Source organism: Rosa chinensis, chromosome 6, assembly GCF_002994745.2.
Source record: "Rosa chinensis cultivar Old Blush chromosome 6, RchiOBHm-V2, whole genome shotgun sequence".
Lineage (NCBI taxonomy): Eukaryota > Viridiplantae > Streptophyta > Magnoliopsida > Rosales > Rosaceae > Rosa > Rosa chinensis.
In genome coordinates, this window is record NC_037093.1 from 63,363,382 (window position 1) to 63,418,442 (window position 55,061).

Consider the following 55,061-nt stretch of genomic DNA (forward strand, 5'->3'; position numbering starts at 1 on the left):
ACACTATAGTTCCTTTCACATGGCCTTGAAACTAACATCACTGTGGTGGTCTTCATCACTGCAGTAAAGATCACATCGCTGCAGTAAAAGTACACATACAGACATAATTCCATGTTTTAAGCCTTGTTGCAAGGAGGCATGACACACAAACCTAGCCTTGTTCTTAGTGATATAGTTTTCACCTTAACACTATAATTCTACTCAAGTTCCTATAGCTTTTGACTTTCCTTTTGCCTGTAAAAGGCTTCTTTGTTCCTGTAATAAGGGGAGACCTCCAAGCCGCAAAGAACTCTCAACCTCCAAGCGACAAACCTCATAACCTCTAAACAATACATCCCACAAGCAAGCCTCAAGCAATAAGCCAAAAATTCCCAGCCTTTAATCCAAAAATCAATGTCATGCTCTAAACAACCATAACCCTATCAACCACCCCCAAAAATCCGTTCTTTCCTCACTGCAGTAGATTACACTGCAACAAACCTCTGACCGTAACAAGCATCTCATCGTCTGCAACTCATGCACTTCTAGCTCCCACGCCACATGCCTTCTTGCAAGCCTTTTCATGTAATTTTGTTCATCTATCAAAGCTATGTAGAGTTTCTACCTATATATCACTAAAAGCATGTCATCGCAGCTGGCCAACATTACTGCGAGGGAGCTTAAGGGAAGACTCTACAAAACTTTTTTAATTTTTGGACCCAGTTCCTGAACTTAGAAGGGGTAAATAGAGGAAATCAACTCAATCCTAGAGGCGGTAGTCCTAGCAGCCTCTTTACAAATCCACCCCAACAATTAATCAGCAATAGAGTGATACAATTACGCCTCGTTTGGTTCACGGAAGGGAAATCGATTCCCTTGTCTTTTCCGTGGGGAAGGGAAATTAAAGTTCATGTCAGATTTCATTTCTTGTGTTTGGTAAAGCAGGGAAAGCATCTAGGAAAGATCATTTGATTTCCCTTTCGATGTTTGATTGGTGCAGGAAAGGAAAGTAAAAATATATCAATGTTTCAATAATACATTTCTATTTTAAAATAAAAACTACCTGGAATGAATTTTCAACACTACCAAGGGTACTCAAGCAATTAATACTAGGAGATGAGATGGAAAACTCAATCTCATGAAGTTTGAGTGAAATGAGTTAATACTCAACTTTCCCTTATATGAGGAAAACATTTCCGGACTTTGTGGTTACCAAACAAAGGAAATGAATAACTTTCTTTTCCTAAGTTCTCAAATCCGTGAAACAAACGAGGCCTTAGAGCGAGTATATAACTATATACAATTATACGGCTTGATTTGAAACTCAACAAATTAAAATGCAGCGATCATTCGAACAATGCATTAATTTCACGCGTGAAAATACTAATGACACACCTTAATTTAATTCCAAAGGACCTTATGACAGATTGACAGTTAAAGTACATATACATGGGCAGGGTTAGAAGGACCCCACATATTTTCTCTCACCCGTTCATTTCCATTAACAGGATAAATCATCCATCAAATAATGTCTACCAGTTTCAGACACATGGGGTCTGCTATCTCATTCTGTATCATATGTACATGATTTTTCAAGCTATCATATATTTGGTGCACATAATCATAGGCTGGCTGGCTAGATAAGTATGTTAAATTTTGTCTCAAGAATAACACTAATTTTGTCACTATGATTACTGGGATAAATGTCTACCCGCCAGGGAAAAAGATTAACCTCTACATAATATTAAACTAAGACCCCCAAAAAAAAAATTACGCTTAATAAAAAAAAAAAAACAAACGGGATTGATTGATGATTTGCGTAGGTTGGTTGAGTGGGACATGAGATAACCCGGCGCGGTCGGATTGGCTGGGAGGACGAAGTGGGCCCGGGCGGTGATGGTAATCGACGAATAAAGCTGCTGGAGGTGGAATATTATTTTATGATTATGAGTCTCATCAGTCTGGACAATTATGATTATCGTTAAGCATTTGTTTAAGGGGGCTAATCGAATAACGATAAACAGAAACAAGGCGGTGTTTCGGTGAAAGGTGATATAAGCAAAGCAAAGCATTGTTATTTGTTAAGAATCCACGTCAACGTCGTCAACCCGAACTCCGTTTATTAGTTTAATCAACGTTGTTGTTCTTCTTCTTCTTTATCAAACTCGGGAACACAATTACGATTAGAGGGAGGGAATTAAGGTTTGGGAGGAGGGACAAGACACGAACCCGTGGGCTCGGTCTCACAGCCATTCCTCTTTGTTTTTTTCCGTACACGAAAGGACGCACTTGAATAATCCGCTGTGGTTTTGGTCCTGTAAACGTACTAAACGCAGCGAAAAGGGACCACGGGACCCCAGGTTTGAGCTGCGATCAAGAATCGGAACGCACCGTTTTGTATGGTGGTGGTGATATTATGGCGGAGGAAGACACGGAGAGTCGGTGTAGCATACCTGCGGGTTTTTCGCCGGCTTTGACCCGAAAGCAGAAACTGAAAGTGAATATCTACAATGAAATTCTGGTCCGGCTTAAGGACTCGGATGTCGCGGAGGCCCAACAACCCGGTTTCGAAGATGAACTCTGGGCTCATTTCAATCGCCTCCCAACTAGGTACACCCCAGCCATCTTTCTCTACTCTCTAGCTACGTACGTCAATACGTGTATGTATGCGATTAGTAGGAATACTCTGCAATCTCTTCTTTTCATTTTGAGGTTCTGTTTTGGTATCAGAGCGGTGCGTTTTTTTTTTGTTTGCATATTCTTTGGTGATTCTTGTGGATCAGAATCTTTGATTTTTAGTTTTATTTTTTTAATGTTTCTGAAAATGGATATAATATTATGTCACGCACTCACGCTCATATCATCTCTGGGTTGCCAAATTAAAAATGTTTGGAATTACTTTTGTGAGATTTTGATGGCAATAAACACCGATTTCTGAGATCTTGTTTCTTTGATGGTATATATGGGGAAGAATTATGTTGCCCGATAGTTTGATGACTTTGATCTCCTCGAACGCCAAAGGTTTATGCTTTGAGATGCGGCCAACCTTCTATTGTTGTGCATTGCACTGACTCACCAACCCGTGACCCACGAACTCAACTTTACGTATGCACATACGTATACGTCTATACATAAAAAAAGTACACGTGTATATATATAAATATATATATATATACACCTTTCTAGAATAAATTCAGGGAAATATATACGGAAAAATTATATGAATTGGGTTTTTTTTTTTTTTTTTGTAATGGTTTCTTTTGTAATGATAAATCTGTAAGCTTCAATCTGAAGTGTTACTTGCTTAGTTGCATTTAGTTGCATTTGTGGATGTGGATTTTGTTATTGAAGGTATGCTTTGGATGTGAATGTGGAGAGGGCACAAGATGTTCTCATGCATAAAAGACTATTGCATGTGGCACATGACCCCGCCACTAGACCTGCAGTCGAAGTCCGTCTTGTGCAGGTAATTTAATTTTTTTATTACACAATAAATTCATCATCCTTGAGTCGAATTCATAAATGGTTCAATAAATTTTGAAAAGAAAAATGTACTGAAAGTTTAGTCACATATATTCAAAGTGCAGTTTTTGTGTTATGCAGGTTCATTTTTCTTCTAATTTAAGCTCATTCAAAAAAGAAGATACTCAATGTTCTAGTTTTGCTGGCACACAGAGGCATGGTTCAACAAAAAGCTATTTGGACTTGTTTTTCTTTATGTAAAAGTCAGTAATACCATTGCTCTGTACATCTCTCATATGGTATCCTCTTTCCGTTTCTCATGTGTTCAGTCATCCACCACCAGCTTTTGGTTTGTCAGAAGACCTTGAACTTGCTCTTGAAGCCAAAAAGTTACAAGTTCAACATGAGAATACCACTGTGAATGCCTTTTCAAGGTAAAACAATTCTGCATTGAGTTCAAAATGCTTCCTTTATGATTCTCAAGGTTTTGTCTCATAGTTTTATTCCCACTTTCTCATTAAACTATTCATCCTAGCAGGCTTGCTTTATGGATTGAATGCTAAATATAAGTTTGCATTGTTCACACTTAACTAATTTTGGTATTTTCAAATTATGTAGGCCGATGCATGAAATTACAATTTCAACTAATGACAAGCCCAAACTCCTCAGTGAGGTAATTTTTATTTTTTTAATCTTTTTATTTTTTGAATCAAACCCAGAGCCGGGTGTCAATATATATTCATCTAAAGCCAGAATAGGTCATTACATACATTTCCGCTGCCATGTACAAACAGACAAGAAGATAGTGGTAGTACCCACAGTGATACATGGAAATAGACCCACTCATTAGACATGTCATGTACGTAGACATAGTGGAGATACTCCTTTGGTACTACTCTAGAGATGCTAGAGATACATAGAGTGCACGTAACGCGCATTAGCTTCCAAAAAGAAAATTATTGTAAAGACTACACTAAACATAATTTAATGGACTAAGGCAAAAACCCTATCCCAAAACTAGAAGCCCGAAAGGGCAGCTACCACAGAAAGCCACTCAAGGCCCATCAAGCTGGTTTGGGCCAGTCCACCATCTTCATTGCCATCACTCTTCATACGTACCATTCCGGCGAAGCTCCGTCAGACCCACAGCGCTGCAACCCGTGTCGCCACAATCCACACCACGGCCTCTCACCACAATCTTTATTTTATTACTTTTTATATTTTTTTACTTGTTCTGCCATGTCTAGCCAAAATAACATGCTTTTATATTTTTAAGTAATTTTGACAAATCAATGTTTATACGCCAGAACAGTTAAAAAAAACTTTGGTTGGAGATGCTATCTGTAATAATAGTATGTGTAATGCTTGCCAAATGGATTATGCTACATTTAATTGAATATCTTATTAACTGTTCAAAATCTTATGTTTTGCATCAGTTGACATCCTTATTATCTGACATCGGACTGAACATTCAAGAAGCACATGCTTTTTCTACAACAGATGGCTACTCCTTGGATGTCTTTGTCGTTGATGGTTGGGAATGTGAGGTATCGTCTTGCCTTGTTCTTGTTCTGGTATAAGTAATATAATGAATACAGGTATCATCTTGGATTACTTATCCCTGAGGAGAAATATCTACATGTATTATGAGATTTTTAGTTGTTACTGAAATGTATATTCCACAAAGAAGTTCCTAGATTAGTCTCTACCCTTTAATTTATGATCGCTTCATTCGCTTGACATACATGCTTTTCAAAATTTGTAGGAAACTGAACGGCTTAGACAGGCACTGGCAAAAGAATTACTTTGGAGTGAGGTAGTTTCCTTTATATGCTTATGTATTTTTCAGTAAGCATTCGGCAATCTGATGATATGTGCTGGGTTTTTTTTTTTTTTTTTTTTGAAAGAATCTGAATATGTAGCTATTTCTTGCATGCCTTCTTTTGTTGTAACTTTCTTGTATGCTGCTAATACTTTGCAACATGCATGCTATGTTTGCTCTTTCTTTCTATATATTTATAGTATCTGATAATTTGTTATGTTTCGGAAGAATCCTTGCTTGGATTATAATGTCATCTCCCCTGTTCTGGGGCAAGACACTGGAATGAAGGTCATTGGTGATCATGTAAGCACATCCAGTGAAGAAAAAGATATCTGGGAAATTGAAGCAAGCCTATTGACATATGAAAGGAAAATTGCTTCTGGATCAAATGGTGATTTGTAAGTTCTGCCGTCTTTTTAGGCCATGTTAATGGTACGAGACCATGTCTGTATTTACTTTGTTGATTGACACAGATATCAAGGTACTTTCTGTGGTCAAGATGTGGCCATTAAAGTTCTCAGCACTGAGCGCCTAAATGAAACCATGAGGGAGTTTACCCAAGAAGTCGCTATCATGAGGTTGGTTATGTCACTTCTTAACTCAATTAGCCCTGTGTTCGTTATTTTGTAGTTATTAGTTATCTACTTATCTTAGCTCCATCATTTAATTACTCTACATATGTAACATAACATCCTTCATAATATTTAGGGACAGAAAGGCTGCTAGTAGCAGCATGTTTCAGTGCTTTTGATGTTGCATTTCTCATACTTTTTCATCTGTGCAGAAAAGTTCGGCACAAGAATGTCGTTCAATTCATTGGGGCTTGCACTAAACCTCCTAACCTTTGCATAGTTACTGGTAGGGCGAAGTACTTTTAGAAATATTCCCTGCCAGGCTTCATACTTGTGCCCGTCATATATATGTGTATTTTCTACATTACCAAACAGGGTTTCCATTCAGTTCAACTGCTGCTTATATACCTTTTCACTTGTCAGAATTTTTGTCTGGTGGAAGCATGTACGACTTTCTCCATAAGCAAAAGGGTTCTTTTTCACTTCAGTCCTTGCTCAAAGTTGCAGTTGATATTTCCAGGGGAATGAAATACTTGCACCAAAATAAAATAATCCACAGGGACTTGAAAGCTGCTAATCTTTTGACGGATGGAAATGGAGTAAGAGATATTTTATTATTTTCTTCATGTTGCATTTGTCTATTCCTTTCAACTTTGTAAATTGTATATAGCTTAATTTTTTACTACAATTACAAATATTGGACTTTTGATCTCTTATTGCCTTCAAAAGTTTTCTATGTTGGAGGGGATGAAAGCCTGTGTTATTGTCATTTCTATTTGAATAGCTTGACTTTAAATATCTTCTAAATACAATGTAATATTCCTTATTATACTTTTCTCAAAACTAAAGGGAGGCAATGGGCAGGCGTGTGCATTCTTGTCCTTGTTTCAAATTGCTCCTTGTTGATAGGAGCTCATCAGGTTCTTCCAAGGCTGTACATAGATTTAAGAGGTGTTCTAAACTACATTATTGTTAAAGATTGGAATACTTGTTTGACAGGTTGTGAAAGTAGCTGATTTTGGGATTGCTAGAGTACAGGCACAATCTGGTGTCATGACTGCAGAAACTGGCACCTACCGTTGGATGGCTCCAGAGGTCTGTGTTCTTCAGCCATGTATTGATGAAAGTTAAGCATTTCATTTGCATCACTGAAAGTTAAGCATCAAGAATTGCACAGGAAAAAAAAAATTAGGCATTAAGAAATCAAATTCCTGGACTGGCATATCATTTCTAGTTCTTCAAAACTAATTGCATATTTTGTTCATTAAGAAAATTATTGTGCCTGGATTCTCTAACGTTTTCTGATTCTTGCATGAAAATGTGGAACTATGTATGTAATATGTAACTATTTAATACTTGTTCCCATCTAGTTTCTGACACATAATTTTGTGGTGTTTGACTGGAAGGTCATAGAACATAAACCTTATGATCACAAAGCCGATGTTTTTAGCTTTGGGGTTATTCTGTGGGAGCTTCTTACAGGAAAGGTAATCTCTTCACATGCTATAAAAGACTAGTGGCTTTTTCTTCCCCCAAAAGAAAACGCCATCTTACAATCTTTTTCCTTTAAATTAGTTCAGCATTAATTGAGCAGACTTCACGCGGTCATATAACTGTTTTGTGACTAAACTATCAGCTTCCTTATGAGAACTTAACTCCACTACAAGCAGCACTTGGCGTTGTCAAGAAGGTACTTCTTCTACTAATCGAGCAATATTAGTTTTTTTTTTCTTATCCTTTTATTTCTCTTTTCTCCTGATTGAAGTTCATATCCAGGATCCCCAAGTTGTATGAAAATGAAATGGATTCAGGCAGGTGATCCCTATTAGTGAGTTTCCTTGTCCTGAATCCTGATCAGAAGCTGTCCTATTAAGTAGCTATGAGTAAAATAGGGTAATATCTTAAGATTCACAATCCGAATACGTATTCATTGATGGCTAGGGGCATAGCTAACCTATGAGTTTTCAAGGACGACTAAAAACTTGCAAAGAACTTCATTGATTGAGTGTTCTGGGCTTGGTGTATGAATTTCAGGGTCTGAGGCCTACGATTCCAAAGCACACTAACCCCATGTTAGTGGAGTTAATGGAGAGTTGCTGGCAGCAAGATGCATCGTTGAGACCTGAGTTCTCAGATATTGTAAATATGTTGCGACAAATGGCTAGGAGGGTACGCGATAACATCCAACATTTCTGAGTGTTCTTGTCCAATATATAGTCCTGAAAGTGAAAATTTGTGATGACACAGGTTGCGGATGAAAGGGAGGATCGACGAAAGGGAAAATCAGCAAAAGTAGTACCCACTCTCAGGCATGGCAGTGCCGAATGAGGATATGTGCTCCATTTGGAGTTATGCTCCATGAATGTAACTAATGATGAGACACTTCATTAGGGATTAACCACCTTTGTTGTTAATGCTAACCACCTTCTAGATACTTGTTAATATTGTTCATCTCCTGAATGAAAATAGAAAAATGAACATCAATCGATAGACAAAAATTCTACACGACAGGTTTAAACGCACGCTAAATTTATATTATTCCCAACTATTGTTATTCCCTTCATAGTTCAAATGCCTGGAATCCGATGCGTTGCTCCTATTCTCATCGTGTATCACACTTTCACTGTATCAGTTTTACTCATTTCTTCTCCTTAATAATAATAATAATTGGTGGTCAAAAATAAACTTCACAAAAAGAAAAAAGAAAATAGAAAGTAGGGTTCTTCTATTTGGGAATACATGGCCCATTAACAGTAACGCGAACATGTTCTTCAAAAGATGACGGAGATTTTACGAGCATCATTCCAGAAAACACCACCGTTGATTCGGCAATGGTCGTCTTGTTCTTTCACTTTATTTTTCTTTTCAAATAAAAAAGGAGGGAAAAGAACGAACGGTCAAGAATTGTAGTTTCTTCTTTTTTATACGCAACTTTCCTTAGTCGGAAGCTTTGAGAAGCCCCACTCTGTTCTACTACACTGATACCCCTCAAAGAAGGAGAGCCTGTTCTGATCAAAATGGCAGAGAGACCAGAACAAGTAGAAGTCAAGGTCGACGGTACCGGAGAAAGAAGCCCGAGAAACACAGTTGGTGGGGAGTCTTTCCGGCGAAGAAGCAAAGATCAGGCTGCACCCAACTCGGGTGGACCTCAGGTTCTGAGGTGTAGCTCAAGCGCTTCGTTTTCTAGTAAAGGTTGGAAACCCCCAATGAGCAAGACCAGGTCGAGGCTTATTGACCCACTTGAGGAACGGTGTCCCAAATCAGATAGGTTGGCCCATTCCGGACGACTGGTCGGAAAAGATGAAGAGGACGATGGTTTTGACGTTGATGATATACCCGAAGAGTACAAGAGGATGAAGTTCAACACTTTGACGTTACTTCAATGGGTGAGTCTTGTTTGTGTTTTAGGTGCTTTGGTTTGTAATCTTTGGATTCCGATGATAAGGAGACTAAGGCCGTGGGATCTTCCGATTTGGAAATGGGAGTTGTTGGTTTTGGCATTGATTTGTGGGCGTTTGGTTTCGGGTTGGGGGATTCGGGTGGTTGTGTTCTTTGTGGAGAGAAATTTTCTGATGAGGAAAAGGGTGTTGTATTTTGTTTATGGGTTGAGAAAGGCTGTGCAGAATTGTCTCTGGTTGGGTTTGGTTTTGGTTGTGTGGCATTTGATTTTTGATAAAAAGGTTGAGAAGGAGACCAAGAGTAGGATCTTACCTTATGTGACTAGGACACTGGTGTGTTTTCTGGTTGCTACTTTGATTTGGCTTGTGAAAACATTACTTGTCAAGGTCCTTGCTTTGTCTTTCCATGTCAATGCCTTTTTCGAAAGAATTCGGGAGGCTTTGTTCAATCAGTATGTGATTGAGACGCTTTCTGGTCCTCCTTTGTTCCATAGGCAGCAGATACAAGAGGAAGAGGAAAAGGAAAAGGCTGCCGCAGAGATTAGGGAGTTTCAGAAGGCAGGGGCTTGTATGCCTCGCGAGCTCAGGGTAACTCTTCTTTCAAGGAATGGGCCGGTTGTGGGGAGTGGTGGACTGCAGAGTAGCCCCACAATCGGGAGGAGTCCTAGATTTTCTTCTACGCCTACAACGCCCAAGTCTGTGAAGCAAGATGAGGAGATCCCAGTTAACCACTTAAATAAGCTAAATCAGAAGAATGTATCAGCTTGGAATATGAGGCGAATGATGAATATCATCCGGCACGGCTCCTTAACCACTCTAGATGAACAGATACTGGATGTTGAGGACGACTCTTCTGTGGAGATCAAAACTGAATGCCAGGCAAAAGAGGCAGCGAGGAAGATATTCCTCAAAGTAGCCAAGCCAGGGGCCAAGTAAGTAGTACTCATCTATGTTAATCTGCCATGTCATGTGCATTTAATTTGAGATCTTAATCTGTATGTTACTGTCATCTGTGTTTGCAAATTGTTTCTTGGTAATGTGTTCTGGTGCGACTTGTCGTGTGTACAGATCCATTTTCCTTGACGATCTGATGCTTTTTATGAATAAAGATGAAGCCTTGAAGACAATCGTTATCTTTGGAGCAGCAAGTGAACATGATGGGATCAGCAAGTCTTCTCTTAAACATTGGATGGTATTGCTTAATGCTTTAACTATTAATGTTTTACTGCTCACCTTCTTTGTGACTATCATATCAGTTCTTGTTATGTTACAATCTATGCCTGTCTAAATTTTGGAGAGGCAAAAGAGGTAGAGCGCTCTTTCTGTAGTCCATGGACCATGAACTGAAGAAAGAATATGTGTCTTCTGTTTTTTTTTTTTCAGGTGAGAGCATTTAGAGAGAGAAGAGCTCTCTCATTGTCTCTCAATGATACGAAAACAGCAGTGGACGAACTCCACAATTTATTAAACATTCTTGTGGGTGTGATCATTGTGATAACCTGGCTGATTATACTTGGGATTCCAATCACCCATTTCCTTGTGTTCATAAGCTCACAGATTCTTTTGGTTGTATTCATCTTTGGGAACACATGCAAGACAGTTTTTGAAGCAATAATCTTTCTGTTTGTAATGCACCCATATGATGTGGGTGATCGTTGTGAGGTGGATGGAGTCCAGGTGAAAACTTGAATCAATTTTTGATGTTTACTGTGCATTTATTTATCAAGTATTAATCTCTTTACAAGTATATAACCCTAGCTAATTGTCGATGTTGTTTGTGTCGCAGTTGGTAGTTGAGGAGATGAATCTATTAACAACAGTCTTTCTGAAGTTTGATAACCAGAAGGTTATATACCCCAACAGTGTTCTTGCTACCAAGCCAATTGCTAATTATTATCGTAGTCCTGACATGGGAGATGCTGTTGATTTCTGTGTTCATATATCAACTCCATTGGAAAAGTTGAACATTGTGAAAGAAAGAATCATAGGGTACGCGAGGGAATGGATATGGTTTTTCTTTCTTTTCCAATTTTATTGACAGTAAGATCATATATTAAGTAAAATGTCACATATGCAGGTACATTGAAACCAGGACTGACCACTGGCACCCAGCACCAATGGTGGTCTTGAGGGATGTGGAGGAACTGAACAAACTGAAGATATCAGTGTGGCTTACACACAAGATGAACCACCAGGACATGGTGGAGAGGTGGAGTCGGAGAGCCCTTTTGATTGAAGCCATGGTCAAAGTGTTCAAAGAGCTTGACATTCAGTATCGCTTGCTGCCTATCGATGTCAATGTCCGAAACATGCCAAGTTTAACCTCCAAGCCCCCTTCAAATTGGACTGCTTGTGCTCCCTAATCATATGCCAATGCTTCTCTCTTTTTTTTGGGTCAATTTATGCTAATGCTAATACTTGTTGCTAGTGCCAGTCTCAAGTTTGGAGACCCGGCCCCTACCTAGAAACAGCAAATCCTTATAATCTTAGCTAAGCACAAATTATAGATGGACGGTTCAAGGCACGTATGTTGGTACTAGCTGGTTCCCCACTCAGGCTTTGGATTGTGTAGTAAACTTCAAACCCATGACAGGATTGACTGTGTATGTTTGTTTGAACATCAATAAAACAAGCTGAATACCTCTTGGACCATTCTATATGCTTAATCTAGCAATTGAGCCTATAATTATGCAAACACTGCTGTTTCGTTTTTACTTTTCTGCCAGAGTAATACCGAGTCTTGTATAACTTACGGAGTTGAGGATCAAAACTTTCTTGAACCGGATAAAATGATATCCAACTTTCAAAAGTAATTAAAATGATATTTAAAGTTTTAAAAACAAATCAACTTGATACTTCAGTTTATTTTTTGCAACTTCTTTGTTAAATCAAATGCAAAACCAAGCATTTATCCAGACTTTATCCAGACACACTGTGATAGTGACCGTTTAGGTCTACCAAAGTTTCGTTTTCGGTAATTCGCTTGTATAGTTTCTTTTAGCTTTCGGAGGTTGGCTTTGTCTCCCCTCCCTTGTATTCTTTTTTAGTTCAATAAAATCTGGAACTAAGAAGGCTATTTGTCTTTGCTTAGTTCTCCAGTTCCAACCAAAAAAAAAAAAGAAGCAAAACCAAGCCCAAAAATTGAAGTGATTTATGGTCAAAGGGTCATCAACCATCTATAGCCCAATCTTCTTCTTCTATAGAATTTAAAAAATCCTCCGTTCAATTCAATTCTACTATCGATCGTAGAAAAAATAAAGTTGGGATGTTTCCCAACTTCTAAAGAAATAAACAAAAATGGGGAGAGAGAGAGAGAGAGAGGTAGAGACAGAAGAAGAAGAGAATTAACAAAGTAAAATGAAAAATAATTGAAACACATTTTTTGTGTAAAATATTATTATAACCCCACAAAACACCACACCACACATGATCAATTTTAACAAAGAAGTTACAAAAAATAAACCGAGGTATCAAGTTGATTTGTTTTTAAAACTTTAGGTATCATTTTAATCACTTTTGAAAACTGAGTATCATTTTGTCCGGTGCAAGAAAGTTTTGACCCTAGTGGTAATAAAAACTCTAACTTATGTACTCTACTTTTCTTATATACATTACTATTTATGCTCCACGTATCTAAAAAAATGAAGTGCCAGCTGTAAAGTCCAGTGTTAAAATTACTTTCTTAAATATTTTTTTTATATTTTTTTTATAAAGAGTAGCAAAATTACTTATAGAATGATAATTATTAAAAATGGCAAAGATTTATAACAGTGATTCACAGAAGTTACTTAATAACTCTGTTTTTCTTGATGCTCATTATAAATTTTGTTGTTTTAAGTTTCATGTCCCCCGTTAATTTTTTGGTTCTGAGTCTTTTAACCCTCTTTTCAAAAAAAATAAATAAGTAAATAAATTTACTCTGACCGGTAGTTATTAATACTAGCAACATGCCCGCGTTTCTCGCGGGTGACATTGTGTTAAGGGAAAATAGTCAACTAAAAGGATATTTTTTTTTTAACATAGAATATTTGTGATTTGGCTATTTTTAATTTCAATTTACACTTTTATCTATTTATATTTTATTGACTTAATTTAATAATTATATTATAAAAGTGTATTATAGACACTTCAAAATTTAGTAAAGCCCTTTGACACTAAAAGAGGGCCTCCATTTATTATAGCAGTAGTAGTCTAGTAGACATATAGTAAAAGTTGGTCATAGGAAAAACGTTATAATAGAAACACAGCCTAATTTGCCAAAACCCTTTGTTCTTTCTCAAACTCGTCTCTCGATTTCTCTGTGAAAACTGAAAACAATGGAAGAGAATGAGGCGAATGCATCACCATCAAACCCTAAGACGACGCAAGAGCTAGCAGTAGAAGGCCAGAAGCATCTAGAAGAGACGATAGAGTCAGCTTTCCAGATCCTCTCCTCCATGAACGACGAGCTCTGCAACCCCCTACTCTGGTCCACCAATTCCTCTGCCGCCGCCGCTGCTGCTACCACCGCAAACGGACATTCTTCACTCTCAAACGGCGTCGTTCATAGCGATTCGTCTTCTTCTGACAACACTAATACCCAAAATCTCGGAGACTCGAGCGGCGGCGGCGGTCCTGGTAATGGCGGAGCTCTTGAGGAGGCTCGGTTACGGTATAAGAACTCCGTGACGGCGCTCCGGGCTGTTCTGGCAGAAATTCCTAATTCTCAGAAGGTGAATTCAGAAACCCTTTTCTTTAATTTGGTGAATTTGCTTTGATTGTTAGCTATTGGAATTTTGAATTAGATGAACCCTAATCATGTGTTTTGCAATTTGAGGTATAAAAATGCAGTTTCTGCTTTCGTTTAGTATGATTTGCTTGTGAAATACCAGTCAGCTGGTACAGTCTGAACTGTGCAAGTGATTAAAGCTACTCTCATTGCCCATTCGAGTGATTAAATAAGGTTATGGATTTAATCACTGTAGGGGGGGGGGGGGAGTGTAAGCATTTCTAATTGACTTCATGAAACAGATTTGAAGGCAGCAATGCTTCGAAACATGGTTTGAAATGTACTAACAGTCAGTGCCTTGGGTGAATTTTAATTAGTTCATTGTCCATGACTTTATCATATATTTGTTTTTATATAATTGCGAGTTTTATTTCTAGAAACCATATGGTGAGCTAATATTGGGATTAGCTTATATTGAAACAGGCAACATCTGAAACTGGTTCCCCTGCAGATGAAACTGAAATTGAGAAGTTAGAGGAGAAAGCCTCCAATTTGAGAAAGGTATTCATTTAATCTACAAAAATCTTGTATCATGGCTAGAAATAGATGTTTGCTTCCAAAGGATTGGGTTTTATTTGGAGGGTGTAGCTTGTTGTGGAACTGTATGATGAGTTTTTTTCTGAAATTGAGTCTTCCTTGAGCTCATCCCTTTAATGATACCGACTTTAAGTTGAGATCTTATTGATGTCTGAAGAGGAGCCATGCTTGTCCTGTTTCCAGTATTTGTATAAAACTAATTCATTGCCCTTAATTATTGTTTATGTAGGAGCTTGTGAAGAAAAATGCATATATCAAGGTTCTTATAGATCAGCTACGAGATCTTGTCACAGACATATCAACCTGGCAAAGTCCTTGTTCCGTCTGACTTCAAAAGCACGGTGTGTCTTAGAATGGATGCTAAAGAGAAGGTGGTGATGCTTTTTTAGGGAGTTTGAGAATCTGTGAAGCTTCAATGCTTTATATGAGGTGATTAAGCTTCACATAGGCAAAAATTTCATGAGAATATAAAATGAGAGCTACAGTAGTGGAGGTTTGTTACTCCTGATACATTTGATATTAAAGATATCAGATTAGCTTGATTCTCGTTTTATTGGCATGTATTGGATGTATCATGTATGAAATCAGCCATGCTGTTTAACCATTAATGAAAATTGGGCTAGATTTGCATCAATGCTAATTTGTCTGTGAACAAAAGTAACAGGTCTCGCAGTAAGTCGTGTGTTTTTAGGGGTGTTATATTGTGCTGCGGATTCCTGAAACTCATAAGCCGGTAGTTGTTGGATTAGCTCATTATGTGCCTCTGTGAACACATTCACAAGCACACATTGATTTAACGGCTCACGACTCCAGAGCAGTATCAGACTTTCCGTGTTTTTAAGGCAAAGCAGAGTCTCGTGGTTCAAGCTCTAAATTTTAATTGCGTCTTTGTTTCTCGTATATTTTTAGTTGCAATCAAATCCCTTGTTTGATCTTAAAACTCTATCTCTGGTAAGTGGACGCTGGTGGACCCAAACAAACCAACCCTTTCAAGCAAGGGATAAAGTGGCTGAGCAACACGTCGGTGGTTTTGTATGGTGTAAAAGAGTAGAGGAGGACGCAAATTAGAAACACACCAGACTAATAAGAAAGAGAAAACAGAGGAGCCAAAACTCAAAACCAATCTGAATCTGATGGCGACTTCGGTGAAAGTGTACGGACCACCGATATCCACGGCCGTGTCGAGAGTGTTGGCCTGTCTCCATGAGAAAGAAGTGCCCTATCAGCTCATTCCGGTCAACATGGCCAAAGGCGAGCACAAGAAGCCTGAATACCTCAAGATCCAGGTATCTTTTACCCCTACATTTACAGTGAACACGATTCTGTTGAATTCTCATCATCGTTTTATCTTTTCGACTGTAACAGCCATTTGGACAAGTGCCAGCTTTTGAAGACGAGGGCTTCGCCCTTTTCGGTATGTATGCTTCAATGCATGGAATTAGATTGTGGATTTTTGGTTGATTAGTTCTCTAAATGTGTTTGCTTGTTAATGTGATCTGTAATTTCAGAATCGAGGTCCATATGCCGGTACATATGTGAGAAGTATGCAAAGCAGGGAAACAAGGGATTGTATGGGGAAAACCCATTGGCAAAGGCCTCCATAGATCAGTGGCTAGAAGCTGAATCACATAGCTTCAGTCCTCCAAGCTCCGTTCTGGTGTTTCAGCTTGCATTCGCACCGAGAATGAAGCTGAAGCAGGATCAAGGGGCGATCCGGCAGAACGAAGAGAAGCTGAAGAAGGTGCTGGACGTGTACGAAGAGACGCTGCGTGAGAGCCGGTTCTTGGCGGGTGACGATTTCACTCTGGCTGACCTTTCTCACTTGCCCAACACACACTACTTGGTGAATTCCTCCGATATGGGAGAGCTGTTTACTGAGAGAGACAATGTGGGCAGGTGGTGGTCTGAGATATCTAGCCGAGAATCGTGGCAGAAGGTAGTTGAAATGCAGAAGCCTGCTTGAGAGTCCTCAACACTTAGCTCGGGTTTATCTGCTTTGCTCGTTTCTTTTTTCCAATATTTGTTCGTCGTGGTTAATCGCAATACTTAATCGGAACTTGACGGCTTGAATAATATGTATTCTTCAGCCGGAAACCTTTTCAGATTCTGCTGGATTTGGAGGGAGTTCTTGTTCTGCCTCTCTTGATTATGTACTGGATTATCTAAATCAATAAATCTTAAATTTATCCAACTGAAAGAGGATCGCCAAATTATGTGGAAACATTGTTCCCCTGTTTTCCCATGAACATGATTATCTTGTTATCTGTGAATTTGATCCATATTATAAAGATGCTGCCTAAGAATTAGTTTGGCATAATTACTGATTTGCTACTTTAGATTTTATTTCAAGTAATTTGCTATCTTAGGTTTAATTTTAAGTTTTTAACCAATTTGCTACTTTAGGAATTCAAAATTAATCAATTTGCTTTCCTAAAGTTTCAAAATTGATCATTTGTTACCCCAAATATTCAAAAGTAATCAATGTTTGAACAGATGAATAGACGAAAAGGTAGTAAATTAGTTAATTTTGAAAATATAAAGTAGCAAATTTGCAAAAATAGTACTTATGAGTGACTCATGAAAACATGTAATAGCAAATTGGCCGAAAAAAAATTTGGAGTAACAAATTGACACTATAGTAAAAGCCTATGATAAATTGGTTCCTAAGAAAATTAATTAGACCATTTAAAAAAAAAAAAAAAGGCTTTGATTAATATAGGCCAAACATGATAACAGAAGCAGCTGAAAAGTGAGGACTAGGCTTTCAAACTGAACCCAAATCCATTCGCAGCTTCTTTGCTCTGCTTCCTTGAAATTTAGCGTGACCAAAAATCCAGATGCAGATAGAGCCATGACCGAGACTGAACAGAAGAGCAACATCAACATGGAGTCCACAACGACGCCGGAAGCTAGCGTTAGCTTGGAAGGATACAAGGAAAGCAACATAAAGAAAGCAAGGTTACAGTCGACGCTGGCCGCCCTCTTGGACGATCCCATCCTTTCCGACGTCCCCCAAAAACCGACCTTATCTGATGTCGACACTCTCCTCAGCCTCGAATTCGGCAGCGCCATGCGCATCAGTGTCGTCAAGCTTGACGCCACCTCTTTCGGTAACGCTCAAACTCTCTCAGACAATTTATCGAACACCTTGTCTGCTATATTTGAATATGTGAAAAAACTAGACCGTTCGGTCTTTGAATTTGATGTTTGTGAAGATGTAGCGCTCATGAACTCTGCTACGGTCAAGGATCTCAAGCTTGCGATAAAAAAGAAAGTCAACGAAATGGAGCAGTCCAAGATGGGTCACCGCCACATTTCATGGTGTGTTTGCCTGTGTTTCTTTCCGCGAAGTTGTGTTGTATTGGTGAAATTTGATGATGGGTGTATTGTCGATTTTGATGTGCAGGAAGCATGTGTGGGGGAATTTTTGCCTGTCATACCACAATGAGAAGTTGCTGGATGACAATGCCGCAGTTGAGGAGTACGGCATTCGCAACAATTCTCAGGTATCCTCCTTCTCTGCACACCTTTGTCATTTTCATTTTGTTCATGCACTTATGTAGGGACCTAACTGAAACAAGCTCTAGGAAGCTACTCTCTAGTCTCGGCTGTCGGGTATTAGCCTGTTAGGAAGTTACTAGCATACTATAGTTATGTTGAAAGATTTTATATACATGAGCAGGTGCATTTTGTTCCTTGTGTGGCGTCCAAGGGTTCTCGGAGGCATTCAAAGAGGAGGAGACATCGCTTCTTTCATGGTCTTAGCAAGCGAATGTGATGTTGAGGTTATTGCATCTCTATTTGCTGTGCTTATTATCCTTATGGATCTTTTTAATCTTGGAATGTAATCTCAGTAGGCCATTGCTGCTATTATAACAAATCTTGTGAGCTATATCAATGGTAATCCTTCCATTGCCTACGTCCTCAATGCAATTCCTATGAATATCCTGCAAATCGTTGCAGTCCCTATTCCTCCCCTCACATGACCTGCATTTTTCTGTTGCATTGTAGATACTAAATATATAATAAATTAACTCAACGCAATTTGCAATAAAATGAAGAATTTATCGCCTTTTCCTAGTGAGCTCCTTCAGATTAGTAAATTAGAAACCAGAAAGGAGTTGCATAGAATTCCCTTACGACAACTTGTGCCTAAATTAAACTAGATCCTACATTTTGCTATACATAGAATCCAATGATCACAAGCTCTTCTCTCTTGAGTTGAATTCCTCTATTGGCTCTCTTTTTTAGCTTTACTAATCAACTCTGTGTCTCTGTTAACTTCCGTGGTCTGCCTGAGCTTCTTCTTTTCCTTGTACTCTTCAAGTTCTCTCTTGTATCTCTCCTTGTCTTTCACCCCAATATTCTGGTAAACCTATGGAAAGAAATGACAAGAAAAGTGTGACTAATCTTCCAAGAAAAAGATATTAAAGGTTGTAAGAAATTGTGAACAAAACTTAATAGTTTCATTCTCCCTTGTGGCATTTTAATATAGTAGTCACCATATTTTCAAAACAAAAAAAATATATAGTAATTACCATCCTGTCTTCTGCGGTGAGATTGCTCCAAGACTCCCCTATCATCTTTGTAAACTCTCTTTCTCTGTTTGGGTAGAGGGACTTGAACTTGCAATGCTTCTCAGCAAAGAAGAAATTATAGCCGCTCCGATTAGGTTTCGGATGATTGGGGTCTTCCCTTCTTCTACTCCTCCTTTTCAAGCCAGAACGACGACATGATCTTTTGGTGTCCGGTACTCTGAAATTGATTGGTTCAGGGCTTGCATCAGACAGAACTGGCTCCTCAGGATGGTATAGTACTCCATTGAGAACCTCCGAACCCAACCTCACAGTTACCAAATAGCCACAATCAAACTTCCCAGTAATTGTTCCTGTTCCTGAGAAAACATGACCTTGTAACTGAAAACATTCCAGAGCTACAGCCAGTTATAGATTATGCATGTGGAAGTGGAAGGTGGTCCATTTAGGTTGAAGGTTTTTGGGCAATCCCAATGGACATATTGAAATCATGGTATTGGCCCCATATGTGCTATTGCTATATGATACAGACCCATTAATGCATCTATGAGAGTTACAAAATAGAAACATAGTATATGGTCTACCTAGCAGCCACATATTTGTAACATGGGATAGGAGTGGGGTCAAACTGAGCTATTCCATATGACATATTGGTTTTCCTTTAACCAGCAAAGTCCAAGGCATAGAAATTTCGGAGTGCTATAAAATTCTCACAAATACAAATGAAGATTGCAAATTTAGTTATTTTCTAAATCTAAATAATCAGCATAGCATAGCATCCAAAAATAACTTATCACATATGAAATTTTGAGGCATAGAAACCGCATCAAACATTTGTGGTGGGCAGTTCAGCCATTGGAACTAGTCACCACCTTATCCAGTGGATTTTTTTTTTATATTAGGGTAAAAACACTGCAGAGATTGTTAAGAAAAATGAACCTACCTTCAGAACCCGGAACCGGACAATCTCTGATGGGTTTGGCCGGTTTCGGCATTTTGGAGGAATATTCCACCAGACCCAGTTCAGGTTTGTCTGAGTAGTTCCGATTACTAATGGAAAAGGCAACTGGAGCCGGCGCTAGGAGGGTAACGAAAAACCAGTTTAGAATTAAAAAGAAATATATATACAAAAATTAAAATAAAAACTGTAGAACGAGGATTCAAAGAAGAGCCGTTTTAGTAAGACGGTCAAAATAAACTGTCACTGTAAACAAAATAAAAATACTGGGTTCAAGAAATAGGAGGTTGATAATGTAATACCTGAAGGGGAACATATAGGACCCTGCTTCTTAAAGCAGTGAACTTGTTCATAACTGAAGAGAAGACTTCTGTAGTGCTTCCTCAACACAAAAGAAGCACTTGTTGTTGTTGGGGAGAACATGAAAATATTACCCACTTCCCTCCATTTCTTCTCTTCAACAACCTAAAGAGATAGTTTTTCCAAATACACCGTTTAATAACATAATCAGCAAATAAATCTACCTATAATTCAAGAATGATAAAATGAAGACCAAACCTTCTCATATCCACCCCTCCTTGTTACCTCCACGTACAACAAGTGCAAATCTAGCTCCTTTCCTCCAATCACAGGAATCCTTTTTCACCCAAAAAGAAAACATAGACTTAGAGGAAACAAAACGAAGAAACACCATGAAACTACATTTGTATGAACAACTGTTTCGGAATAAGAAGGCTTACATAAACCTGGTATTCATCATAAAGTGGAAGCGTCTGAGAGTGTCCCAGAAAACAACAGAATCCTTAACAATTTCATCATGAGACGAAAGCGGTGCAGGATAATAATGCACACCCTGCAACCCCCTCGAGCTCTCACCTTTCGCCACCGGCGACATCTCCCCGGCGACGACTCCTTCACAGCCTCGCCGGAAAAATCCAAGCACAGAAGAAGTATAGTTTCGATTATGAGTAATTGAGACAGCTAAGAGCAAGCAGCCTAACAATAACAATAATGATGACAGTAAAGAAACAAGTAGATGATGATTTCCAAGATAAGCTTGAAATTAAGCAACAGTAAATAGGCCCAGAAATAGAGAAGAGTAACGCTGGACGCGTGGGACGTAACGGTTGCTCAATATTGGATTCTTCTGTGAATTGAAAACCCACTGGCGAAGCCAATACGTAATGATGCTTAGTGTTTCGCTCTAGTATTTATTTTTCGTACAGACTTTACTTACTTAACAATACAATACATTCATAATAATTACAACTCTTGCTTCTATTGGCTCTCTCTCTCTCTCTCTCTCTCTCTCTTTGAGTGGTTCGAAGTCTGACATTGTTTTGCACTGTGATGTATAATCTCTCTGGGTTCTCTCTCTAGTCATATGTCTTGCGAGGGTTGACATGCACTTTTTGGGGTCTTATTTCGGCTTCGGGTTCTGATTTGATTTCTGAAACAAAATCTTGACGTACATCTGCGACGAGATTTCTGATGGGACGATCGTTCTGCTGAGTTATAAGGTGCACTCTAGTGCACCGTGTGTATTCATGAACCCAATAGGGGCCGTCTATTGTATAGACCATGGGTTGACTTGGTTTTAACGGGTCCCCCACAATTATCCATCGAAAATTGACTTCACCAAGCGTGTGGTTCGAGTTTAAGATGCTAACAGAGAAAGTTGTGCGATGTGAATGTAATTATATAGTGTCTGTGTTAGTCAGAAAATGTGCTTTTGTTTTCTCCATTAGTCCATTTAGTGTTTAGATCGATAATATGGTCTATTTTGGCTACTCCATATGCATTAACTTTAATTGTGTATTTTAATTTACCAAAAGAAAAAAAGTCTATCTCTTGTTTATTTATCACAATCTGCATTTTATGTATAACAAATAATGTCCATCCAGATGAAGTTAATTGAGCAAGTGTAAAAAATATTCATCTACTATGTAACAGTCTAAGAAATTTATGTTCAATCACTCTTGAATTTAAATCCAATGTTATAATGTATTAATTTCAAGTTTAAGTTGTCCTACTATAAAATAGAGAGTACATAAGCATAATTTTCTTACTCAGTACTGTTTAACTTGTAGGAAGGGGAAAAAAAAAAACAAATGTTACAAGGTTGTTGAGTACTTGAGTTGAGTATGTGGACTCTGCTGGACCCAGCCCAAATTGTTTCTCATAAACTCATTATAAAAAGGTCAATACTCAAAAGGACTTTTTTGTTTTTTATCACCAAATATATCTAAAACGCAAGAAACTAACCAATCTAGCAAAGTGGGCATTTGGTCTAGTGGTATGATTCTCGCTTTGGGTGCGAGAGGTCCCGAGTTCGATTCTCGGAATGCCCCTTTTTAATTAATAAATTTACAAAAACTTACTTTTTGAATGCAAACTTAGTTTTGAATTATACATTACTAGTACGCTGATACAGGAATTAATACTTATTAATACTAAAATATTAAAACTTCTTTCTTTTTGAAAGCAAACTTACAAAAACATTCCTTTTGAATTACGCATTAAATGGTAAGCTGATACAGGAATTAATATTTAATAATATATCAAAACTTTATTTATTTCTTAATAAATTCATACCTTTCTACATTAATAAAATCTAGGTGGTTCCAATGTTATTAATTTAAATATTTTGGTAATTATTCAAATAAGTTGCCAAAAAATATTTGAAAACCTCAAAAAGTTCACGCTATCAATATAAGTCCATTCATTATTTTTTTTATTCCAGGTTTTTTTTCTCTTATTTTATTTTTGTCTTATTTCAAAAATAACATTATAAAAGGGAATGGCAACTCATGTAAAATAAGTATATTCGCTACCAATCTAAGGATAATGATATTCATACTAAAACTCTCAGTAGTGGAGTGGTATAACTCACCATTTCAACTTGTATTCCAGGGAAATTGATTGTAGGGAGGGTTAGTATACTGTAAAAAAAGATGGAAAGTAATATGCATGTATAACTTTGGCGATGGCCAATATGACCTATGCTCTGTCTAGAATGACTAACATGTATCATCATTGTGAACAAAAATAGTAATAATAATAAATCTACAAGTTTCTTTTTATGTTATGTGAATAATTTTTTTGTTATTGTTGTTGGAGGTGAGCTACTTGATAAATTGAGTGATTTAATTGTAGCTTGAATTCTATTTGTTTGCTTTGGACGTGACATTTCATTATTACCGTAATCGCGTGCTTAGATGAGTGGAGTACTAGTTGAATTTTTCTATAAAAAGACATGGAGATGTTCTTATTTGAAAGTTTATTAATTTTTTAATTTTTTTATCCAATAAATTTGTTTCTTTGTGAGTTCAACATATGTTCAGTGATATTTATTAAAATAAAATTCCAACTATTTATTAAAATAAAATTCCAACTTACAAAACAAAAATAACTAAGAATGCCCACTTTACTGTCCAAAATGTCCCACGCGACCTATAAGAGCTGCTTCTGCTATTGCAATAATTAAGAATGCCCACTTTTACCGAAAAATACATTACATATGTATTTACCAAAAAAAAAACATATATGTGAGCCAGTGAAAGTGACATGTCAACTTCACAGTTCATAATGTCCATTTGACAGAGAACTATACCAACACTTCATTAAAACACAGTTGCTAACTCCACAACGACTCCCTTTTGAGCATTTAATATGGTTGTTTTTTGCAAATTATATATAAACACAGTTCTAGGCTTTGTACATCAAGAATTATAATAGCCCGCCTGCCGTTGAATTGTTTGAGCTAATTTGTTAGCTGATCAACTTCAACAATTCAATAAAACAACTTCATAATATATAATTTATTTTGTTGATGAACTTAAACACATTATTTATGCGTTAGCTAACCACCATTCAGTAACTTCGTTTTGGTGTACATCAGGAATTATGGCCTTGGCTGTCGTCGGATTGCTTAAGTTAATTTTTTAGCTCAAGATATCGCTAAAAAAATTGTAACAAATGATAGCCACTTAATTTATATATTAAAAACAATGACTAGAAACGTTTGATAAGTCTCAAAATCCATGACAAAAAAAAGGTTTGTCTTATCTGTTTGCTCTTCTTCTTAGATAAGGCCACACCAAATCCACCCATTAAAAATTTTGTATAACATCTTTAGAGATCACATAATTAGTGGAAAAAATCACAATGATTTAAATTTCAATTAAGACGAAGATCGAGACGTTGCTAATGAAATACCAAAAATACAATATCTCCACCATATAAAACCAAATTCGGAGGCAGACAAGAGCTTTGCAGCCTTTGCTACTTTGCTTCAGTCTCTCTGATCCAATAGGTAGATACTTAAGAATATGCCTCCCACCTCCTCATGATTACCAGGCATCCGTCACGCTCTTTAAGGCCCGGGCCCAATAATCCTATCCAAAGGTGCCCTTACATAAACACACCCTAATTTGCACCCCGACTACTCCGAAAGATTCTTGTTTTTCTTATGAAAATGAAATACGTTCTCTCGAAAGCAACATGGCCTCACTGACCACGCTCCCCTCGCTTTTAGATTTTCGTCACGCTTTTCAGATTTCAGAACTCAAAACCGCTATAAGGCTCTGCCCTTAGTTCTCTCGAAAAGAAGAGCCAGAAGAAATGGACTTTCCCTCTGCAGCACTCTCTCTATCAGATCAACAGCAAATGAAGGTGATAGAGAAACTAGAAGTTTTCAAGATCCAGGGCCGAGACAAGCTTGGCCGAAAGGTTCTTCGCATCGTCGGAAAGTCTCTTCCAGGTAACTGATCAATTACCGATTTGTTGGTTACTCTGTCTTCGTTTCTATAAATATTGATAATTGAGTTATAGTTATCTCCATGATCAGCTCGTAGTGCAAGCAAAGAGGCTCTGAATGAGTACTTGAAGGAGAAAATCTTACCAAAATTAGAGGAAAAGCCGTTTTCAATCGTCTACGTGCACACTGATGTTAATCGCAGCGAAAACTTCCCCGGAATTTCTACCCTCCGATCTATCTACGAGGCTATTCCGGTGAACGTGAAGGATAATCTCGAAGCTGTCTACTTTGTCCACCCGGGCTTGCAGGCCAGATTCTTCCTCGCCACCTTTGGCCGTCTCCTCTTCACCGGAGGGTAAGTAAGAGAGTTTTTTTTTTTTTTTTGGTTAATGCTTGTTTGGCATTTTAATACTGACTACGTAACTGACACATCGTAATTAGTAACGCACGGTAATTAAGGGTTGGTTTGCGGCACACAGGTTGTACAGGAAGGTGAACTATGTGACGAGGCTGGAGTTTCTGTGGGATCACGTGAGGCGGAATGAAATGGAGATACCAGAGTTTGTGTACGATCACGATGAGGAGCTGGAGTACCGTCCGATGATGGACTATGGGATAGAGAGTGACCATCCTAGAGTGTATGGTGCACCACCTGCTACGGACTCTTCCGTATCCATCTACTCCATGCGCTGTATCGGATAGTTTACCAGAACCAAGGTCACTGAGTGGTTTTGGACTTTTGGTTATGCTTATGGTTGCACCTAGCTTGGAGGATAGAGTAGCTTGTTGTTTTAGGACCATATATTGTACAAAGACGGCTTGCTTGTTGGTTAGCTAATAACTAGTTTGAAAAAATGGCAAGGATTCAAACAAATTTCAATGCAAAACGGCAAACAGAAAACGTACACAAATGAATTCCATTCATCGAATTTATGGAATATTAACAAGAAAAATACTCGCTGCAATAATGCTTTGTCGGAAGGGCTGAATAAAGATTGAAAACAGCATAATTTCAGAACCACTAGGTGTTCCAATAAAGAAAATATAGATAGACCTTGTGGGTGCACATCAGCTCACCCACAGATTCAGAGCCGCAGAAACCACATAAAGCTGCATCAATATATTCCTATTGATTTTCTCGTGGCAGGTAACAACATGGAAGAAAAAAGTAGTCAGGACTCAGGACTACAGGAATGCTTTTACCAACATTCCAATTAAAAATTTTGAAACTGTATACTGGAAAAGGAAAAACTAGATGAAGCAGAAACTCAGACCCAAGAAACATAGTAATCTCACGATGCCCCTTTAAGGTATTAGAACTATCTAAACAGAAACAGAAATGCAAAGTGCAAACTCAGCTCGATGTTTACCAATCGGCTCCTGTTAATTGATGAACTTGAACAGTTAACCTATTCCAACTATTCTAATAAAATTTAAAGACAAATCATGCATGCTATTCATCCCATCCGATAAAAACTCAGAATTCAGAAACTAACTGAATTGAATTGCTCCAGTTTGACCTGAGATCTATATCTTCCTGCACTAAATAAAGAGAACTTGGACACCTAATGTTTTTATAAGCGTCGAAACTGTTGACTGATTATCAATGGGATAGGACTAAACTCTTATCAGGTAAGAGTAGCATGATCAAGAACCTTGTTCAAACAAACCTCAATGAGGATGTGGCATCATACTACGAGAATTCTTTTACCAACATGAGCTTGTATAGAACACGATGCAAATTAAGTTCAAGAAACTCAAGGAATCAATCTCAAAGTATCTGGTAGCAAGGTTTGTATAGAACAGAACGTACATGATGCAGTCATTACCATACACCACCATATAACGTTTTTATTTGATCTAGTTAAATACAGTTTTATTCTACGTCATAAGACATCCCCAAATACAATGGCTTATTGGAGATTTATTTCATGAAACAGCGTGCATTTACAGATTGTTTATGAGCAAGTACATGAAACAGAGAATATACTGCATACAAAATATTGCATAACACTACAACCACCAGAAATTATTGAATTCAATTTCAACCAACAATATCATATATCTACACAGCAGCTCCACATATTTTATTATACAGAGGATACAGCATGGACAATTGTGAATTTGTGATTACTTACATTCAAGATCCTGTATTAGCATGGATTGGGGATAACCCAAAGCGGTAGAGAGCCGGGAGGCCAATGTACCTGGTAATTTGAATTCCTTGGATAAGGGGGCAATTCCTGAATCGTTCCATCCCATAATCTGAAAATGCCAGAATCATATCCCCCAACTCCACTTTCATAGTTCAACTCGGAGTAATCATCCGTAAAATAGATACAATTCCCCACACATCCTGGAAAATCAGATGCCGACAATGAAAATGACGAGTTTTCCCCAATAAACAGCATCCTATCACCCAAGTTCTCAACCTTCTCCCACCTCGGCCCCATCCAATTCATCCTAAAAACATCGAATCCTACAGTTCTGTAATTCACATTTGCATCGTCGTTCACAATATCATGATCAACATCCAAATACCTGCTAAGCAACAACAAATCAGCCCCTGAATTCACCAAATACCTCATATCTGCATCATCCAATCTCGGTGTTTGGATGATCCTAACAACAGGGGACGGACCTTTCACATCGCACTCTGCAACAATGCCATGATTATCAACCGCGTAAAACAAGCCATTGAAAGAAATGGCATCCTCCGAATAACATCTTGCTTCATCTATGAAACTCCAATTCTCGTCCCCCTCCCTACAAAACGCCAAGTCACCGGTCTGATTCACAATCGTCAGGGCAATAAAACCGTTTTCTTCCATTGGACTCGAAGACAGCACCAGCTTCTTCACAAAGGAATCACGCATTTGGATCAAGCTGCGCGTGTAGAGCTCGCCGGACAGGGACCGGAGCACATATTCCCGCCCAATTTGGGAGTAATCGAATCTAACAACATTAGGGAAGGTGGACAGCGGAGGGAGGGGGCGCTTGCCACGTGTGAGGGGGTTTACAAGGAGGACGGAGGGGGTTTCGTCGAGGATCACAAGCCAGCCGTGGGAGGAGCCGCAGCGGCGCTTGCGGTGAGAAGCTTCTGGAAGGTGGAGGAAGTGGACTCTGCTGTTGGAGAGGTTGTAAAAGGCGCGGTGTGATTGGTTGGGTTGGGATTGGGGGAGCATAAGCCATGGGAGCTGAGGAGGTAGGTGGTTTGGAGTTTTGGGAACAGAGGCTTGCCAGCTGTGACAGACGACTCGGAATCGGAGATAGTCTGCGTAGATTTTGAGCTTTTTGGAGATTGATTCTACCAGTTCCGGTGGGAGCTGGGTCCAATCAGCGGCCATTTTCGCTGGTAGACCTCCCCAACCTCAGGAATATAATGGAGGTTGGATTTTCTGCTTTAAACAACTAAATCGGTTAATTCAACGCCCAATAAAGTTGATTTCAAGAGTAAGCTGAAAGTTGATGACTTTGACTACGGAGCTGAAATTGGGCTTTATATTTTGGGCTCTCAGACAATTGTTTACAGGCCCCATCAGCTCTACTGGTTCAAGGAGTTGCAAATAATTTTAAGCAATAAGCTTTGAAATTCTTGTGTGGTACATAAAAGATTTTAGGGGAAGAATTACAATGCAGCTCCACAAAAACCACTAAATTGTGAAGGAAAATGGAATACATTTTTTCCTACAAGAGGTGAAAGGTTGGGTATGCTAATAGTCAGTTCACTCAGTTGTAAATACTGAAGAAAGGTAAAAGCGTACATGGAAGAAATCTGATCGTCTCCGAAAGAAGTTACTGGGCGACATTGGAGATATCAACCTTGCTGGTGTCTCCATTGTTGTCAGCACTGGCGATATACGCAGTCTTTCCATTGCTGGTATCCCCATTGTTGTCAGCACTGGAGATATCGGCGGTCTTTTCAATGCTGGTGTCTCCGTTGTTGTCAGCACTGAAGATATCAGCAGTCTTTCCGTTGCTGGTGTCTCCGTTGTTGTCAGCACTGGAGATATTGGCAGTCTTTCCGTTGCTGGTGTCTCCGTTGTTGTCAGCACTGGCGATATATGCAGTCTTTCCATTGCTGGTATCCCCATTGTTGTCAGCACTGGAGATATCAGCAGTCCTTTCGATGCTGGTGTCTCCATTGTTGTCAGCACCTAAATCCGGATAATTGCGGCGGTTAAGAGAGTGCAACCAGAGACCCACAACACCTTCTTTATGCTCAGTGGCTCCAATATGAGTGTAAATATGCTTCATTTTGAAAGCTTCTGCCTCTGCTTCATAGTCTTTCATCGACACTTCTTCATGAGTGTCTCCCCATTTCTGGTTATATGATGAGAAGAAGCACTCATCCAAGTACAAACCAACCTCAGGAGCCGTAGGCACATTGACGTTAACATCCCTACAATTCACATAAATTTCAGTTAGAACTTGCATACTATCTCAAACAAAAGTATAAGAGTAATAGCAAATATGGAAGTACTTACTTTTGCAAAGCTCTTTCTAACAATGACTCAGGAGCACAGTTCCTCATGATTGCCACTGCCAGCCCAATTAACTTTCTAATCTGATGAAGCATGAAGCTCTGCCCCACGACCTCACACTTCACAAATTCAATACCCTCAACTGTTACCGTGGTATTTGCAGTGAACGAAATAATGTATCTCGTTGCAGCAGGGTCTTCAGCCTTAGTTCTAGTGGTGAAGTTATGGAAGTTGTGAGTACCCTGGTAACAACTCAAGATTCTATTAAACCTTTCCTTCTCCTTCTCACCATAACAAAACCCACTTCCCTTCACAGCCTTCTTGTCTTCTCCATTGACCTCAGAGTTCATATCCGCATTGGCAACCACCTCAACTTCAGAAACCCCAATATCATTGGCAATGTCGTTTTTCATATGAGAATCATCATTTGTGCTAATTCCTCCATTTACCGATTCCGAATTCGAACTATCACCTCTCAATTCATAAGTGCGCTTACCCATCAATCCACCGACTTTCCGCCCCCTATCGGAGCACTCCAAGCACTTCACAAACTCCTCATCAGACCCCAAACTCGCCTTAACACTCTCTCTATCCCTATGGGCACTAGGATCAAGAGCAAACACAGGTATAAGATAAACGTACCTCCTCCGATCACAGAACTTCTTCGCATTAAACGACGCCGTCACGCGCTTGTACCCGAATATCCGAATTTGAGGGGAGAGGTTCGAATTGAGGCGGTCCACGAACCCCGGCGGGTCGACATAGACCCGGCCCGATACGACCTGGCCCACGGCGCTGACGCCCTTGTCGGTACGGGCCGAGCGGGCCCAGTCATAACGCTTAGGGTTGTTGCGGTCCTGCTCGGGAACCGCGCCGGAGAGGTAGAGGGCTTCTTCGAGGTCGCCTTCGATGGTTTTGGCGCCGGGGTTCTTTTGCATTCCTTGGTATCCGACGCCGCAGTAGGCGAAGAAGATTGCGACCTTGCGGCGTTTGATGCGTTGCTTTTGGGTGGCGGCGGCTTCTTCGTCGTCGGTGGTGGTGGTGGACATTTTGAGCTTCTTGGGTTCTGGTTGTTGCGGCGGCGAAGGTGGTGGTGATCTTGTGGCTTTTGTGTTGTCTGGGTTTTCCATTTTCAGTGATCGGGGGGGTTTTGGATGTTGGTGAAGTACTTCATTATAACTGTTTCTCAGGCTGAATGGCCATTTCGGATTGGCGGTTCGCTTTGTACCCTGATAAAACCCTAGAGCGATTTTCAGTGTTAATTGAAAATTTGGAAAGCGTTATTAAATTTTTAGAGGCGCTTAAAAAAACACTAAAAATTAGGATGAATTTCAATCTTATTGACGAGCCTTTATGTTTAATTTTTTTTTTATTATAAGTTACAAATTAGAATTTCTAGTATATTTTGACCCTTATAGGTGGAATAAAGTAGTATATTTTGATGCCAAAAGTCACTAATAAGTGCTTTAAAAAAAAAGTCACTAATGTAACCAAAAAAAAAAAAAAGTCACTAATAAGTCTAGTATGAGAGTGTATGACCAGTGTTCGCAAAGGCATCTGTCGAGAAGTTTACTCTACGTACATGATGAATAGAGAAGACTTCAAAGTAATTGATCATTTGCTTAATGTCTTGAATAAACGCCTTGAGCCTCTAAAGAATGCAATCAATAACAAGTTTGGAATCTCCCTCAACTGTGATCTTCTTAATTTGCTTCTCTTTAGCCCTAACCAATCATTCTCTTTAGGTACGGGCTTCTGCAATCAAGACACTAGTTTTTCAAACTCCTTTGAAACCTGTAAATATAGCCATAGGCACTTCATTTTGATCTCTAATAATGGAATCAATAGTGGAAGAGACTGAATCAGTCTATTTAACGTACACGTTAATACACATAGTAGACGAGCGATTACAAATTTAGTTTTGTATTATTTTCTTATTATTTAATTGTGACGTTCATCTCGTTAAAATTATACTTAGTCACGGTTGAATGTAAATCTAATAATAAACAATAAAATAACTCAATTTACAAATAATTATTTACACCGTCAGATATAAATCTAACAATAATTATTTAGCATAAATTTTTTAATCACTTACTGATTAAGTAAACATTATTAATAAGTAATTTAATAAGGTCGGCCGAATGCTTAGTGTCCTCCATTGGGCTGTTGAGATCTTATTGGACGGATAAAAATCCCGAAGAGAAGAAGAAAAGATAAGACCCCTGATCGCATTATCACCGTCCACCACTCCCCATCAGACGTCACTTTGGGACCTACCTACCCGCGCAATTGGCACTTGTCAGTTGCTTAAAAAGGGAAGGTGCCATTGAATATGAACATTCCCTCCAAATGCAGAGAGGGCAAAGCTAAGTCTCTCAGATCCCCATTCAGAAACCAGACAATCTTTACACCTTCCTTTCCATTTCCCATCGCTTCTTTCGAATTTCGAAATTCCCTTCCCCCTTTTCGTTTCATTATCGAATCACAGTGTCACGCTTTCTTCTTCTTCATCCAACCAATTTCTCTGGTCGGCCTCACGTTTTCTACTTATGTTTTATACGCGTGAACCCATTCGGTGGACTCCGAATTTTCAACCTTCTCTCTCTCTGCTGTATCTTTATTTATAGCCCAACTACGCTTCAACCTCAAACCCACGCTGCGATCGCAACCTTAGCTTTGGTACTCTCTCTCTATTGTCATATATTCACTTCTTTTTGTGGCAAGCACTTGCTCTCTCTTCCTTCTGTGATTTATTGCTGGGTTTTGTTACCTTCTATAAATATGATTATTATTTATAGGCTATGTATCAATCATTTGCTATAAAAACGAAGTCGGTCCAGATAGTTTCTCAAAATTTGATTTTTTGACTTGCCTATACATAATCTTGTCTGCTTCCAAGTCTCTATGAATAGCGAACGTAAAAGTTTTTGGCATGAATTTAATCTGTATAACTTGATTATTGAAAAAAATAATAGTAGAGACTAGAGAGACGCTAAGGAAACGTTTAGGGGCCTTTATCAGCATGAAGTTAATATATTCTCTCATTTTTTTGTATTAGCAAATGCGAAATATTATAGCCTTTTTTTCTCAAGTTTGCTCATCCATGTAGGACAATTGTTGCCGCCTTACCTCTGGAATCTTTAGAATCTGGTCTTGGGAAACTACATTCTGAATGGCAATGGGTAACCTTAGCACTGTATGCAAGCCTCACCAATCTCTATCTCTCTCTCTCTCTCTCTCTCTCTCTCTAATAGGATTGGAATAATTTAAAATTTTTAGTTTTTTTTTTAATTCATATGGGAAGATTCGAAACCATTATGATCTCCTTGGAATTGTAATGGTCAAACTGTATGTTGCATGTTTTTCACTAATCTCCTAATTTGTTGAAATGCAGGATTATCAAGAACAGAATCAGCAGGCTGAAATTGGTATGTTTCTTTCACCTGACACTAATCTTAGAAACAAATCAAGGATCTAAATGGGCAAGGTTTGTATTAAAGCAGATATTTGTTTGTCTAAACGAATTTGGAATTTCCAAGAACATCTGGACCTTAACTTTACCTGTTTGAGTAGGCATAGATTACGCTCTGCAGTTGTTCATCTCCTTTCCATATAATTTACATGCTTTCCCGACCTACGGGACACAAGAACTATTTGTGTGTACAATTAGGCAAAAGTTGATGCATAATAAGTTCAGCAAATATTTTTATCCAATGTCCAGTTCATAAAAGAAAACTGGAGATACAAGGAGCTTTTATTGTTCCATATCTCCTAGTTTCAACGCACCTCTGATATTGGGGCAATTGATGTGGAGGATAATTTTGTTTCTTCCTATTATTGATGCTAAAATATGCTTTTGGATACATATGCAGGTGCTTCAATATGTAATGGAAGAGAAATTCTTTTACAGGTAAATTTGACAATCTCCATAGAACCTAAAAATTGAACCTTGATGCATAAAAAGTTAAAATCTATATATCTTCCATACAAAATGAGCAAAGTGAATCAATTGCTGTTGAAGTGGTTGGATAAGTGTTCTGTTATTTTTTTGGGATAAGTTTGGCTGTATGAAACTCTAGCATATCTCGGATTACTGACCATCTTTAGCTAGTGAAGAACATTTAAGCACATTTTTTGACAGAATTCTTCAACAGGCCTTTAACTGGGAATCTCATAAACATGACTGGTGGAAAAATTTAGAAAGTAAAGTTCCAGATATTGCAAAATCTGGATTTACATCAGCATGGTTGCCACCATCAACTCATTCCTTTGCCCCGGAAGGTTGGTGCATGAAATTCATCAACTTGGTTTTTATTCTTTCTGCATATAGATGACCGGATCATCGTGTCCGCTATGCTTTCCTCATATTGTAGGTTACCTCCCTCAGAACATATATTCCCTCAATTCTAAATATGGATCTGAGCATCAATTAAAAGGTTTACTTCAAAAAATGAAGCAATGTAAAGTTAGACCAATGGCTGACATAGTTATCAATCATCGTGTTGGGACTACCCAAGGGCATGGTGGAATGTACAATCGTTATGATGGAATTCCTTTGTCATGGGATGAACATGCCGTCACATCTTGTACTGGTGGACTGGTAATGAATTTTGTTTTAGTTTAGTAACTGGCATGACTGTTTGATCCATGATTTAATACTAACCTCATTTATTCTCTATATTTTTTAACAAACCAGGGGAATCGAAGCACTGGGGACAATTTCAATGGGGTTCCAAATATTGATCATAGTCAACCTTTTGTTAGAAAGGATATTACTACATGGCTACAGTGGCTTTGCAATACTGTTGGTTTTCAGGATTTTCGATTTGATTTCGCAAGGGGGTAAGAGTTATACTGACTAAAAGTTCATTTGTGTTTTTTCAATTGGTTTATTTCACTTCTTGCTTCGTTTCCTTTTGTATATTATATTAAATTAGGTTTATTTACAGCTTACTCTGTTTTGTGTTTCCAAATATTCAATTAGTTATGCAGCTAAATATGTGAAAGAGTATATTGAAGGAGCAAAACCAATTTTTTCCGTTGGGGAGTATTGGGATTCTTGCAACTACAATGGTCATGGTTTGGACTACAACCAAGGTATAATATATTGATATTCATTGAGCACCAATTCAACTAATCAGATCGACGAACCACAGTTAATTCAGTTATTCTTTAATGAATAAAGTTATATAGTTATAGGCATGAATAAAGCTCTAGTCTGAAGTGTTAATGAAAATACCTCAAGGTTGATAGTAGTAGTTAATATAGAAAGGCTAACTTGGATTTATCTCTCTCTCTGTCTGTCTCTGTCTCTCTCTCTCAAGTGTACTGTTTTACCTTTATTAGAAGTGCATATGTTATTTACATGGACTCCACTTGCAGATAGCCACAGACAGCGGATAATAAGTTGGATTGATGGCACAGGACAGCTATCAACTGCATTTGACTTCACAACCAAGGGAATTCTTCAGGTTTCATCCATTTCAATTGGACTGAGATGTTCAACTCCCACCTGACTGCTACACCCACACATGCACACATAAAAATCTTTCTCTTGAGTGGACATCTGCATTCGTTCTTGTTTTGACCATTGGATATGAGTACTGGCCATTATAACCATTAGTATCCAGTAATTTATGCCAACTTTCCAAACATTTTTGTTATGAACTTGTTTATTTCTATATAAGAAACTAAAACAGGCAACTATTACATCAAAATATCTTCTCATCTAAGCACAGAGTACCCTAAGTATGCTTGGTCATGTTATATTAGTTCATTTCTGCAAGATTGGCATCTTAATTGAGATTTCCTTCTTTTTTTTAATAGAATTGAGATTTCTTTTTAATATGTTATGTTTGTTTCTCCCATATTTTGGTGATAATCATGCATGATTATGTGTAGGAAGCTGTCAATGGACAATTATGGCGATTACGTGATCCCCAAGGGAAGCCACCAGGTGTAATGGGATGGTGGCCTTCAAGATCTGTCACATTCCTAGATAACCATGATACAGGCTCAACACAGGTAGGCTATACTTTTCTATCCTGCAGAATGCCTTCTAAGAACTGCTGAAGTTATTTCTGCTTCAGATGCACATATTGCATGCGAGTAGAGAATTTGGGATTGTATATTTGTGCTATCACTCTTTTCATGACGTACTTGCATGGGAGTTTCATATCTCAGCGATATCTGAAAAAGAAGAATTTCAGTTTCTTTTCGAAAATTCTATTAGTTCATGCAAATTGAAGGTAGAGTTTAGCCTACCTTTTTTTGGGTTGAGTTAGTCAGGTTTGGCTTGCTGTTGGGGCCCAACATAGCCTGAATTTGTGCATTTGCTTTGCATGAATTGTCACATTTGTGATACTTGGTGCCTATCTTTGCAGATGTTGAGCTTTTGGTCCCAGAATGAACGTTAATCCACTCACTTCATAATCATTTTCTCTGCAGGTTCACTGGCCATTCCCTTCAAATCATATTATGGAGGTAAGAAAATGTTGTTCTGGTTGTTGGCTTGTTGTGGTGATATTATTGTGTTCTTGCCCTGGCTGCTATTATAATCCACTGGTCTAGTTCTTCATAAAATTGAGTTAAATAAGCCATGCAACTTCAAGCAATGTGATAGTTATCTAGACATAAATGTACTAAAAGCACTAGCAAATATAACTTCATTCTACGTGCATATTCCCTGCAGGGTTATGCATATATACTCACACACCCTGGAATACCTTCCGTTTTCTATGATCACTTCTATGATTTGGGTGATTCCATTCATGATCAGATTGTGAAACTGGTACGCAGTACAGCTATAGCTAGTTCCTTTATTAACTTGTGTCTAGTACAAATTCTTCATTCATTAAGCATTTGGACTTGTCTACAGATCCACATTAGGAAGCAAAAAGACATTCACAGCCGATCATCTGTAAGGATCCTGGAGGCCCAGCCAAACCTCTACTCTGCTATAATTGGGGAGAAAGTGTGCATGAAAATTGGGGATGGTTCATGGTGCCCAGACGTGAGGGAGTGGAAGCTGGCAACCTCTGGCCACAGATATGCGATTTGGCACAAGTAAATTAGAAGGCTCCATCCTCATTATTGTTCATAAGCAAAATAATATTGCTATTTCTCATTGTTGAGATGCACTGGGGAGATGACAGCCAACTGGCAATTCAATGCTACACATAGCTGATGCTGCTATATATTATATGAATAATAATTCTCGCTATTTTGCACTCAGCACTCTTTTTATGTTTCGTTACATTTTACTGTCCTTTTGCCTGAAAAGTTAACTCACACCTATTGCCTCCATCCATGCATATATAGAGATTAGGCCAGTTTTTTGTACTGGGAAACATTGTAGAAACTTTTATGACTGGAAGCATTTGAGCCTTCACTTTCTATCATCAGGCCTTTGCTTTGGATTGCTAGTGCCCTACAGAATTGTCATATTGAGTGATCCTTTATGCACTGTTTCTATGTATGAAGGAGAAGTCTATCCTGTTGCTTTTTCTGTCATAAGTTCATGAAGTGGGGCTTGAACATTATTCCCCACAACGCACTAGTGAGTCTAATTGACAGGTGTGCGTGTGTGTTTGATTCTTTCCGGTTCCAAGTGGTAAATGTGAATAGCAAATATCCAATTTGGTTTCTTTACATATAATTTGCAATTTAACTAAAAAAGTAGCTGTTATTCTACATTACTGTAATTTCAATAAGCACAACACTTTGCCAACTGAGCAAAGATTGGTATCATGAAAGATTAGCAATTATAATAAAGTATGAGAGAATTTTAGGCTGCGCTACAGCTCAAGTAGCCCTTCGAGTGGATGTAGCTGCTTACTGGTCTGGAAAGACATCCTCTGTCGAAGGAGCAGAAGTAGCCCTTCAACCAAAATGCACTGCAAAAAGCCATGGTAAATATTAGATCCATGTTAAAATCATTTCAAGCAGCAATAAAAAATTCACAATGGATCCAGCAAACTGGTTAAAAATCTACTCGAATGTACAATATAATATCTCACTGATCGTACCATTAGTTGATTTAGTTCATTTACCAAACACAATCCATTGAAAGAGCAATAACAGATAATTAAGACCATGATGATACAGAAACAAATTCTGTTGATGGAGCAAAGATAGATCAGCAAAAAGATCCAGCAAAGATTTAACGGAATCAATGTGAAACACCAAGAATACAAGCATAATGCCACAGCAGTATAAGTAATCGATTTTGAGTACAAAAAAGATAAGGCAAGGCAAAAACGAATGTCAGAAAAGATCAAATAGGACCTGATGAAACTGAAGGGTTTGGAGTTGTCCCTACCTAGGTGAGAAAGACTTTATAAAAAAAAAAACGTCCTAGCCACACACTTCAAGCTCGTAACTTCATTGTTAATGCATATGCAGCTGGGAGGTGAGGTGCGTAATAAATTGGGTTGTTGGCGATTGATGTCTTAATGTTCATGCAAGTAATCATTAGCATTTTTGAATTGAGCTAATCTGCAGCTTCCTTCATGCATATGTATGAAGCTATAGTTACATACAAACCAAGATTGAAATCAAATTACCTGCTATCAAGTTAACGATCAGTACGTTTTCAATTTATAACATTTGGGTAATTTTATTATTTCACGTATTTACTTAATGAAAATAAGTTTTAACAAATAAAGAAGCTAGAATAACCCTATCATCGCCTCATCGGAGGTGAGAAATCCTACCAATCTGAAGAAAAATGGAATGTTAATTAAGAATGGTTTAACCCTTAACCTAGCCGAGGGGTAATCCGGTTTAACAAAAATAATTTTTTAACCACCACAGGTGGTCGAATTAGTAAGAGCCTCCAGGTGTGGAACCCTCACACCCGGGTTCGAATCCCGCCGACGCTTATTAGAATTAAACCCCAATATATTCTTAGTGGTCAAGGGGGAGGAAGCGTTCTGATAAGATCCCTCGAGCATGGATTAGTCTCTGGACCTAGAAAGGTTTTGAGAACACTGTGTGATTGATAAATAAAAAAATAAATAAAAAAGGTTGATATCCACCCATATTCATATATACTTATAAAAGGTTAGAAATCAATAAAAGAGACCAAGGACGTTCAATCATACTAGCCTAAGCATCCTTAGCTTAATTGCCCTGCCCTGCCCTGGCCTAGCCACACATGACTACTTACGTCCCATGCATGCATACTAGGAGCTACCTTAATCTTGCCTTCCTGAAATTGTGTACACACGCATACAGTCAAAGACTAATTGTTTCTCTGAAAATGGTCCATTTATCGCTTATAATTGTTTCTCTGAAAATGATCTATTTATCACTTATAATTTTTAGTAATTATTCTATAATTCCAAAATACAATTTGATTACCTGAGCATCCCAAAAGCAAACGATATATATGTCGTCATAGTTCTCATCATTCACTGCGTTGAAAACTGCTCGGACATATCTTTTCAATCCCAGAAATACCTGGCTAGCTAGAGCTCCTTTTTAATCTTCTTCGGAGTTTTTTTTCAACGGTTGCATGATCATTATCACAACCAAAACAAAATACGGCATTGCGCTCTCCGTCACGTGACAAACACAATGTCGTTTGTGGGATCGATTCTGATCGATAAATACAAAACCCCACCATTTGGAGGAGGCAATCATGAAACGGAGTGGATCCATTTCATTCCATTCATCGGGCTCTGCAACTTATCTCTCGGTTTCGCGTTTCCTTTCGGGCCTGCCTTGCTTTTTTGGCTATATTATTGAACGACTAGTCAACCACATTAATATTTGACCTTTTACCTATGGCTAGGCCGCTAGGGTTTAAATTTCTATAGCTCGGACTTGTCGACATTTAAATAATATTTATACAATTTAAGCTTAAAAATTACCCACTTACTCCATTAAAAGATTTTTACTCCTATTTACCCAATTTAACATTTAATGACAGTTTTGTCATATCAATTAAACTCTCTCTCCTCCCGAACTCTCTCTCTCTCTCTCTCTTTAAACTGAAACTGATCTCTCTCTCTCTCTCTGTGGTGTGACGACTGTGGCTGACTGTCAGAGGAACAGAGCCGTCACCGTCTCTCCCTCAATGCAAATCTACAGCCTGTCATATTTTCCCTCTTCCCTCGGTTCGACGCGGTCACCAAACGCACGCACCTAAAGCTCTCATCCCCCTGCGGTGTCGGAACCTCACACACCTGAAGCTCTGCGCGTGCTGCGAGTTGACCGACGCAAGCATGCTGGATTCCGCAAAGAACTGCAAGGTTTGAAGAATCTCTCCTGTGGATCGTGCATCAGAGCCAAGGGAATGAACGCCGTGCTGGAAATTGCTCGGCGCTAGAAGAGTTATCGGTGAAGCGACTCCGTGGTTTTGGGTCGGACGGGTCTGCGGCGGAGCCCACTAGGCTGGGCATTTCTGCTTCGTCGCTCAAGACAATTTGCCTGAAAGAGCTTTACAATGGACAGTGTTTCGGGCAGAGTCACGTCTATGGTTGAAATCCATCTAGAAAAGCTTCAGGTTAGCGACGTTGCGCTGGCCGCAATCTCCAATTGCTTGGATCTGGAAATTTTACACCTGGCTTGGAAACTTTGGCAACAAATTGCCCCAATCTGGAGAGGTTAACATTGTGCGGGAGCAATAATATGTTTATTGGTGGTAATAATATCATTATTGTGGGGTAATAAAATGTTTATTGGGAGGCCAAAATATGATTATTGGGGGGCAATAAAATATTTATTGGGGTCAATAATATGATTATTGGAGGGCAATATACTGTTTATTGGGGCAATAATATGATTATTGAGGGGCAATAAAATGTTTATTAGGAGACAATAATATGATTATTAGGCATTATTAGGGGGCAATAAAATCAAACGTCGGAATCCAGTCACCCGTCTGGTAGCCGGATTCCTGTCACCTGTTGCCGGATTCCGGTCACCTGAGTCCGCGGCCCGCCACGAGTCACTGAAGTCCGGCGAGGTCTCCGATGACTTCTCTCTCTAAGTGACAAAGAAGGAGAGGGCAAAATTGTCCTAAAATTAAATAAAAAGTAATAAAAAAAAAATTAATTAGGTATTAGGGCAAAATATATAAAAAATATTGTGTAAGTAGGCAATCTCTTAGAGTGTTTGGGTAAATGGGGTTAATTAATCCCAAAATTTATCCCCAAAAATATTTTGAACACTTACATTTATATTTGTCAATATTTGATTGATATTTTTAATTTTTATTGATACAAAAAATTTTCATTAAATTTTGAAACAAAAATTTTTAAGTACCGCAATTAATCTCAAAACAAAAATTTCAAACTTTAATCATACACTGTTGAACTTTTTTTTTATGTACGAGTAGATAACCTAATTTAAGATAAGACTGTGTCTTTTGTTATATACATATACATAAAAGTAAAACATCTCTAATTTGCCAATAGAGAAAATCTGAAAATTAACCCCAGCCCATTCCCCACACTGCCCATTAGCTAATTCATATACTTTTGGCAACAGGAAAGAGAAGAAGTTTGAAAAATAAAGTCTTATATACTTTTGATTGCATGAAAGTGCAGGGAGCAAAGCGCATGGACTTTTTTCGAAGTCATTCAAACCCAACTCAACAAGAAAAAAGTAAATACTATTTATCGCTTCAACTTTTTTTCTTTTTGGGTAAATAATTAAATACTGGTTTGCTTTAATCTGTTCAACGCTATGATCAGTATGATCTAGGGTTATTCACTCTGACCGGATAGAACTGTACTGCGTAGCATTAGCGACCTCTAGCTTTCAAGGTGTGCTTGAACCCTCGCTAGCTCATGGTAACTAGGTTGCGTTCATGGATGGCTTCAAGTTGCTTGGTGGAGGAGGAAATGCAATTAATTCAATATAACGGTCGTACATTTGCTCTTCCCTCCCCGGATCACATTTAACGAATTATAATTATAATCTAAATTAATTTGCATGACTGACAATATATGAATTGGAAATTGGGATGAGATTAAAGCAAGTAAGTGGTGCATGTGTCCATTAATAAGTATTCTTTGTCCCAATGATTCAATCATGACTTATCTCTGACACCACAATTTCGATCAGCAAGACAACTCGTATGTAATGGCTCTCTCTCTCTCTCTCTCTCTCTCACACACACACACACACACAGCTGAACAGAAGAGACTAATGGGACGACGACGTAGACAGCTCACCAGATCCGCACACGAACATAAAAACTATCCTGTAGTTTTCTGGTGCTCAAGTTTGAAACTGAACTGTAAAAAATTGAATGGGGGTGGACCGTATGTAGGGTTTGTACGGTTGGGAGTAAATTTGCAACAATTAATATATAGTACGTAAGAATTCGAAGCTAGCAAGCAGTTGATACTTGATAAGTTGTGTTGGTCTAATAAATGCATGCACATAATTGTTGCTATTTACTGGTTTGGGAGCTGTCAAAGTAGTTTCTGTTCTTAAAAATTTGCAGAAAGCTAGCTTAATTTGCTGGGATTGTTACGTTAGGAAAGAAGGTCGTGGGGGTCGTGAGTAGGACGTATCGATCGACAAAGGAGAAGATTTCTTCTCTCAGTCTCTCTCTTTCTGAGACTCAGACTATGGAAGAAGATCGATAAGCTAATTAATTATGCACTTGTTAAAATAAAGAAAAAGATAAATAAATAAATAAAAAAACCTAAAAGCCAGCACATGGAGACACAATGAATGAAAAGGAAGGAGTATTACTGTATTACTATATGTAGTGGAAGTCTGGAAGATAAAAGTGTAATTAAATTGCTACATGGCATGGTGTGATAATTGGAGAGAAAGCATTGACCTAAGTTTTACCTTTTGTGTTGTTAATGCTTGTTATATAGGTCAAAATTGAATTTGTTTGTGGAGGTACCTAGGATTCCACACTTAGTGGTTTAGTAGGACCCCAAAACCATCATCTAAAGACTTAGCCGGGTTTGTTCTTTTGCCACTTCAATTCTCACTGAGGTTTTGTTGAAGAATGCTTACAGCTTATACGCCTGTACAGTTATTAACTGTAGATACTGATGCTATAATATGAACTGATTTTCATATAAATCCTTACATGGTCTGAACTTAAATCATGATCAGTATACACCAGCAGAGTCATCAAAACTAATTTACAAATTAATTGTAATATGACGTCATTTAAATGAAGCTGGCTAGCCGAGTTAGGGTTGATAATGATTTTAGTCGTGATATAATCAAAATTCAAACCCTCAGACCCACCTAATATCTGCTAAATAAATATTTAGCAAACTACATATACCCTCTTCATATAAATATTTGACAAAAAAGGAAGAAGAGAGGAAATTTCTGCTAATTACATAAGTGGACTTAATTACATCACTTTAGCAAGGAAGGATGTAGATGGTCCAGATGGTCATCCTCGTCAAGTAGACTTAACCGAAGATTTACCAGCAGCGTACAAATTGAAAGATGCTTAATTAGTTTGTTCTAATCTGAAACTGATTTGTTTTGTAATTATTTGGTGAGTAGACCCAGTAGTGTTTTATTGTTAGGCAGCAGAAACGAGGACGTGCAGGCCTGGTGAAGTAAAAGGTGTTGAGCTTGCAAGAAAAACGATAGAGAGAGAGAGAGAGAGAGATGGGTTTAATTTCATCAAAAACGAGGAGGCAGGGAAGGAAGGAAAGGAAGGAAGAATAAACCATGATGATCATCTATGAGATCTATGCCTTTATGTCTATGAAGTCTATGATTTGATTAATCCTTTCTTCCTTCCCTTTCTTGTGAAAATGCTTCTTCTCTAGCTAGGTTGAATAGGAATGAACCATCCAATCTCCCATGACTTTTCTATTGAGTCTTCTCTGAATTAAAAGTTGAATCCATACCTTTTCCTTCCTCCTTCAATCACTTTCTCTCTTCTCAATATTAATTACTCCATTACACCTACACCCACACCCACATCCCAGCCAACTCCTCCCTCGTCTCATTTATTACATCCCCTCCCTCCCTTAAATAGAACCAAAACCCATCTCTCCCCCTCACCTCAATAATCCTCATCCTCCTTCCTTCCATATCTTTTTAGTTATTACTATCCTGTCCATCAGTTGCCGTGTTTGTTAGTTTTGATATGTTGATTAGTATGCAAACAACAGTTTGTGAGAAATTCTATGATCAAGATCTTCATGTATGGTTTAACAAAGGGTTTCTTACAGAGTTCTTTGGCATTCTGTCCACCTCCTATCAATCTCGATCGAGATTTCTGTGTTTATATGGAGGTGGGCATACTGCCAACTGAGCTCTGCCGGTCTCTCTTTGTAAAACCCTCGTGATATAAATTTACCAGCTTTGCCCCAATATGCGACGTTTATGTATGCTGATCTCTTTTTACTAGCTACTACTTAGCTCCTATGATAAATACGAAGGTAAGAAGAATATGTATGCCATATATTCTTGCTTGAATCTGCTTTATCAATTTTTCAACAACTGTAGACAAAATCAGAAGTTAAATCTCTTTCCTAATTTCGTTTTCTTTTTTGTTCTTTTTGTTACAGCTTAGTCTGTGGGTGCGTCTAACAGATCAGTGGAAGTTGTGGAGCCACAAGCTTATATGAATCCTTCGTAACTCGGTTGTTTCTGAAAGCATGTTGTTTCATCTTCTTATATTTTTACTTATTGAAAGTGTGGAACCCTAGTTTTCATTTGTGATCTGGGTCTCCTTTGTTATCCTTTAATTTGACATATTCTTTACTTACCCTCATCATCAAATAGGTGCCAGTTTTTTCTATCTTTGTTCATCTCAGTACACAGTAATTACTTGTGATCTTGTACGGCTGATTATTGGATTACATTCCCATTTGTATATGTTTGCTAGGGCATGTTCATATAGTTCTTTACTTTCTTCTATTGGGTCAAAAAGGGTCAAGAAATTTTACCATTCCCCAGATTCAGAGCTGACAAAAATGATGGATATTTCCATACATTAGAGCTACTCGATCTAAATTTGATAAATAATCCTGTTTACTATAAAATTGAGTAATAGTGGATACCAATTTGTAACTGGGATATGATTGAGATTGTTCATTATAAATTTGGTATTTGGTAGGTCTGCAAGTTGTTTCAATGGGATCAGTCTAGTCTAGGGCAGCCTTAACCAGTACCAATAGCTCAAAGAAAGCTCACAAGAGAAGAACAAAAGTCGTTTCTATTCCATATGCGAAGGGCCGAAGGCTCATGATTGAAAGCCTGACAAAGGCCATTAAATATTTTCCGAAACATTATCCCCACGCCCCTTAATGGCGCGTTAAATTTCTGGACTCTGGAGGATGCATGGTTTGAATCATGGTGTATTAAGAATGGACAACATCGTTTTACAGCTTTAAGAGAAAAGGGCAAAAGGCTAATATAACTTTGAGACAAAATAAGCATGCATGTTTTACGGTCCTACTCTAACTTGCTCAAAGCGCTAGCTTTGTGTTGAAGCCCGAGGTCGCTTTCCGCTCTCACTGTGATGGCCACAATCCTTTCGCTGCTGTCCCTCGCTCCATCTTCACAGGTCAAGTCAATGCAGCACTTTGATCTTAGTCAATCAGTAATCTCTTTTTCTTTGACCAGAAGCTCAAAGACTGTTCCTTTTGCGTCCCCACAGTTTTTGAAAGGCTATGACTCTATGAGAGAGAGGGAGAGTGACAGATATCAAACTAGCTAGCTGACAATATCCATGTTTGGTACGTAGCTGCAAGTAGAATAAGGATAAGAATAAGAATGTGAACATTTTACTCTGCAAGAAAAGCAAGGGAATCAACAGAAAGGAAATCAAGTCCATGTATATAATTATTCGTTTTCATGATTGATGGAGGCATGTTTTGAAACTCTGCATCTCTTCTAGGAAAGCATTGGAACAATGAAAAAGAGGTTAAATTTTTTTTTTATAAGATAATTTAGTGTCCCCAAGAACTGCTAATTAAGTACCACCCACAGAGCCAAATGATTAAACTTGAAGCTTTCTCCACACAGCTGCAAGTATCCAATCCGGGACAGAGATTAGTATTATTTGCTTATACTAAAAGTAAGTGAGAGCACTGCATGGTATGCATGCCTAATAATGGATTACCAAGAATTTGAAATATAAAGTCATCATAGCTTAGACTCTCAAAGTGAAGATTTGTTGATAGTTTTATAACACCATTGGTGGTTGTTTTTGTTTTTGTTTTTATTTTTATTTTTTAGGAAGTTGGGATTTGGAGTTGAGTTTGTAAAACAAAAAATATCTCGTTAGGTTATGAATTTGCTGTTGGGTTTGGTATTTGAGATTTGGTCCAGAAATTGTAGTGCATTTGATCACACAGAAATCCGAATACATGCAGTGCAGTAATAACTCGGCCCAAAGTTTAGCTTTTGATCACTACATCCTTCCCTCCCTCCTCTCTCCCTCCGGCCCAATGTATGTTCTTGGATGAAAGATGGAATAATAGAGTTTATAACATCTGGATATTTGGCTATGTTCTTGGATTATACAGTAGAAAGACTACAACATTTATATCTACTAACATCAACTTACTGCATCAGGTTAACCAAATCATCTTTTTTTTTTAAGGTAATAAGCTTCCCATATACCTTTATTGCATCAACATCAGAAAGTAAAATTTTCTAACTTCTCATGCAGCAAGTCATTTAAATTCTTGTCGTTTGTAGACTGATGCCTTCTTCCGCCAGGGCTTCTCGCTATCTGAAAGGGAGGACCATCCATTCCTGGTATTGTAGTTGAAGGGCCATAAGAGTTGTGTTGAATTGAGAAAGGACTCCTCAACAGCCTCTTCTGTTTTGGCAAGGCGGCACCAAACCTTCTTTGCTCATATAGAGACATCGACATTGCAGCTGCGCGTTGCCTGCTGGCATCGTCTACGTATAGAAGATCATCAATCCTTGCCATTATGTTGAAGGCTAAGCTTTCCATGACCCTGGAATAGCTCTCAAGGAGTGAGTGCCCCACATCCTGCACCATATATATAGAGGAAACTGAATTAGTGTTACTATTTGCTAATAAACAAGAGACTACTCTGAGACCCTCAAATCCGAGCGTAAATGTAGAGATGTATCAGTGCCAAATGTTGGATGTTCTTCAGTACAAAATGAGAGTAACAAATGTGCTTGCAGTTTTTATGTTCTATTTTGTTACTGCCAAAAAATGCTTTCAGTTTTTATGCTCTATTTTGTTACTGCCAAAAAATCTTTCGGCACTATACCTTGTTATACTGAATCTTGCTCATGTCCAGAGCCGTCTGTGGGAGGCTAGGGAACCGTATCCTTAGATTCTGTAAGATGGTATCGGCTCGGGAGGCCAGAAGCTTACATTTATCCATGTCACCACCCAATCCCTTGACCTTTCCACCCCAGGATGACTTACCGGATTTCGCAGGCTTCAGATGGCGTTTGAGGTGTTTCTGTCTCCAAATGTGTGCAGCAGCCTCAATCCTGTTAGCTATTTCAAGAGTGGTGTACTCTGATGAGAGGTCCAGGTAGTCAAGAAGACACTCTGGGGAGAACCGATCAGCAGTTATAAAACGGTAAATGATTTCGCCTAGACAAGCTTTCCCACTCTGAAAACATTGGTAGAATGGTGTCAAAAAATATATTAGTAATCTATCAAATAAACATGAAAACAGAATGAATCAAAATTTAGCCTATGCAGCGCATAAGCCCCTAATTTGCAAGATTTACTAAAACCAAAAGCTCAGTCATTTTGTAACAGCGAAATGAGACGAATACCAAGAAGTAAGATCATTAACTCAAAATCTTTTGTTTCCCTATAGAACAATGATTGAAAACACTAACAAAATATATTATTTTCATATGCATATCCTGTATATGCATCTATATACCTACACAATTGATCCTGCAAAGGAATAGATGTTATCATAGGAAGGAACTGTTTCCCAATACAATACCTTGGGCAAGCTCTCTAAATAAGCATCTGGGATTTCCATTTCAGCCAGCACATTACTATTGATGGCCATGGAGGCCTTAAGGATCTGATGTGCGCATTCCCTACACTGCTGCAATGCCTTCCTCACATTTTCAGACAGACCATTTTGGGGTACTTTAGGGAATGGGAGCCACCACTTCTGTTCTTGCCTAATTGAAGGTCTACCCGAAGAGGAAGATCGGGAAAATGTTTCGGTATCATCAGTATCAGCAACAATTATCCCTCGGTCAACATAATAAAACTCGGAATCACTAAATCCATCCAGAAGGCTAAGCAGCATTGCATCCAGTTTCTTGAGGGCAGGTAGGCTCACATATAGATCCGAGCGGGGACGAGTGACCATAACCTCAAAAGTCCCACCACCAGGGAATTCTTGAGTTGATGGTATAAGCTCAACAATGGAATCACTCACACACAAAAGCCATTCCATTTCTCGGCACCACATTGCCTTCTTCTGCGGTGCCAATGGCTCCAACTTCCATAACTCTCCAAACACAGTAGCTGCCAAAGCAAACCAATAAAAACCACTTACTATTCGTCAATTCAAACAATCTAGAAGAAGTGTTTTGGGGAAAATTACAGAGAAACAAAACAAGCAATAGAAAGGACAGCAAGACGAGAATTTGTGCAAACCAGAAAGATTTGTGATGGCATTGGAAATAGCAACAGCAGTGCAGACTCCATTGCCTCCACCTGACATATCTTCTCCAAGCAGAAGCTTTGCAAATCTCTCCTTCATCAATTCAACCTCTGTAAATCACACGACTATTCAATTCAAATCGCAGTAGTATATATGGATATCAATTTACACACTCTAAGTAACAGAAACATATTCAATGGCTACCAAAACTTCGTTTGTTTGTCCTGATTGGAAAGAAAAAAACTATATATATAACATATATACAAGTTGTGATCCAGCCTTGAAACTGAAAATATCACATTGATTATTGGCCTAAATTAACATGTTCATCGATTTCGATTATCCACATGAATCAGTATAAAGAATTGTCAAATTCTGCACGTACTGTATAATTACTATGCTTTCTCACAATGAATTTTGAACCACAAACTGCATATATACATTTCCAAAATAACAACACACTAACCAGACAAGTCAGCCTCAATCTTCTCCGTCATCACCGGAACTACAACATCACGTCCACCACCGAAGGCAGGCAACATGACCGGCAGCGCCGTCTTGCGGTAAAAAATGTCAGCGAAGTCCGGTCCGGAGGGCGGCGAGGAAGTCATGGAAGTAGAAGCATGAGCTTCGTTTTTCCGACAGGAAAAGCTAGTACTAGTTGAGCTTTCCGACTCACTAACGTCAGCACTCAAGCTATAGCTCTCGAACCGCTCGCTCAAGTCCTCCACATCTTCATCGTTGACGCTCTCCATTGATCAAGGTCTTCGAGATCAAAGTGATCGAGTTCAGAAAAGGAAAGTGAAAAGAGGAGAGAGGAAGGATCACCGCTAAAACTGTGCTACTACACTTGACGTTCACTTTCTCTATACATTTACCGTTGGCTTTGTAAATGTAACACCCGGCCCCACCTAGAAGGCACAGCCGGTCCTCTTTATTAATTGGGTGGATTGGAAAGTGAATATGGCCACGTGTTTCTTTTAGAGGTTTGGTTGCACGCGCTGAGATAAGTGACGATTTTTTTTGGATCTGAGATTATGAGGTATAAAATTGGCCGTTTGGCTTTGGTCGGGGTCGTAAATCCAGTGTACGGAATACAACTGGTTCTAGGTGCGTTCATCAATAGTTAACAAACACTTGCATTGCCTTTGAGAAATGAGTAGTTTAAACTAAACTGTCCTTTTTCTAAAAAAAAACAACTAAATTGTGTCCTTAATTGGTAAAAATGTGAAAACTAAACTAGCTCTTTGAACAGTCTTGTGCTTGTAGAACTTCCGTACTGTGATGAAAGATTGAAGGCCCTATTTTCAATCTAGCACAGGGCCTCCAAAACTTTTGAGATGCTCTGGTTTCACTACGTTTTGTGTTTAATGAACTCTTTAGCTTATATAATATCTTAACAACTTTGTATAAACATTCTATTCAGGTCATAATCCGTTCTTTATTGTTGAAGAGTGAATGTCATGGCTCGGAAAGTGTAGAGACATGTCCTCACCAAGTACCTCGGTAGGAAGATAAACTTGGCAGCACCTATTGTACCGAACTTCAAACCTGCCCAATTAAGCAAGTACCGACTAGGCTAGTTTTATCTACCATAAGCTAACCTGATTCAATGTCCGCTGCATTTGTTCCACCATTACCTACCAAATTCGTCCTACGAATTCGATACCAATCATTTATGGTTAATAATCGATTTCGATTTTGTCAATGACAGAAGGCGATCATGCATATTCTCCACATCTAATAGAGATGTCAAAGCACCTTGTCCACATCTACGTCACATCCGAACAGTCGGTAGAATATTTTCCACACACAGAGTGACATGTTCTAATCTTGAGACTCCACATTGGGTAAAGGCACACTCAAGACAACCTCTTGTAGATACTTGCCTCATATGACTATAGAACTAATACCTCGTCTGGTTCGCGGAATTGAAATATTGGGAAAGGAAAGTTGATCATTTCCTATGTTTGGCACACTCAAGGAAATGAATAAATTTCCTACATGAAGGGAAAATGGATCCTCCCACACCCCATAAGATTCATTTTTCCTCATACTTTCCTTGTAATAATTGCACATTAATTACCTACTCTAAAAATTATTTTGAATGGTTGTTATTACCAAATTATCCAAAAAACTTTTGAATCTTGACATTTTTATGTTTTGATAATGAGGATATTATTGGAAAATTGATGTTACATACTTTCCTATTCATGCATAAGCCAAACATCAGAAAAGAAAGTAAAATACATTTTGCGATTACTTTCTGGTGTTTCCAAACATTGGTAGGGAAACTAGTGGGAAATTTACTTTCCCATGCTCATGGGAAAGACCAAGGAACTAATTTTCTTTCCAGCAACCAAACGAGGCCTAAGACTATTCATTGTGGTATACTTAGGGGAGGTGTATTCATTTAAGAGTCTATAAGATTTTTTTGTATTTTGAAAGTCTATGGGTATTTCAATTGAGATTTTAAATAATCATTTAAAATCTTGATGTATTCAATTAAGATTTAGAATTATCCATTCAAATATGCAGATAATCAAAAGTATACGGATTTTTAAGGATTTTATTAAATGCTGGATTTTGGAGGATTTTATAGTGTTTTTTATACATATCAAAACTCAAAAACAATCTAACCACTTCCCAAGATATTTTGATGGATTCTTTCTCACTCAAAAAAAATGAAGAAGTTATTCACAAAAAAAAAAGCAGCTCAATAGGTGACACTCATTCATTTTGTCTTAGACCTATCTTTCTACTATCCTCCTTTGCCTCGAAAGAACTACTTTCATCTAATAATTTTTTTAAATTTTTAATCCTTCTAGCTAATTGAGCTCACTTTCAATGGTATTGTTAAGATGATGCACACACACATGTTTCTTTTGTAAATTAGATATAAAATAAATTATGTCATTACTTTATTACTTTATTTTTTGTGTAACATTTTTGCTGATTAGTTTTCTCTTATTATTCATATGTCATTATACACAACATAAAGAATGATACATTGCCACACACACACACACTTTTTTGTCATTGATATAACATTATAGTTGGATCCATACATCCATTGCTTTTAAAGAAGAAGAAAAAAATTAACCTACCAAAAATATCACAAGGACTTGTAAAATCAAAACAAATACCAGTAAATCAATCAATTAGAATCAATTAGAGTCCATATGGAATTTAAACAATCCGTAGATTAAGTAAATCCATGAATTATAAAAACTCAAACAAAATCTTTTAAAATCTGAATTGAATACACCCATCTTAATTTGCTTATATCATCTTCTGACCAACTTGAGCAACGGAAAGTTATCCATGGGTACACACACCAACCACTCTCTTGACCTCTTTCCTGCAATCACGAGATCCATAGACACATACCGACCCACTCAGTTTTAACTCAAAAATCATAAGAAATAAGCATCATGTTAGAGTTTTATTTGAGAATGTTAAACTAGGAATGCCAAAATCATGAGAAACAGGGCAGAGAATGTTTAGGGGGTGTTGGGCCTTCAGAAGGCTTGTTGGGTCTAGAGTGGTTTGTCCAAACTTATTCATTTCAAAGATAACAAAGCATGTCTTATGAGTAAACCCAAAGATTTTGGATCAGAAAAAAGACTAAGAGTCAAAGACCCATAATGCTAACAATGGAAAAAAAAAGAAAAAAGAAGGAAAAATAGGATGGTGTTTTAGAGAAACTGAAATTGAGAGGAAATCACTATGTATTCTCATTGATAATAGGGGCCTCTTTATATAGAGGATTACAATACATAGAGTCTGAATCATACAAGGAAAGATAATATCTAGATTATTCTAATTAAACCCTATTACCACTAGGTCAAGTAACCTAAAGTTTGGGCCAAACACAAATTAGGGTTTTACTTGAACACTCCCCCTTGGGTTGCTCAAATGCGATGCTTCTTTCGTTGCCTCATTAAAAACCTTGCCAAGTAACAAAAACTCAGTGGGACAAAAATAACATCGGTCGAAGGGGAAAAAGAGCACAACACACCCTTCACGTTTCGAGACCATACATGTGAACATCTCCCCCTGATGACAACACTCATGGGAGTTCAGATAACTTCCGCAAACGATGCTACCAACATGTTTCTCGAAAGTGGAATTGAGGCAATGACTTAGGGAGCAAGCCTACCACACTGTCCTCATATTGAACCTAGTTCACTTTGATCTTGAGGAGAGTCTGTTGTTGCTAATTATCCTTAGTGTTGTCACTTTTGATGTAGCCTTGCTTCATTTGTTCAAAACAAGCAGCATTATCATAAATGCTCGTAGGCTCATCTGTGGTAGACTTCAAACCACAATTGTTCGAACATGCGTAATTATAGATCCAATCCATATACATTCACGAACCTCTTCATGAAGAGCAATGATCTCTGCATTGTTCGAAGATATAGCGACTAGGGTTTATTCTGTAGACTTCCAAGATATCATGGTCTTTACCCATGGTGAACACTTAACCATTTTGGAAATGACCTTTGTATGGGTAAGAGAGATACCCAATATCAGCAAAACCTTCCAAAACACATGTTGTTTTGGGATGGGGATAATGGACGCAAGCCAGTGTTGGCGGCGTTCCTGGTGTGTGATGGGTCCGAATCCATCATATTTCTATAGGGATAGAACAAGTCCATATCAATCGTACATCTCAAGTACCGAAAAATATCTTTTACACCAATCCAATGGTGTCGCGTTGGCGCAGAGCTATACCTTAGCTAACAAGTTCATGGAAAATCAGATGTCCGGTCTTGTGCATTAAGCTAGGTACAATAATGCGCCTATTGTACTTCACTAGGGCATTTATGCCCCTAGTGCATCTTCGTCATCATTCTTTGAACGAAGATGATCATTTTCAGGATCAAGACTACGGACGATCATGGGGGTGCTTGAAGGCTTGACCTTGTCAAAATGCCTAAGCATCTATCAACACGATGCTCAAGTTCCAAACCGAGACATAATCGTGTTATCTCATAATCCTTCATCTCAAAATCGAATTTCAAGTGTTCAGCGGTTTTCCTTAACTCTTTAAGGGCTTCCAATGAAGATCATATCCAACATGAACCGCGATAGAATCTGGAACTTGTTATGAAAACAAGCAGGCATAACCCCTCCCAATCAAGTAGTCATCTTAGTGAGCGTTTCAACCTTATTGTAAACGCGCTCCGTGGTCTAGAGCCACATGACTTGGGTAAATGAAGTTCACCATGAACCTTCATGTACATTCCGTATCTAGATCCCCATAAAGATACATAGTGACCATATTTGTAAGCTGCATTTTCAGTTATTCGGAAACTACCAAACTGACAGGGTAGTGGAGTGCAATGACATCTATTATGAGAGAATATGCCTCATCGTAGTCGATTCCAGGGCGTTTTGCGAGAAGCCTTGCTCCATAAGACTAGATTGCCATCTCTTTTTCTCATCACACTTTTTAATGAAGACTCATTAGTTAATAGATTTTATGTCAGGAGGTGTTGACATTACTGGCTCAGAAAACCTTCCTCTTCGTTAGAGAATCTATCTTAACCTGGATCGCATCTTTCCATTTAGGCCAGATTTATCTACGTTGGCATTCATTCATCAACAGAGCGTGGTTCGATATCATCGGACTTAACAAACTCATGCGCATGCGCAACTACATCATCATTATGATGGAGTTTCTATCCCACGTCTCATGTACACTAGTATAATTTTCATAGAGCTCTATATTCTTAGGAATAGGTTCTGACGTTGAGGCGTTCCCCAACTATAACCATAATCCGGAAGATTCTCATAAGACAGATTTTGAGTCTTTATGATCAAAGAATTGGAATGTGCCAAAGTATCCTTCAAACTCATGGGCTTCTCACGCATCCTAACTGGGGCCATGGCCTGTAACGCCAAAGTGCCACTTTCTATGGCGTTGGCACCATGCCTACCTCTATGTAGGGTGGCGCTACGTCCTCTCGTAGGGACGTCCATCCTTGCAGACATGTTTGCATCATATCTGTGTGATCTCATCACTTTAACAGGGATCGAGATGAGACATAGTGGGGACAGACTACGACAATTCCTGTTGAACATTCGTGTTCTTATCTCCCCCTAACGACGGGAAGACTGTCTCATCAAAGTGACATCCGCAAATCTAGTGGTAAGGAGATCGCCTATCAAGGGCATTAAGTGGCGGACGATTGTTGGAATCTCAAATCCAACGTAGTTGGCCATTCGTTTGTAAGGACCCATCATAGAGCGCTGTGGCGGCGCAATTGGCACATAAGTGACACACTCAAAGATGCGCAAGTACAATACTTGTACCCAGTCACTAGTTGTAACGCAGAGGTATATTGAGTTGTGGGTCGTAGACGAATTAGCATAGCTGCATGTGATATTGCATTACCCCAAGCGGATATAAGGAGATTGGTTCGCATTACCAATGTCCTGACTACCATCGTAGTCATTTTTGCGAGACCATTTGGGTGTGTCCATGAGAATATGATGTCCAACATCAATTCCATTGCAATATCCATCGAAAGTCTTCGATGTAAACTCTCTAGCATCGTCAAGTCCAATTGACGAAATAGGATGATCCGGGGAGTGAGCTCGTTGTCATATGATATTTTCTAGGAGTGTAGCATAAGTAGCATTACAAGTGGACAATGACACAACACGTGACTAGCATGTTTGCGTGTCAACCAACATCATGAGATATTTAAACGTCCGCAAGTTGGTTGAACTAGTCCACAGAATCCCTACGGATTCTATGTAAGAACATAATGAATATTTTCATATCCTTTGCATAGAACGGTCTCAGTCCTAATTTCCCTAAGGAACGAGCTTTGTAAAACGAGCGAGAGGCTTTAGAAGCAACCAATGAGAATTTTGGTTAAGCCTGAGCGTCTGAAACGCTATTTGAACCAAGTTGGTGATTGCAGCATCACCTAGGGAGTCATCACCATGATGGACGCCATCCATGGCGTCATGGATAGGGACTGCGCCAGTCCTAGGCTGGTGGTGGCGGAGGCGGTGCCCTAGGAAGCTGCGTCGGTCACACTTAGTCCAGAAATCAACTTTTGAGTCATGCTTCATTTCGCTCAAAAGAAATGATGTCCATATGAAGTCTTTAGTAGACGGATCATCATATCATGACTAGGATGATCTATCCTGTCGTGAGAAAGCCAATATGTGTCT

General features: G+C 38.5%; 11 protein-coding genes, 1 long non-coding RNA gene and 1 other non-coding gene across 22 annotated transcripts; 9 read left to right on the forward strand and 4 right to left on the reverse strand.

Moving 5' to 3' along the window:
* The first annotated feature begins 1,796 nt into the window (after positions 1–1,796).
* On the forward strand, positions 1,797–8,325 carry LOC112172036 (serine/threonine-protein kinase STY46). 7 transcript variants are annotated; one of them, XR_002925220.2, is made up of 16 exons: positions 1,797–2,589; positions 3,331–3,445; positions 3,583–3,656; positions 3,771–3,875; positions 4,060–4,114; positions 4,878–4,988; positions 5,207–5,257; positions 5,492–5,661; positions 5,737–5,841; positions 6,048–6,121; positions 6,259–6,434; positions 6,835–6,930; positions 7,242–7,322; positions 7,472–7,525; positions 7,612–7,728; positions 7,870–8,006. XR_002925220.2 is itself a non-coding variant. In XM_024309195.2 (16 exons), the coding sequence occupies exons 1-15, from the start codon at positions 2,396–2,398 to the stop codon at positions 7,627–7,629; spliced, it is 1,479 nt and encodes a 492-aa protein (XP_024164963.1). In that variant the 5' UTR covers positions 1,797–2,395; the 3' UTR covers positions 7,630–7,646; positions 7,870–7,991. The 7 variants fall into 7 exon arrangements, 5 of the variants coding, with proteins under 5 accessions (XP_024164963.1, XP_040364947.1, XP_024164964.1 ...); XM_024309195.2 differs by having other exon boundaries at positions 7,612–7,646; positions 7,870–7,991; XM_040509013.1 differs by having other exon boundaries at positions 7,612–7,663; positions 7,870–7,929.
* Positions 8,326–8,683: 358 nt separating this feature from the next.
* Positions 8,684–11,891, forward strand: LOC112172035 (mechanosensitive ion channel protein 8). Its single transcript, XM_024309192.2, has 5 exons — positions 8,684–10,165; positions 10,302–10,425; positions 10,617–10,910; positions 11,020–11,222; positions 11,311–11,891. Exons 1-5 carry the CDS (start codon positions 8,853–8,855, stop codon positions 11,594–11,596), a joined length of 2,220 nt encoding a protein of 739 aa, XP_024164960.1. The 5' UTR covers positions 8,684–8,852; the 3' UTR covers positions 11,597–11,891.
* Positions 11,892–13,454: 1,563 nt separating this feature from the next.
* Positions 13,455–15,178, forward strand: LOC112174401 (mediator of RNA polymerase II transcription subunit 30). 2 transcript variants are annotated; one of them, XM_024312169.2, is made up of 3 exons: positions 13,455–13,945; positions 14,410–14,502; positions 14,768–15,178. In XM_024312169.2, the coding sequence occupies exons 1-3, from the start codon at positions 13,550–13,552 to the stop codon at positions 14,864–14,866; spliced, it is 588 nt and encodes a 195-aa protein (XP_024167937.1). In that variant the 5' UTR covers positions 13,455–13,549; the 3' UTR covers positions 14,867–15,178. The 2 variants fall into 2 exon arrangements, with proteins under 2 accessions (XP_024167937.1, XP_024167938.1); XM_024312170.2 differs by having other exon boundaries at positions 13,462–13,945; positions 14,425–14,502.
* A 290-nt stretch (positions 15,179–15,468) lies between these two features.
* Positions 15,469–16,735, forward strand: LOC112174400 (glutathione S-transferase). The gene is made up of 3 exons (XM_024312168.2): positions 15,469–15,824; positions 15,904–15,952; positions 16,047–16,735. Exons 1-3 carry the CDS (start codon positions 15,672–15,674, stop codon positions 16,499–16,501), a joined length of 657 nt encoding a protein of 218 aa, XP_024167936.1. The 5' UTR covers positions 15,469–15,671; the 3' UTR covers positions 16,502–16,735.
* A 523-nt stretch (positions 16,736–17,258) lies between these two features.
* On the forward strand, positions 17,259–18,480 carry LOC112169494 (U11/U12 small nuclear ribonucleoprotein 25 kDa protein). Its single transcript, XM_024306531.2, has 4 exons — positions 17,259–17,648; positions 17,754–17,859; positions 17,945–18,044; positions 18,221–18,480. Exons 1-4 carry the CDS (start codon positions 17,390–17,392, stop codon positions 18,314–18,316), a joined length of 561 nt encoding a protein of 186 aa, XP_024162299.1. The 5' UTR covers positions 17,259–17,389; the 3' UTR covers positions 18,317–18,480.
* A 79-nt stretch (positions 18,481–18,559) lies between these two features.
* On the reverse strand, positions 18,560–21,787 carry LOC112169492 (high mobility group B protein 9). Of its 3 annotated transcripts, XM_024306527.2 has the most exons (7): positions 21,157–21,787; positions 20,772–21,027; positions 20,590–20,668; positions 20,334–20,496; positions 20,017–20,151; positions 19,077–19,432; positions 18,560–18,913 (listed from the first exon to the last, which is right to left on the reverse strand). In XM_024306527.2, the coding sequence occupies exons 2-7, from the start codon at positions 20,924–20,926 to the stop codon at positions 18,770–18,772; spliced, it is 1,032 nt and encodes a 343-aa protein (XP_024162295.1). In that variant the 5' UTR covers positions 20,927–21,027; positions 21,157–21,787; the 3' UTR covers positions 18,560–18,769. The 3 variants fall into 3 exon arrangements, with proteins under 3 accessions (XP_024162295.1, XP_024162297.1, XP_024162296.1); XM_024306529.2 differs by having other exon boundaries at positions 20,017–20,139; positions 20,772–21,787; XM_024306528.2 differs by having other exon boundaries at positions 19,077–19,426; positions 20,772–21,787.
* Positions 21,788–22,310: 523 nt separating this feature from the next.
* Positions 22,311–22,382, forward strand: TRNAP-UGG. The gene has a single exon. It is a non-coding gene; the product is annotated as a tRNA-Pro (tRNA).
* Positions 22,383–24,475: 2,093 nt separating this feature from the next.
* LOC112169427 (ganglioside-induced differentiation-associated protein 2) lies at positions 24,476–25,701 on the forward strand. Its single transcript, XM_024306453.2, has 3 exons — positions 24,476–24,793; positions 24,881–25,145; positions 25,270–25,701. Exons 1-3 carry the CDS (start codon positions 24,655–24,657, stop codon positions 25,490–25,492), a joined length of 627 nt encoding a protein of 208 aa, XP_024162221.1. The 5' UTR covers positions 24,476–24,654; the 3' UTR covers positions 25,493–25,701.
* Positions 25,702–26,759: 1,058 nt separating this feature from the next.
* On the reverse strand, positions 26,760–28,308 carry LOC112169425 (F-box protein SKIP23). Its single transcript, XM_024306452.2, has one exon. The coding sequence runs from the start codon at positions 28,135–28,137 to the stop codon at positions 26,944–26,946; it is 1,194 nt and encodes a 397-aa protein (XP_024162220.1). The 5' UTR covers positions 28,138–28,308; the 3' UTR covers positions 26,760–26,943.
* A 49-nt stretch (positions 28,309–28,357) lies between these two features.
* Positions 28,358–30,556, reverse strand: LOC112169424 (tRNA pseudouridine synthase A). Its single transcript, XM_024306451.2, has 2 exons — positions 29,278–30,556; positions 28,358–29,192 (listed from the first exon to the last, which is right to left on the reverse strand). The coding sequence occupies exons 1-2, from the start codon at positions 30,402–30,404 to the stop codon at positions 28,586–28,588; spliced, it is 1,734 nt and encodes a 577-aa protein (XP_024162219.1). The 5' UTR covers positions 30,405–30,556; the 3' UTR covers positions 28,358–28,585.
* Positions 30,557–31,607: 1,051 nt separating this feature from the next.
* On the forward strand, positions 31,608–36,776 carry LOC112172733 (probable alpha-amylase 2). The gene is made up of 13 exons (XM_024310203.2): positions 31,608–31,956; positions 32,387–32,473; positions 32,672–32,705; positions 33,150–33,187; positions 33,432–33,558; positions 33,651–33,877; positions 33,974–34,119; positions 34,262–34,374; positions 34,660–34,748; positions 35,179–35,301; positions 35,725–35,760; positions 35,969–36,067; positions 36,155–36,776. Exons 2-13 carry the CDS (start codon positions 32,450–32,452, stop codon positions 36,344–36,346), a joined length of 1,248 nt encoding a protein of 415 aa, XP_024165971.1. The 5' UTR covers positions 31,608–31,956; positions 32,387–32,449; the 3' UTR covers positions 36,347–36,776.
* Positions 36,777–42,639: 5,863 nt separating this feature from the next.
* LOC112174746 lies at positions 42,640–44,148 on the forward strand. The gene is made up of 2 exons (XR_002926156.2): positions 42,640–43,667; positions 43,797–44,148. It is a non-coding gene; the product is annotated as an uncharacterized LOC112174746 (long non-coding RNA).
* A 1,550-nt stretch (positions 44,149–45,698) lies between these two features.
* Positions 45,699–48,730, reverse strand: LOC112174745 (rop guanine nucleotide exchange factor 1). The gene is made up of 5 exons (XM_024312540.2): positions 48,334–48,730; positions 47,861–47,977; positions 47,190–47,728; positions 46,488–46,841; positions 45,699–46,237 (listed from the first exon to the last, which is right to left on the reverse strand). The coding sequence occupies exons 1-5, from the start codon at positions 48,620–48,622 to the stop codon at positions 45,875–45,877; spliced, it is 1,662 nt and encodes a 553-aa protein (XP_024168308.1). The 5' UTR covers positions 48,623–48,730; the 3' UTR covers positions 45,699–45,874.
* Between the last annotated feature and the right edge of the window lie 6,331 nt (positions 48,731–55,061).

Excerpts from the sequence above, each read along its gene's own strand:
- LOC112172036 (XM_024309193.2), top strand. The coding sequence starts at position 2,396 with ATGGCGGAGGAAGACACGGAGAGTCGGTGTAGCATACCTGCGGGTTTT. Across the intron at positions 5,842-6,047 it reads CAAGAAGTCGCTATCATGAG|AAAAGTTCGGCACAAGAATG; the intron begins GTTGGTTATGTC and ends TCATCTGTGCAG. Across the intron at positions 6,931-7,241 it reads ACCGTTGGATGGCTCCAGAG|GTCATAGAACATAAACCTTA; the intron begins GTCTGTGTTCTT and ends TTTGACTGGAAG.
- LOC112172035 (XM_024309192.2), top strand. The coding sequence starts at position 8,853 with ATGGCAGAGAGACCAGAACAAGTAGAAGTCAAGGTCGACGGTACCGGA. Across the intron at positions 10,166-10,301 it reads GTAGCCAAGCCAGGGGCCAA|ATCCATTTTCCTTGACGATC; the intron begins GTAAGTAGTACT and ends TCGTGTGTACAG. Across the intron at positions 10,911-11,019 it reads GTGAGGTGGATGGAGTCCAG|TTGGTAGTTGAGGAGATGAA; the intron begins GTGAAAACTTGA and ends TTTGTGTCGCAG.
- LOC112174401 (XM_024312169.2), top strand. The coding sequence starts at position 13,550 with ATGGAAGAGAATGAGGCGAATGCATCACCATCAAACCCTAAGACGACG. Across the intron at positions 13,946-14,409 it reads AAATTCCTAATTCTCAGAAG|CTTATATTGAAACAGGCAAC; the intron begins GTGAATTCAGAA and ends TATTGGGATTAG. Across the intron at positions 14,503-14,767 it reads AAGCCTCCAATTTGAGAAAG|GAGCTTGTGAAGAAAAATGC; the intron begins GTATTCATTTAA and ends TTGTTTATGTAG.
- LOC112174400 (XM_024312168.2), top strand. The coding sequence starts at position 15,672 with ATGGCGACTTCGGTGAAAGTGTACGGACCACCGATATCCACGGCCGTG. Across the intron at positions 15,825-15,903 it reads CTGAATACCTCAAGATCCAG|CCATTTGGACAAGTGCCAGC; the intron begins GTATCTTTTACC and ends CGACTGTAACAG. Across the intron at positions 15,953-16,046 it reads CGAGGGCTTCGCCCTTTTCG|AATCGAGGTCCATATGCCGG; the intron begins GTATGTATGCTT and ends CTGTAATTTCAG.
- LOC112169494 (XM_024306531.2), top strand. The coding sequence starts at position 17,390 with ATGACCGAGACTGAACAGAAGAGCAACATCAACATGGAGTCCACAACG. Across the intron at positions 17,860-17,944 it reads GGTCACCGCCACATTTCATG|GAAGCATGTGTGGGGGAATT; the intron begins GTGTGTTTGCCT and ends TTTGATGTGCAG. Across the intron at positions 18,045-18,220 it reads GCATTCGCAACAATTCTCAG|GTGCATTTTGTTCCTTGTGT; the intron begins GTATCCTCCTTC and ends ATACATGAGCAG.
- LOC112169492 (XM_024306527.2), bottom strand. The coding sequence starts at position 20,926 with ATGTCGCCGGTGGCGAAAGGTGAGAGCTCGAGGGGGTTGCAGGGTGTG. Across the intron at positions 20,669-20,771 it reads ATGATGAATACCAGGTTTAT|GATTCCTGTGATTGGAGGAA; the intron begins GTAAGCCTTCTT and ends TGGGTGAAAAAG. Across the intron at positions 20,152-20,333 it reads TCCTATATGTTCCCCTTCAG|CGCCGGCTCCAGTTGCCTTT; the intron begins GTATTACATTAT and ends TTACCCTCCTAG.
- LOC112169427 (XM_024306453.2), top strand. The coding sequence starts at position 24,655 with ATGGACTTTCCCTCTGCAGCACTCTCTCTATCAGATCAACAGCAAATG. Across the intron at positions 24,794-24,880 it reads CGTCGGAAAGTCTCTTCCAG|CTCGTAGTGCAAGCAAAGAG; the intron begins GTAACTGATCAA and ends CTCCATGATCAG. Across the intron at positions 25,146-25,269 it reads CGTCTCCTCTTCACCGGAGG|GTTGTACAGGAAGGTGAACT; the intron begins GTAAGTAAGAGA and ends TGCGGCACACAG.
- LOC112169425 (XM_024306452.2), bottom strand. The coding sequence starts at position 28,137 with ATGGCCGCTGATTGGACCCAGCTCCCACCGGAACTGGTAGAATCAATC.
- LOC112169424 (XM_024306451.2), bottom strand. The coding sequence starts at position 30,404 with ATGGAAAACCCAGACAACACAAAAGCCACAAGATCACCACCACCTTCG. Across the intron at positions 29,193-29,277 it reads TTAGAAAGAGCTTTGCAAAA|GGATGTTAACGTCAATGTGC; the intron begins GTAAGTACTTCC and ends TGTGAATTGTAG.
- LOC112172733 (XM_024310203.2), top strand. The coding sequence starts at position 32,450 with ATGGCAATGGGTAACCTTAGCACT. Across the intron at positions 32,706-33,149 it reads GAATCAGCAGGCTGAAATTG|GTGCTTCAATATGTAATGGA; the intron begins GTATGTTTCTTT and ends ATACATATGCAG. Across the intron at positions 35,761-35,968 it reads CTTCAAATCATATTATGGAG|GGTTATGCATATATACTCAC; the intron begins GTAAGAAAATGT and ends TATTCCCTGCAG.
- LOC112174745 (XM_024312540.2), bottom strand. The coding sequence starts at position 48,622 with ATGGAGAGCGTCAACGATGAAGATGTGGAGGACTTGAGCGAGCGGTTC. Across the intron at positions 47,978-48,333 it reads GATTGAGGCTGACTTGTCTG|AGGTTGAATTGATGAAGGAG; the intron begins GTTAGTGTGTTG and ends TGTGATTTACAG. Across the intron at positions 46,238-46,487 it reads GCAAGATTCAGTATAACAAG|GATGTGGGGCACTCACTCCT; the intron begins GTATAGTGCCGA and ends TATATGGTGCAG.